The sequence below is a fragment of the Vigna umbellata genome, chromosome 1, assembly GCF_029865625.1.
Source record: "Vigna umbellata cultivar VRB3 chromosome 1, Vumbellata_1.0, whole genome shotgun sequence".
Lineage (NCBI taxonomy): Eukaryota > Viridiplantae > Streptophyta > Magnoliopsida > Fabales > Fabaceae > Vigna > Vigna umbellata.
This window is the reverse complement of record NC_142165.1, coordinates 75137214-75198161: the sequence shown is the minus strand read 5'-3', so window position 1 is coordinate 75198161 and position 60948 is coordinate 75137214. Positions and strand designations below refer to the sequence as shown.

The 60948-nt window shown below is 33.2% G+C and overlaps 2 protein-coding genes and 1 pseudogene across 3 annotated transcripts; 1 reads left to right on the top strand and 2 right to left on the bottom strand.

Moving 5' to 3' along the window:
* Positions 1 to 9045: 9045 nt before the first annotated feature.
* On the bottom strand, positions 9046 to 26211 carry LOC148206326 (DNA polymerase I B, chloroplastic/mitochondrial-like). 2 transcript variants are annotated; one of them, XM_088104224.1, is made up of 12 exons: positions 25837 to 26211; positions 18926 to 19712; positions 18489 to 18680; positions 17279 to 17958; positions 15639 to 16089; positions 15234 to 15329; positions 12678 to 12770; positions 12408 to 12602; positions 11806 to 11898; positions 11488 to 11700; positions 10414 to 10503; positions 9046 to 9692 (listed from the first exon to the last, which is right to left on the bottom strand). In XM_088104224.1, the coding sequence occupies exons 1-12, from the start codon at positions 25947 to 25949 to the stop codon at positions 9531 to 9533; spliced, it is 3165 nt and encodes a 1054-aa protein (XP_087960350.1). In that variant the 5' UTR covers positions 25950 to 26211; the 3' UTR covers positions 9046 to 9530. The 2 variants fall into 2 exon arrangements, with proteins under 2 accessions (XP_087960350.1, XP_087960351.1); XM_088104225.1 differs by having other exon boundaries at positions 15639 to 16077; positions 25837 to 26210.
* An 8230-nt stretch (positions 26212 to 34441) lies between these two features.
* LOC148206325 (putative serine/threonine-protein kinase PBL23) lies at positions 34442 to 36871 on the bottom strand. The gene is made up of 5 exons (XM_088107651.1): positions 36582 to 36871; positions 35977 to 36158; positions 35694 to 35883; positions 35225 to 35616; positions 34442 to 34780 (listed from the first exon to the last, which is right to left on the bottom strand). The coding sequence occupies exons 1-5, from the start codon at positions 36709 to 36711 to the stop codon at positions 34442 to 34444; spliced, it is 1233 nt and encodes a 410-aa protein (XP_087963777.1). The 5' UTR covers positions 36712 to 36871.
* Positions 36872 to 55609: 18738 nt separating this feature from the next.
* On the top strand, positions 55610 to 57492 carry LOC148206324 (uncharacterized; annotated as a pseudogene).
* The last annotated feature ends 3456 nt before the right edge of the window (positions 57493 to 60948 follow it).

Sequence of the window (60948 nt, the reverse complement as noted above, 5' to 3'; positions counted from 1 at the left end):
CCAAACCCTATGGTGACCACCAAGAATATGACTATCAACGTCGCGATAGAGGAGTCGAAGAACCAATCGAACCAGTTGGAGATGATCAGGAACATGGAGATGAAGAAGAGCTAATGACCGTCAAGGCTAGGAATGTAGCCATACACCAAGAACAAAGTGTTCAACAATCGGTGCCTCGTGCACCAACCCAACCCAAACACTAGCTTGCCCCGACAAGACTTCGAGAAGACCCATGCATGATCGTCCACAAGGGCAACACGAAGGCTACCAAGGAAAACCTATCAGTGTAGACAGTCAACACAACTAGGCTATTACCTTTCACACCAATCATCATGGAGACTCTTATGTCCTTGGTCCCTCCAACCTTCAAGAAGCCTGATGGATCAATTGATTCTAGCGAGCATCTCAGGATGTTCGTGAATCATATCACTTTCTACACCACAAGCGACCCGGTGTGGCGTATAGTTGTTTCCATCTCTCTTAAAAGATAAGCGTGGTTCAAATTTCTACCACCCAATTCTATAGATAACTTTGCGACCATCTGCTCTTTATTCGACACTCAGTTCGCCACAAGCTGGTCGCATCACCTAATGATTCTTGCCCTGGTGAATCTTAGGAGAGAGAAAGAAGAGTTCCTCCACGCCTTAGGAAAGAGAAAGAAGACAACATGACTAATTAGAACTCTCAACCATGGGATGGCCCTACACCACGTGATAACGACCTTAAGGTCAAGGTTGTTGGTTGACAGCCTGTGTGTGAGGCCAACAAATATCGTGGATGAGTTCAGAGAAAGGGCCACACAGTACATGCAGGTGGAGGACATGCGAGACTTTCGCAAGTAGATGCATTATAAGGTTGTTAAGATGTTGGCAAGTGTACCGAATCGTATCAAGTAATAATAAGTGGTAAGACCAAGTATCGTTTCCAAAGAGACTCACGACACTAGACAATTATGTAATTACTTAACTAATTAAGACTTTTGAAGAACAATTTGGAATTTTGTATGCAAAACAAGAAAGTAAATATGAATGCACTTTTGACCAATTGAAAGAAAACACAAAGGTGAATGGATGATTTTGAATATGGGATGAATATGTTGTTGGGGTTTAGATTTCACCTAGTTTACTCTCATGCATATATGAATTCGTCTTCTTCATTCAATTGTTAACATCACTCTCTAAATTACTTAAAACCCGATCTCTCGGCGAAGAAAGCCTATCCTTAATTACTAGACCACAATCCCTTGCATCCCTAATAATTAATTCTGCATTATGATTAGGAGCTTAAGATGACCAAAACTCATATCCCCATCCTTGAGTAATACTGCTTTTGGGAGCAATTCCCCAGAACATGAATTGTAAGATACCTCCCAGTACTCATGAAAATCATACATCATGCCATGAATGAGTTAAACATAACAAGCATTGAGCAAAGAAGAATTACCCTAACAATTAATGAAATAAGCATATATAATTAAGATCAATTCAAATACATGAGAGTTAACAAGGTTACATCATCCCCCAACAACAAATAATGTTTAGTTCCCCATCGTCATGGAGAAACTAGATGAATAATGGAATGAAAAAGATAGAAAAACCCTAAAAACTGAAGAGGAGAGCTTCCGCATCCACTTCTGCCACTAGAGAATTGAAGAAAATCTGAATTTGTGTTAATTCTGTCAAGAGATACCCTCTCTAGGTCGAGCTAATCCTTAAATAGAGCTGAATTGGGCCATAGGCCAACATTGCCACCGCTCAATGCCCCTACTTAGGGTGCTCAGACGTGCTTGCGAGAGGATTGGCGCTCAACGTCCAATGGAGGGCGCTTAGGCGTGAAACGTTACCGGAAAGATGGCGCTTAGCGCCCCAAAAAGGGCGCTCAGGCGTGACTGCGAGGTTCTAGCGCTGAGGGTCATGAAAAGGGCACCTAAGCGTAAGTGCGACCTTCTGTAGCCTTCTCTTCTGGTGCTCTTTATGTCCTTTATGAGTTCCAACTTTTTGACAACTTAACTCCTCTTCCAGTTCATCCCAATTTACTACAAAACCAAGGGGATTCAGTGATAAAATCTTCAAGTGTAACCTCAACTCTCTTATTTCCCAAAATAAACCAAAATCAACAGAACAAACAAGTTTCTAAGTCAAAAAGGGTTCATTTGATATCAAAATTTACTCTCAAATAACGGTGAAATCAACCGTTATCAAAGGCTTCAACTAGCGAGAAGAAGGAGGGGGAAAAATCGAACAATGGAAAATGGAGTGAGTCTCAGTCCAAGGAGTTGCCTAGAGTACCACGTTTCGACAAGTATATCTTCTTCAACGCGACTAGAGCCAAGATACTCGAAGAGTCTCTAAGCGCTGATCTAATTCCTCCTCAAAGGAGAAGGGCTACAACCCCAAATACCGACAATAATAAACATTGTTTCTACAATAAGAATATGAGGTATACCAAGGAGGACTGTGCCAACCTTCGTGATATGATTGAGGAGCTGATCCGAGCGGGTCACCTAAAACAATGCATCAAGATTGAGCAAGAGGGCAGGAGCTATCCTCACAAGAGTAAAAGTTGTAGAAGGAGCATAGACTGCCTGCTGGATGGCCACATCAATAGAATCTAGGAAGGGTTCGCAGGAGACAAATCCTCATTGTCAACATGCAAACACCATATCCCAATGTTGAAGGTTGTCCACCTTGTGGACAGGAATCCAAAGTCCATGCCTCCCATCACCTTCACTAACAAAGACTTCAATGCTCCTGATATCGATCTGGATGACCCTATGGTTATAATAGTTGAGATAACTCGTTATAGGGTGAGTAAGGTGTTGATCGACTAAGGAGCTCAGCCAATATCCTTTACTAGAAAACCTTCCTCAAGATAGACCTCTTGAAAGACCTCCTTGTTACACACAATGACCAAATAATTAGGTTTGCAGGAGAAAGAGTGGATAACTACGACTATGTGGACTTTAGGACAAGGTTGGGGACCGACTGAGACAACAAGGTGATGCAAATGAGGTATCTCTTGGTTGAGGCTAACACATTCTACAATGTACTGATCAGGCGGTCATGCCTGAATTTGTTTGGTGAAATAGTTTACACGTCTCACCTGGCTTTGAAGCTCTCATCCAATAGGGGAACAATTTGCACGGTACACATAGATCAGGAAACCATGTGGTAATGTTATGCGGTAGGACTTAAGGTGACGCCATACGTGCCCCCACATAAGGTCAAAAGATCAGAAGTGGCCATGATTGAGTTAGACCCCAGCACCAATACAAAGGATTTAATGAAGCCGTAAGGAAAAATCAAACAATTGGATTTGGGAAAACAAGAAGGAAAATCAACAAACATAGGCAGTGGCCTAAAACCAGATCATGAACAAACTATGGTGCTAGTGGACGAAGACAAATGGATGATCGATATTATTACCTGAATATGAAGAATAATCAGTCTGAAAAATATAATACTAGTGGAAATGTGAAAATGATAGAGGAGGGTCACCCCTATTTATAGTCTCGAAGGCCTCACCTACTAATCATTCTTAGTCGTTAGATTAAGCCAAATCCAGCGGCTCGAAGCGTCTGATTTTAATTCCGATAGGCACAAGATTTGGAATGTCATTTATTTCCTTTGAAAGATCATTATTTCAAATGCTTCGAAAAAAATTCAAGCAATATTAAAATGCTCGTTAAACGGGCGATTAAAGGATCCTAACCGTGCGACCCTCTCGGAGGTAGTTATCTTTTCAATGAATAAAACAACACCTACTATGCACGAATATTGAGTGCTATTTGTTGGGACAAGACAAGCTTGTCTATAGGAACCTTGGACGATAAGACAAGCTCGTCTATAAGAGTCATGGTTTTGAAGTTTAACTAAACAATATGCTAAAGTTTATCTAAACGAAGAAGTTCCGTGGAAGAATAGGAAAACTCATAGGATAGAAAATCTTAAGTTGGAAAAAACATTAAAGCTAGATAGAAACCCTTAAGTTAGAAAGAACCGTAAGTTAGAAAGAACATTAAAAGCCAGACATAAAACCTTAAGTTAGAAAGAACAGGTAACCACACAATAAAAAATCTCATAGAATAAAAGAATAGGAAACAAACTCTAAATGACAAAATAGAAAACCCTAAAATTGGAAAGAACAGGCATCCACATGACATACCTTAAAACACTAAGAAGAAAAGAAATAAACGATCCTCTAAAAGAAATCTAGCACACCAAAAATCAGAAGAAAAGTCAAACTAGACCATCAAAAATCTTTTACCAATAATAAAACCTTTTGAGAACACCAAAATAAACATTAAATAGGACATACTTGTTGTACAAACTTCTGTTTTATCTTGTGCAGGACATTTGCTACAAATAGGGATAGCAAAAAAATTCGCACCCGCGGATACCCGTGGGTAAAATCCGTTACGGATATTTAGTATCCATGGGTAAAAGGTACCCGTGCATAGGGGTAATTTAATACCCACTTGTTAACGACTTGGGTTCGGGTTTCACTTGTTAGCGAGTGAGTCCCCCAGGGAAGTGAAGACAAGGACAAAGAAAAGGAAGACGAGGCCGAAGAACGATGCAGTGACGACATCCAACACTAACGAGGGCCACCCACGCGTTTTGAGGCAAGGAGGTTCACATGACTCATCATAAACCGTATTGGATGGGATCAAAATGGCTTTGGGGTCTGGCATTTTGGAGCTGGGCGCGTTGATGAATGCAAGTGGAAATGAATGAACGTTTGTTAGATGAGAGTGAAGAAGGCTTTACTGGAAGGAGGACGCGACAGAGGGCAGCTACTAATGGAGGAGGTGAAGTTAAGACCCTAGGGTTTGTGAGTTTTAATTTTGAATAAGAAAGCAGAATAAAGTATTGGGCCAGAATTTAGGCTAAAGTAAGTTGGAAAATAGGTATCCAACGGGTATCCACGGGTTAGAAAAAATCCACAGATTTTTTTTATGCGAGTATCTGACGGGTAAAGGGACGAGTACGGGTACGATTTTTTACTTATGGGTCGGGTTGCAGGTAGCCACTATATGTGCCCGACCCGACCCTTTGCCATCCCTAGCTACAAATGATCAATTACCTCTTCTTGTAAGTATCAAAATGAACATTGAAGATAAAAGAAGAACTTATCAACTTATCAAAAGTCGTGCCAAATGAGAAGTCAAATATGCTTTTGATAAAAGCTCTGAAAAGCACGTCTGCTCTAACCAAAGACTCCATCCTATTACAGAAAGCACACTAATAGCCAAAAAAGAACAAATCTCAAAGACAAGCTTCGTCAAACGATCATATTGTCAAATCTCAAGAAAAGCTTCGTCATAACGGTTATATCATCAAGGTGTATAAATAGAAGATAAGAAGAAGAAGAAAGTGATGATGAGGGAAATGAGATGAGTACAAAGATATATCATCATCATTTGAGCAAGGAAGACTCTTGGAGCTACTAAAAACAAAATTCCTCTAACCAAGAAAATCATAGAAAAGAAGAGCTCAAGAAAAGAAAGATACTCTTAAGCTTCATCATAATATCCACTTGAAGGAAGAAGTAATTGAGTGAAACACCTAGAAATTCTCTCAAGCCTCATTGTTATATATACTTACCTTGTGAGCGAAGAAAAGAGAGAAAAAGAAAAGAGAAAAAGAAAAGTCAAGCAGTATTCTTGAGTATTATAGTATTATTTGCTTACTTTTGTAAGATGAGAGAAATTTAGGTGGTTACTATGGTTGTTATGGAGGAGACACCAGGTTCGTTGATGGTGGTGCGTTGGTTGCACTGTTGGTGGTTCGCGTTTTGTGTCGGCATTTGGGTTTGTGCAATTTGGGTTTGTGCGATTTGGCTGAAGTTGAAGGTAATTTGGCTTCTTCTTATGGTGGCACAAGGGCTTTTATGGTGGTCTGAAGGTTTTCACAGTGTTGGTTCGCAAAGGGAGGTTTATCATGGCTGGTGATGGCTGATGAGGTTAATGGAGGATGAGATGCTCTATGGGTGATGAGGAATGAATTTTCTATGGTTTTTTGGAAACATTTTCAAAATAGGATTCTGCTTCCATATCTTTCTATTTTTTTTTCTTTTACTTTACTAAATTCCTTGTCATAATTTAATTATTTTCATGTAATAAAATGATCCACCTCAGCATATTTACTATGCACCACGTCATCACATTTTAACGCTGTTTTTTACCACTTAACGGAAAAGGCTTAATTGTTACGATTTTACAAAATTTAAGACTTAATTGAGACTATTTTCAACAAAAGGACCCACTTGAGATTTCTCAATAAATACGAGGACCATCCGAGGGTTTAAACCTAAGAAAAAATGTGAATTTGGAAGGAGACAGTTTCAATATCGAGGACATGTTATATATAGCCAAGGAGTGGAAATGGACCAGGAGAAGGTTACTATTGTGCAAGAGTGGCCTATACCAAGGACAATTAAAGCTCTAAGGGGATTTCTAGGCCTTATAGCGTATTATAGACGGTTCATAACGGATTATAGCCAAATAGCAAGGCCATTAAGAAACCTAGTGAAAAAGGGTCAGTTTGAATGGAATCAACAAAGCACAAAAGTGATGCAAGCTCTTAAGAAGGCTATTACCACTGCACTAGTGGTGACCCTGCCATATTTCTCCTAAACGTTCCATGTGTATTGTGATGTGTCAAGGAAGGGGATTAGGGCTCTACTGTCACAAAACAATAGGCCTATTCCTATTTCAACAAAACCTTATTTGATTGCTCTCTTTCGAAGTCTATTTTGAGAGGAGTTGATGGCTTTAGTTCTAGCCATTCTACACTAGAGGCTCTATCTACTTAGGTAGAAATTTATGGTTCACACAGTCCCAAGGAGTTTGAAGTACTTCTTGGAACAAAGGATCACCACCCAAAACCAGCAAAATTGGTTGGCTAAATTGTTGGGGTGTGAATTTGAGATAGTATACAAAAATGAGGATTCTAATAAGGTGGCAGATGCACTGTCATAAAAATTTAAAGACAAGGTTGAAGGGGAGATGGAAATGAGGGTGATTGCAAGGTCCTTCTGGCAGGATTTTCAGACATTCTTGGGGAAAGTGGAAGGGATCCAACCTCACAAAAGATCAATGAGGATTTGGAAGAATATGCAGACTCACACCCTTTGTTTACCCTGGAACATGATCGCCTCCACTACAAAGGGCGATTAATCCTATATGCCAATTCATCCTAAATCCCGAAGTTGATAGCTAAATACCATATAACTCCAACAGGGAGACATTCCTGGGTGTTTTGCACGTATAGAAAAGTTGTCCAATCCTTGTATTGGATAAAGATGAAGAAAACCGTGATGGGTTTTGTGGCAACATATATGGTGTGTCAGCAACATAAATATCTAGCCTCCTTCCTTACAACCCTTATCTATTTCGCAGGTATGGGATGAGATTAGCCTAGAATCTATTGTAAGCCTACCTAAATCTAATGGATATGATGCAATTTTGGTAGTGGTGGATAGGATCAGCAAGTATGGCACTTTATCCCCATTAAACACCCTTACTCAACTAAGGCCATTGTTGATATTTTTGTAAAGGAAGTAGTAAAGCTCCCTAAAATTCCCTCATCTATAGTAAGTGATAGGGATCCTACTTTCCTAATCTTGTTTTGGAAGGAGTTATTCAGACTACAAGGCACACAATTGCATATGAGCACAACTTATCACCCCGAATCAAATGGACAAACATAGCTGTTGAATAGAACCGTGGAAACTTACTTGAGATGTTTAAGTTCTGAGCAACCTAAGAACTGGAATAATTTTATACCCTGAGCAGAATACTGGTACAACACCAGTTTCCAAGGTTAAACTAAATGTACTCCTTTAAGATAGTGTATGGAAGACCCCCTCCATCCCTAGCCCGTTTTTGTACCAAGGGAGACAGTCGTAGAGATAGTGGCAGAAGAGTTTATGAGTAGGGATCAGGCTCTCAAAAAACTACATTATCACCTATTAAGAGCTCAGGAACAAATGATAAAATTTGCCAACAAAAGACGCAAACTTCTAAGATAAAGGTGGGGGAATTAGGTGTATTTAAAGATTTGGCCTCATAGACAAGTATACATGCCAACCATATTACACCTAAAGTTGTAAGCTAGATATTATGGTCCCTTCAAGGTGTTTCGACGAGAGGGACATGTTGCTTTCAGATTACAGCTGCTCGACACAACACACATCTATCCAATCTTTCATGTGTCTCAATTAAAGATGGTTATGGGAACTCAACAAGTGGAGAAAGAGTTGCTAGAGGAATTGGAGGGGAGAACAACATTTGGTTTCCCTCACAAGGTGCTACAAAGGAGGAAAAATCAACAATAAGGAGAACTAGTACAGTAAGTTCTCACTGAGTGGCAAGAAGGGGGATCAGAGACAACTACTTGGAAGGATAAGGCCACCATACAGGATCAATTCTTAGATTTTAACCTTGAGGACAAGGTTATTCAAACTGTGGTGTGTAATGATAAGACTATGAAGGTCTATGTTAGAAAAAAGGGAGTTAAAACCAGGACATAAGTTGTAGGGGTTTAGGGTTGTTACCTAAGGGGAAAACTATACCGGAGGGTGTCTTTTAGAGGGAATGATTATTTTTGTAATTGAGAGAGCTAGACAGGAACTATGACATCATGTGTGAAGGGAAGCATTATCCCTTGATTATATTCAAACACCGCAATTGTTAGTAATAAAGTTGTTTTTCCTGTGCTGAGTCTGAGTCACTGGAGTTCTTTGGATCAAATGAGAACTTTAAGAACCTTCTTAGCTTCTTGTTGTCACCGAGAAACCTATCATAATCTTTTCAACTTCATTATATCTTCATAAAAATTTGGGTGAAAAGAATTAAATTTCTTTAAAACCCTTGGGTGATCGAAACATTACGAACAAATTCTATATGACTTTTATTATTAAGCAAGATTTTCGTAAACAAAAACAAAATTAAGTTAGAGTTAAACTAAGGATTTAGGAACAAAAATAAAACCACCCTAAAAATCCTATATCAAAATTTTTACCTGAACACTTGTTTCTGCATGATGTAAATGAAATAGAAATTTCGCAAAAATTTTGTTTTTTTATATACAATATACAAATGATACAGTTGCACAAAGCCATTATGCCATAATGTTACATGATGTATACAAATGATACACCAATTACTCTTTAACAGATAGCATAAGCAGACAAATTGCTAACACCATGGTTTTTCCACCTAGTTTCTTCCTTCAAAGACACAATTGCTATGCACAGCAAAACATCAGTATGGAATTAGTCTTTCCAGAACATCAAGAACCTCGATAGAAATGAAGGAGGATAAACTCAAGGGCAATTCCTTTGCCATGGAAAAAGAAGCACAAAAGTAGCAGCCTCTTCTGTTTTACAGTTACCAAAGGAAGAATCATGTTGCCAATAAAACAACTCTTCCTGATCCAACCATGTATGGCCTTTGTATGAAATCAAGGGTGCAAAATTACCCCACCACACCAGGTCATCACCGTTCATGTTGTATGACCAGCCATCTATTTTGCAGCGTACCAGTTTTGAGCACACTTGGCATCGACGGAGAGGCCAACCTTGAGAAAATTCTTGCCATTAAAGGGTTTTTCCATGCACTCGACAACTATGGCCTTAGCAACCTCGGCTGACTCTGTTGGTCCTTCCAATATGACTTCATCATGAACCTGATTTTCCGTAGCCAAAACTCTTAGCTAACATTAAGAGTTGAAACATCATAAAGGAATGGAGTGATAAAGGGCAACACAGATATGAAAGTAATACAAAGATGATGTCATGAGAAGTTAAAGGAGAAAATGGAGCATTAAGAGATGTATTAGTTAAGCAATCTGAAGCATCCATGGTTAGGAAGTTCAATGCTCATGACATTCAAATATTAAAGATCAGAAAATGAGGAATTGAAGAGAGTGCCAAAATGGAAAAATGTCAAAGCAACCAATGTATAAACTGGAATATTATGAAAAGTGGAAAATAGTAGAAGGCAAGGAAAATACATCAATCAAGATGCCACGATTATGCTTATTTGAAAAGAATAATTTGTATAGCTTTTCTATCAACAGCCAGTTGCTTAAGCAGACTACTTGGAGCATTTTGCTTCACCATTCAAAGATTGGAATAATGAATTTTAATGAAATTGAATAGGTAAAGTATCAAAGAGTTTGGTTCGGTAATACATCCAACAGTAACACAAAAGACACTATTTCATTGATCAATAGAAATTATGTTTCAGAGTTAATGTACTCTTTCACTGATACTTGTCTGTGCCCTATTCTCTCAAAAGTGAATAAATATATTATTGAAAGCAAACCTGTGTGAACATACTTAAATGAAACTTGACAAAAAGTGAGCACAAATAAAAAGCAGAAAATTCTTGACAAAAATATTAACCTGTAGAAGTAACTTCCATCCAAGCTCCTTCAACTTCTTATTTTTGGATATTTGTAACATGGCACACATAGCAACATCAGCTGCACTACCCTGTAATATTTGACAAATCAGAAGAGCCAAAAAAAGAAAGGCATGAAGGTGGAGATGGATCAAAACTCATGGATTAAAAATAATATACATCTATTTGCAATAGAAAAACACCATCAATACTCTCCTATGCTGTTTAGAAACATGGAGGCTTACTTTTAAAGAAGCCACTCAGTGAAACTCTACACACACACTGATAGGATATAATATGATAGGTTATAATGGATAATAGGTGCAGGACAGAGGAAACAGTTAAGAATTAATTGTTAGTTGGTTAGTTGGTTGGGAGGAGCCTTTGTAAGAAGGCAGGAAGGTCTTGTGTGAGGGTAGCTTTGGATATTCAGTGTATTTGACAGGAGGTTGTTCCTGTGGAGGGAGAGTGCTCTCTTGGGGAAAGATTGTAAACACTTCATCCTTTGATTACAGAAGCAATATACATACATATTCTTTCTTTTGTGTGTGAGTGGGTACTGTGAGGAGTGAAAGATTGATTTTTGACTAAAGAAACCTATCACACACACACACCGATGACATGTCTGGTGAGAATATTGTTTATTACATTTACTTTATACATGGAAACCTTTTCTTTAATATAATAGACAAATAGCTGACAAGAATAATGAAATCTGATAAGAAATTAAGAACAATGCAGTTAGCCTTTCATATGATTTTATTCACAGATTTATATAAATTATCATTTTAATATAAACTTTGACTTGTGATGTTTTCACAAGCCTAATGTAACGCACCATTCACTGTGGTTCTTAGAGGGAAAAAAGGTTAAAGGTTCCAAGAGATATGAATGTAACTGATTATATAGTAAACCCCTCCAGTAAGAACAAGTCACCTTTTTTATATGGTAGGACTGCTATCAACTAATTGGTACAGTCTACATTTACTATATGTAACCATCAAAGTTGAGAATAGTGACATACAGAAAGGGAGTGTTGCAGACTATTGTATAAAAGTATATGAAAGATCAAGGACCTGGACTGGTGTATTGATAGCAGCTCGCTCAATATGACCTCTATGGTAGCTATGATCTGGGTCTATCTTTGGAAACCTCCGGGCTCGCCCTAGCAATGTGTGCACCCGTTGAAATTTACAGGCTTCTTTTTTACGTTCTTCTTGCCATTTCAACACTTCTTTTCTGTCATTGTACCAAAGGTCAACTGTTCTCCTAGCCTCTTTCACAGAAACCTGAGAGAAAAATATATGTAACTTTGTTTGGACAACCAAATCAATAATGAAGGGGACTTGTAAACTATTTAAGCCCTTCACAATAAATTACAGAATGGAAGGTACCTTCCAATCCCTTGATAGCCCGATTGCAGTCTTTCCATACGCAATTGAGAAGTTAAGCATTTTGGCTTTTCTTCTTTCTGAAGCAAAGGCATCCTGAAATGAAAAAGAAACGTAATAGATAAATGCTTTTTAAATCATCACGCTGGCAGACCTAAACACTATTAAAGTGAAAGAAACTAACACCCATGAGTACAAAATGCTTTTTATTTATGAGATACAGTTCCGATATATTTCCGACAGGTACCTAATCCAAATGTTTTCTGATAAAGAACTTAAATTTATCTATTTAAGTACATACTCCTATATGTTATCCTGTATTTCTTTAAAGGTTTATTTTTCAAGTTACTTGAGGGTCACTCTTAATTGGTTCCATTCCCTAAAGATAAATTACTTAGAACATAAATGAAGACAGAAAATAGCCTTTAAATTTAGCACGTCTTAATTGTATCATGTGTTCAATGCAAACAAAGAATACTCATAACTGAAATACAATGAGCTACAATATAATGAGACATACCAAACTAACAAAATACTTTTGGGTATCTAACATCAAGGCTACTACTGGTTATGGTCTACATTAAATAGATCAGAAGACAATATACCTTCAGGAGAGGAACTGGGGGTTTGTCTTCACCAGGCTGAGGATTCCACTCAAGAAGCACTTCCTTTCTCTCAACTGCTTCACGAATATATGGGTACATATTCATTGCAGTTCTTGAATGAAAATCTCCACCAGCTTCAAAGGCTTCCAACATGCTCTTACAACCAGCAAGATGTGCAAGAATCCTAAGTTCCAACTGCAACAGTACGCAACGCAATCAACAGAATGAAATTTCTAGTAACTAGTTCAATTAGATAAGTAAATTGCGAACCTGTCCATAATCAGCAACTATAAGAGAATTCCCTGGAGCAGCTACGAATGCTTGACGGATTTTGTACCGGTCCTTTTCCAAAGCAGGTTGGTTCTAGTTTATGAAATATATATGTTAGATTAAATTGAAAGATTTAAAATCCAATGATTTATCTACAGTATACAATACCCATGCTTGAATTTCAAAGTTCAACTTAAAAAATCAATTAGATTCACAATTATTGTAAGTTGTTAATGTACATGAAAACTCAATTTACTTAGTTTGATTCTTCTTTTTCAAAAATATTTTCAGTGTATAAAACCATTTATATATCTCCACCTGACAGTTTAAACTTTTAAGATGAATCATGACATGGTATTACCTCATACTTATCCATAACACTTATAACTCTGATACCACTCTTTAAACATAAACAAAATGATTTTATTCACCAAATAAAGAGAAATACACATCTTACTGTTCTCAAAAGGTAAAACTGTCATCTGAACAAAATCTTTACAACCAAAAAGATTTACTTTGTGAAAATATTAAAACTAACTAATGAAATTGCTCCCAAAACTATCCCCATAACTCTCATCTTTACATCGCATCTTCCTTAGCACTCCGTACTATCATATGCTCTCATAATAAATCACAATCATCGCAGATAGAAACCACGACCACATAACATAAGGATGAGCTAACACATAATCCACTATCACAAATTATCCATATAACAACCACAACTTCACACACAATGTCAATCGTTGTCTCGCCTCAAGATCTCTAACTCGCAAAGTCACTAGTTCCCATAGTACACCCACTACCTAACACAAAGCTGCTAGCTCACACAGAGCTATTGGATATCCTGCTTATGTGAAACTACAAACCCTTACTCTCTTAGAGTTTCAATTAATTGCTCACATAGAACTATCTACTATTTGCTCAAGCATAGCTCCCAACCACTTGCTTCGTAGAGCGAGCCAGATATCTCAACCCACACAGGATTACCAGTTGTACCACTCATAGAGATTATTAGCCATTTGCTCACACAAAGCTAAACTCCTCACTGCTTACACAGAGACTTACAGAGAGAGTCCACTCCCCACTACTCACTAAGAGACTTACGGGCAGAGTCCTCGATGCCCATTTCCTACTGCTCATACAGATTATCAGTCATTCGCTCACAAAGAGCTAAACTCCTTATGAACATTCCCCACTGCTCACATATAAACTTACAAGCGAACTCCTTGAAGTCCATTCCCCACTGCTCAACGAGACCTCCTCCTCGCCCAACAAAAATGTCCCATGTGAGCTCTCTAGATTTTTCAGAAACCCTTTTCTCTCTACAAGAGTTTCACTTGTGCAATGAATAAGTCACAAATTTGCTCAGCAAGAATTACCTCTACCCAGCAAAACAAAATTTCCTACTGCTAAGATTCAAACTCAAGGCCTTTCGCTTACCAAACGAGCACTCTAATCAATTGAGCTACCACTCCATTTGTTTATTTTCCTAATTATAATATTTTTCTAGGGTCTTAGTTTAAACTTTTAAGATGAATCATGACATGGTATTAGGGCCTCATGACCAAGTGGTCTAGAATTGGAAGCCTGCCACTCCCATGCTTCTAACAAAATGTTGAGTTTCAGCATATTTAGGCTTGTGCATTTTTCATACTTCAAGCCCAAATGGGACTTGTGTGAGAGATAACGTTTACAAGACCATTTATGTGTTTTCACTCAATGGGTTTGTTAGATATATTATCTTTATTTTATATTTATCTTTTATCTTTAATTAGTTTGTTATTATTTCTTATTTGTATTTTAAGCTTAGTCCATATTTCTTCTATTATAAATAAAGGACTCTATGTATATTGAACGCAAGGGAGATTAATCTCATATATAGTTTTTAGTATATTCAACTGGGTTAAAGCTTTGGAATAATTTATTCATAACAAAATACAGAAAAAACAAATTAATGTACAGTCCACAGGAAGTATAAAAGAATTTTTACTAAAATAAGAGAGGTCATGAACTAAACTTACAGCAAACAGGAAAACATTGGCATATGTTTTTATTACTAGGCTTAAAGTAACAGTTTTTGCATATCACTAGTAATAGATAGCCGTTATTGTCAATAATGAGTTGTTCTATTACTACAGTAAGAATTTAACATTGTCAAGAACCAACTGTTCTAAAAGCTTAAACTATTAGGTGAGGATTTATATTTAACTTGGCTTATCATATTACGTTCTTTGAGCTTGAAGCATGGAATATGTACAGGTGTACCATGTACCTGGTGCTTAAAAATAAAAATTGTTTGAAGAAGAATGGAAGCAACAATAATCAAACTAACTACTTCGTCATAAAGGCTTTTATATCATATCAAGGACCAACTCTCCTAAATGCACAAGTTATTAAGTGAAGCCACATAAATGGCTTCATATCTTATAAACATAAAAGGATAGAATTATACCATCGTCAATAAATAAATATATACATATATGAAGGATTGAAAACAATAGCACTTTAAAAATTAAAGTAAACCAAGAGCGAAGTCTTGAAAATTATAAAAACCTGCAGATTTGGCCTTCTTGCTGATAAGCGTCCAGTCTCTGTGTTGATATTTATGGAACAATGAATACGATCATCTTTTCCTGATATATTATGACCCTGCCAATGAGAACAGATTAAACTAACATATACACACATAACCTACAAACTTGAATGTATACACAACCTTTAATATACCAACAACACCCTCTTAGGTTAATGCAAGCATTGGATTAATCAAGTGATCTCAAATTCCATCCTCTCCTTCCTCCAGCACACAAACAAAAACTAGCTTACTACTTATATTGCACTATCAACCCTATTGATGCCAATCCCGCTGGGTAAGCTGAGTTTATAGGGTAACATGAAAATCAATAAACAAACCAGACAAGGGATATTCAAAATAAAAAATTTAAAAAGGAATATCACCTGCAGGGGAAGGATGAAGTTAGATATCAAAGAATCGATTGAACAGACTTCACATAAAGCAGCAATGGCATGACAAGCCTCTTTCCCTTCTTCCTCTGTTGGAAAACAAGAAAGAGCTGTTCCGTAGACCGATTTGTCTATTTCTTCAGGTAAATCTTCACTTTGAGAGGGATTTCCATCTTCAACATCAAGATCCACATCACAAGCCTCATTGAAGTCATATTCAGCAGAAACTTTGCCAGCCAGGACTTTTAAAGCATCACCACTAACTGAGGGCCGACCACTTGGTGTGTATATCTCAACATTCAGGTTGTATCCAATGCTAGTCAACTTAATATCACGAAATTTTGTAGGAGCTTTCTTGCCTTCTGCAATCACTTTATTAACATTGGGAATTTTGAAAATCTGCTCAGTTGGAATTACATCATTATGGTTTTTCCTGTAATGAATACTGTAGCAAGTGAAAATGAAAGCTTTACTTTATCTATATACTTCAACAACTTCATCAAAACCAGTGGAGAAAAATGTTTGTATATTGAATCATAACTTTATCCCCCTTAATGAGCTCAGCTAGAGAAAAAGAAATATCAAAGAATGTGGTAACAATCATGGATACATTGTGTTAGAAGTGGACTTTAAGCCTAACTCAATCACCGAGGTATATATATCTCGAGTGTGGGATTAGACATTTTTAATGGGTGATCCGATAGCAGCCCGATAGCGGGTGGAACAATATGCCCAGCAAACAACAAATTATCGCTAGGATAGGCTCTAACCATGACTCTGATATCATGTTAGAAGTGGACTTTAAGCCTAACTCAACCCCACAAAACCGGCTTGTAGGGTGAGGTTTGCACCCACTTATAAACTATGAATTGGTTTTATCTCTAGTCGATGTGGGACTTTCAACACATTGTACTAAGGACCTTCATATATACAAAGAAAATAGATCTATAACTCTAGTGTACAGATCAAGGTCAGCCACTTTATGATTGACACTGAATAAAATATCATATTCTTCAAAAATGAAAAACCTGAAAAATTCTAAGTGCTGACATTATACAGAGCAAGATGGTATTGATAAAAATATCTTGAAACAGTAAAACTCAAACTTCAAAACTTTTTTTCCCTCTGGAATAGAGAATACAACAAAATGATAAGACAAGCACATATCCAGAACATTGACAAGTATATAGTTAAATTAGACTTTACAGTGTATATTGTTTCAAGAGAAAAAGAAATATCATACAGCCATTTATTGCCCTAACTAGAAATAAAGAAGCTAGTTAACATAATTCATAAAATATGATCAAGTTATTAAAACAAAACAAACAAGAGTCTCAGTATAATACCAAACAGCTCTTTCCCCAAAAATCAACTACCACATATATGCAGTTAGTATTAACAGGAGCCTTCATGTAGCAACCAATTTGTTTAAGAGAAAAAGCATGCTTGATAAACTATAATGATATCAACATAATGAATATCTCTAGTATTTTTACAAAGCATATTTCAGTATAGTTCAGATTGCATGATATCTATCATTCACCAAAGAAAATATTGTATATCAATTTCTACTTCAAAACCATCAATTTTTTAAGATAGAAACATGCTCCGCGCAAGATTTAAATGATGAGCACCTGTTAATGGTGCCACCAAAGAGAAGTACTCGCAACTGTGCATCACTTCCAACATTCATATACTTGGCATCAGGACAATATCTAGATGCCCATTTTCGGAATCTATTAACAGCTGCCTCTTGCTCTGCTTTGGCCACGTCTTCTATGCCTTTAAGATATAACCGATCAACTAACATTCCCTCTGATTCCATTTTGACTAGAAGCTCACCAAATGGCTGCCAATATTCCTGATAGAAATCATACATGTTTTTGTGTAAAACAGGTAGACTATCAAGATTCCAAGGCATGTCTGAAAGATGACCTTTTAGGCTCTCATAAAGCTTTAGAGTGCTTCTAGCATCTAAGACAGAGTAACATATCCAAGGTATTCGCTCATCTCTCTGCAGCACATCAACAGGAACAATGGTAGTCATTTTACCCTCAGATCCATCTATCTTCACCTTTTTCTGGCCAAATATAGTTGTCATGGACACCTTACCAATCAAATCCTTTTCATGGTCCAGCTTAGCCCTAGCCATTACCTCTCTGTCACCTGTAAGTCCTTCAAGAGAATAACCACCAACCCAGCGCCTGGATGAATCCCACAGCCGTGCCATGTGCATTGTATCAGCATGAAATCCAGAAACCTTAAATCCATAGTTTTGTATAACATGACAGTCAAAGCTATAGTTATGCCAGACCTACAGAATGCACCAATGACTTCGTTACTTCAAAATTTATTTTGAATCCCATATCACTAACCCAGAAGTAATATGGAGCCATTTTGAATTTATGAAGCTTAAATGCACCTGTATAACCTTTTAAAAACTAATTTATACGAAATAGTCTTTTAAAGCTTTTTCTGGAAGCTACTGTTTTGAATTTCAGAAAAAAGCATTTCAGCTGCATTTTTTAATACTGTAAGAATAAATGATTTTGAAAGTGAAATGCTTTCACTTTTTCTTTAAATAGAATTAATTTTGGTGTTTCACCTATCAAACTGTTCAAAAAATTCCTGCATTTACACTTCAAAAGAGATTCTCTTCTACCATTCAAACAAAATCAATTATTCTAAACTTTTATAATATTATTCCCAAACACAAATCAATTTTTTAATATCAATTCTTCAAAAATTAATTTTTATAAAATATAGGCTAAGCAGGCCTTGAAAGGTGCAATGTCAATGATAGGATTTAAAACATAAAAAGGGTCCGCAATAAGAGAAGGTTACCTTTTTGATGGATGAATCTTGAAAAAACTCAGCAAACTTATTAAAGATCTCTTTACCTCCACCGTCAAGTACATCTACCCAAATACATGACTTTCCACCTCCAAAATCAGCTTCTGGACCCGAATAAATACTGAAGCATATTATCTCCCCATGATCTACAGGTGTTTCTTGTTTGACATCTATCTTGGCCACCTTTGACGACATTAAAAGTTGGTATATTACATTTCAACATTTATGAAATATCCATGATGAGATTCATACTAATACATTAGCTAATATGCACTCAATTGAAGAAATGGCTTAAGAATACAATATATCACTTCAATGAGTATGATTTATAAAGGACAAATTCACTGAACTTGACAAGAATCCAGATATGAACACTGCTGCAATCAAGGAAAAACCATAATATACGCTAAAAAAGACAAGAGCTGTACCTCAGTATCACATGCATGAATAAGATGCCTGTAATTTACTGTAAGCATCTTAGCAACTTCCTCAGCAAGAGAAATATTATTAACAACCAATATGTCTTCATAGATACTACAAAGTCTGCCTCGAAGTTTTAATTGTTCAGAACTACGTGCCTTTTTAACAGATGTTGCATTGGCTTCATACTTTGCAATTGTCTCCAAATTGCATTTGTCTTCAACTTTATCAACCTTCTCCTTAAGGATCTTTGATGGAGGTACCTTTAACAGAGTGTCCACCCTTTTGGTGTCAAGCAACTCTTTTGAGTTCTTTAATTTAGAATGTTTAACAGAAGGCAAGGCAGGTTCATCAAGATCCTGCTGCACATGAGTGTGCTTCACATTACTAGAAACAGCCTGTTCCTGACCAGTGGAAGTAACTGCATTCGGCGCAACCCTGTTATTCTGCAAGTGCATTTCGTTTTTACTTATAGATAATTTATAACATTCCTCAACCCAGATTTGGGTACCAAGGTTCGTGGGAAATCCAGTTAATCCCATAATCTTAACCTGACTATTAGAGGGATGTAAAGGAACCAACTCTTCTTCACATCTCCTTTCCTCCAACATGCCATATGACATGTCAGAAAATTTCTTAACTGAAATATGTACAGGAGATTTATGGCTATACTCCACGTCCTTAAATTTATTCAACCCAAAAGGTGTTCTCTTTAGGCAGGAATAACCTTTTCTGAAAGACAATGCACTATGTCGAATGATATTGTTGGCAATCAGAATTGATTGGATTTTTCTTCTGCAAGTCATATCATGCACAGAAAATTAAAAGAAAAAATAAAAGGAACCAATCAAAGGAATATAAAGGCATATTTAGATTTTCAGTTTAATATGAAGAAGAAACAGCATGAGAACATTCAAGAAAAAGACCCCACAGGTGTGAGCTAAAACAATGCATATTTTGACTTCTGAAATGTCACAATTAATATTAGAAAATTTCCATTTTCCTGTATATCATATGTGGCAACGTACTCCACATTTGCATATAGTTAATCCCAGGATCATATGCAGTTGCCAGCTTTTATGTGAGATTGTAACAAACCAGGAAGGTTCAAAAACCTTTCCATTATGGAAGTCAACAACTAACACAAACAATATCATATGCAGTTGCCAGCTTTTATGTGAGATTGTGTATCAAACAAGGAAGGTACAAGAATCTTTCCACTATAGAAGTCAACAACTAACACGAACAATTTTAGCTTAGTCTTTGTTTGATCCGTAATGCAAGACATATTATTCCAAATAAAAAAGTGTAGAGAAGAGAAAACAATTTGAAGTCCATAGAACCTTGATATCAGTTACCCTTTACGATTTAGACCTTACCATTCACTTTTTAGTAACTTGCCGTTCAAGGATGGATTCTTCATTTTAATTTTAACTTTTTAGTCACTGGTTGAAAGCTTAGCAACTAAAACATTTGAAAACTGTGAACAGAAGATCGATAATAATAATTTTGTAAGTCTGTACTCTCTGTTATTTAATTAATGAATGATAATACAAACTTATAGCATGAAAAAAAAACCGAAATAAAACCAACCCACTAATTTCACACAGGAAACGTGGGTTGAAAATAACTACTGAGCTAAAAAATAGCTATATCCCTAAAAATTAGCTCTATCCCTAAATGCTTGGGTCAGTAACTGACCTTTTATTTAAAAACTAGAAACTGCAATTTAAAACACAATAAATATTTACCAACATTCCCTCCCTTAAACTAAATATTGAAGAACAATTTAGTTTACTTCAGATGCTTCAATCACACCTAACATGCTCCTGAGTTTTAAGAATTGCTCTAGCTTTAAAGGCTTAGTCATTATATCCGCTATCTGATTCTGTGTGCTGCAATGACTTAGTTCAACGCTTCCATCTTTAACAAGATTTCTTAGGAAGTGAAACCTTATATCTATATGTTTATTTCTACCATGGAGGACTGGATTTTTGGACAATTGGATAGCTGAATTATTATCACATAAAACCAGAACTTTATTCTGATTTTTTAAACCGAGAGTCTCCATAATTCTCTTAATCCAAATACTTTGACAAGCACAGGAAGCAGCTGCTATGTACTCAGCTTCAGTTGTAGATAATGTTACCACTGGTTGTTTTTTTGATGACCAAGAAACAACTCCAGACCCTAGAAAAAATACAAATCCAGATGTACTCTTCCTATCATCAACATCTCCTGCAAAGTCACTGTCTGTATAGCCTATTATGTTAGTACTCTCCCCTTTCTTGTAGTAAATTCCAAATTCTGTAGTGCCTTTTAAATATCTCAGTATTCTTTTAGCAGCTAGCCAATGATTCTCTGTAGGATTAGTCATAAATCTGCTAATTAGACTTACTCCATACATTAGATCTGGTCTTGTAGCAGTCAAGTACATGAGACTTCCAACCACTTGTTTGAATAGAGTAGCATCCACTTTGGTTCCTGCTTGATTTCTTAACAGTTTTGTTCCTGGTACAATAGGATTCTTCACTGCATTGCACTCCTTCATACCAAACCTTGATAATACATCTTGAACATATTTCCTTTGACACATAAAAATTCCATGTGTATGCTGCAGAATTTCTATTCCAAGGAAATATCTCATTCTTCCTAAATTTAACATAACAAATTCTGACATCATTGAATTTCTAAAATCATCACACATGCTCTCATTATTTCCAGTGTATATTAAATCATCTACATATAAGCTCACAATTAAAATGTTACCTCCCTTTGATTTTGTAAACAATGTGTGTTCACAAAAACACCTTTCAAAACCATTACTCATGAAGTATGTCTCTATCTTGTTGTACCATGCTCTTGGTGCTTGTTTGAGTCCATAAAGAGCCTTTCGTAACTTGTATACCTTGCCTTCTTCACCTTTTTTCACAAAACCAGCGGGTTGCTGCACAAATATTTCCTCCTTGAGATCCCCATGCAAAAATGCACTCTTCACATCTAACTGAAAAATAGTCCAACCATATTGAGCTGCTGTTGAAAGAATGATGCGTATGGTATCCATCTTGGCCACTGGTGCAAATACTTCTGTGTAGTCTACTCCATATTGTTGTGCATACCCCTTAGCCACCAACCTAGCTTTGAATTTGTCAATTTCTCCATTTTCTTTGAGTTTGGTTTTAAATATCCATTTGACTCCAATTGGCTTGACTCCTGTTGGCAGATCTATTAAATCCCATGTTTTGTTCTTTTCTATGGCCTCCATCTCTCTCTCCATTGCATTTCTCCAAGTTTTGCTTTTGACAGCTTCTTCAAATGTCACTGGATCATCTGCTATCACCACCATTGCTTCTTCACTATCTTCATCTGAGAGGCCTTCTCCCTTTTCATAATCAATCATCCAAACTGGTTCTCTTCTACATCTTCTAACCCTCTCTTCAACTGAAGTATCAATCTGTGGAAGATGAGACTCATTTTGATCAATGTTAATTTCAATAGTACCTTCATTTAAATTTTGTACTGCCTGCTGCCTTGAAGAATTTGCTCCATTCTGTTCAGTTTGCTCCTCGGTGTCACTATCCTGTGTTGTATTTTCACCCAAATCCAAAACAGTTTGTTGACTGTTTTTATCATGTTGCTTCCAATCCCAACCTTTTTCTTCTTCAAATATAACATCTCTACTGATAATGATCTTTTGACTGACTGGGTCAAACAATCTATAAGCCTTGGACTCATCACTCACTCCAAGAAGAACACATCTTTTACTCTTTTCATCCAACTTAACTCGCTGCTGATCTGGTGTATGTACATGAGCTATACACCCAAATACTCGAAAATAAGCAACAGAAGGCTTTATTCCACTCCAAGCCTCCTCAGGAGTTTTATCTTGTACTGCAATTGTGGGGCTTCTATTAAGAATATGAATACACCATCTTGTTGCCTCTGGCCAGAATATTTTAGGAACACGTCTTCCTATAAGCATTGACCGAACCATATTCATGATAGTTCTGTTTTTTCTTTCAGCAACTCCATTTTGCTGAGGAGTATAAGCTGCTGTCAACTGCCATTGTATGCCTCGATTCTTGCAAAAATCATCAAAAATCTTAGAATTGAATTCACCTCCTCTATATGTCCGTAAGCAAAGAATGTTTTCTCCAGCTTCCTTTTCCACCATTGATTTGAAACTTTTAAACAAAGAAAAAGTTTATGCCTTCTCACTTAAAAAATACACCCAAGTCTTACAGGACATATCATCAATAAAACTTAGGAAGTATTTTTTATTGCTGCTAGATGAAGGTTGAATAGGACCGCATAGATCTGCATGAACTAGCTGCAATTTTTCTGATGCTCTCCATAAGCTCCTCTTTGACATAGCATTTCGATGTTGTTTTCCAGCAAGGCAGTGTGTACACAAATCTTGAGGTGTAGTGATAGATGGCAGCCCATTCACCATTTGTTTTGAAACAAGAAATTTTAAGCCATCATAGCTTAAATGTCCCATTCGGTTGTGCCACAGTTGAGAATTATGTTCTACAGTGGCCTGAAAACATGTAGTATTTGTTGAAGTCACAGTAGCTGTAAGCACAAACATTCTGTTACTGCTCATGTTAACCTCCATAATTTGCCCTCTTTCAGGATGTACAATAGTGCACTTGTTGTATTGGATATTTATAGACAATCCCTTCTCTTGAAGTTGTCCTAAACTCAATAAATTATTTTTGAGTTCAGGAACATAATAGACATTTGATATCATGTATGGGACATTACTCACCACCAACCGTACACTTCCTTTCCCCATCATAGCAATGCGTGTATCATTGCCTAGCTTTACTTTGTGTCGGAAGTCTTCATCTAATTGTGTGAACCAATTTTTGTTACCACTCATGTGGTTACTGCATCCAGAGTCAAAAAACCACTCATTGTTCTTCCCCTCCTTAAACTCTACGGATGCCATTAACAAGAGCTCATCCTCTTGTTCCATCTTGTCGTCAACTTCAGCATAATTTGCCTTCTTCTCCCACTGAGGACATTCATACTGAAAGTGTCCTAGTTTATGACATTTGAAGCATTCAACTTCTGCTTTGTTGAATGATTGTCTTCCTCTACCTCTTCCTCGGAAGAAACCTCTTCCTCTTCCTCTTCCTCTGCCTCTCTCACTTTTCTCATATGTTACTGCCTGCATAACCTACTCTTCATCTATAGTCAACATCATTCGTTGTTCATGAACGAGGAGACTACTTTGAAGTTCATCAATTGTCATGGCTTCCATGTTGTTGGATTCTTCAATAGAACATACTACATAATTAAATTTCATAGTCATTGACCGCAAAATTTTTTCAGTAATAACATTTTCTTGCATATTTTCACCGCATGCTTTCATGCTCTTAGCAATCTTCAAAGTTCGGGCAAAGTATGAATTCACAGATTCTCCATCCTTCATTTGTAGGAGCTCAAAATCTTTACGTAGAGCTTGCAGTTGTGCACGTTTTACCCGGGTTGATCCTTGAAATTTCTGCTTCATTGAATCCCATATATCTTTGGATGTTTCATCATTGAGAATAGTGTCCAGAATTTCTCTATCAATTGCTTGATATAGATAATTCTTTATCTGCATGTCCTTCAACTTTTGCTCCTCCATTAGTTTAGTTTCAGCTTCTGTTACATTGGTAGAAACATCCGTAACACCATGTTCCACCAAATACCAAAACTCCTTAGACCTAAGAAAATTTTCCATCAATTTTGCCCAATGATCGTAGTGGCCATCAAATTTGGGAATTGATGGCTGCACATACTTGCTTAAATCTGCCATGCTTCAACTTTTCTAATGACTTTCTCTTAGTGTTTGCACTCTGTTAGTGTTTACTCTCACTCTAGGTTTACTCACACCCAATATGCAGTCAGACTTTTCTGGTTCAGGCCCCTGTGAAGGAGCTCTGATACCAAATGTGAACAGAAGATCGATAATAATAATTTTGTAAGTCTGTACTCTCTGTTATTTAATTAATGAATGATAATACAAACTTATAGCATGAAAAAAAAACTGAAATAAAACCAACCCACTGATTTCACGCAGGAAATGTGGGTTGAAAATGACTACTGAGCTAAAAAATAGCTATATCCCTAAAAATTAACTCTATCCCTAAATGCTTGGGTCAGTAACTGACCTTTTATTTAAAAACTAGAAACTGCAATTTAAAACACAATAAATATTTACCAACAAAAACTAATATCAAGACACAAGCAACCGTGAGTGAAATTTATATGGTGACCCCCCCTTTTTCTGGTGTGCAGTGCAAAATCTGCATAACCCTGACGAGTTGCCAATTTTACGTTTAATTTTGTTCAAATCTGTATACCATTTAAAGTGGAAACCATGTTCAAGCACTGGCAATACCAGAACTATCCATAAACTGAACATTCACCTTAATAGAAAACCTCCTAACAGATCATGACCAAAATGCTTCAGAGGCCATCTTCTGAACACACACAGACACTCAAATAAACTCCACAAAACCCTTTCTCAATCAAATCAAACTTCTCCTACACCTTTAATCAATACCTCCCCCACCCCGCTTATCACTTCAGAAACACCCGTAGAAACTAGAGACTCCACAAAACGCCATAAACAATGAACAAAACCATACTAAACAATTCAAACTTAATCCCCTGAAATGCAATATTCCCTATATCAAATGTTCAAACACAAAGAAAAACAAACCATGAAAACACAATAGAGTTCAGCTGAACAGTACTCCAGTACTCCATAATAGAAAGGCAAATTCTCCGAAACAATCTAACAAAGCAACCAAAAAAAGAAAAAACACTGCTCACATACCAACAACAAACAACATAACACCACCACAAAGACAAAAGTGACACCCAATGGAGAAAAAGTTAAAAACTTTGAAGGAAAAGCAACCTGGGGTGTGGTGATTGAGAGGGAGCCAAGAGGGACAGTGAAGAGAGAGCAGCACGGAAGTGGCGGGAACAAGAGGGGCAATATAAAGGGGTGGTCTGAGAAGAGAACCCCATGGTGGCAATCACACCCACAAGCCTCCCCAGCTTTGAGCCTTTTTGTTGGGGCAGTGGCAAAATGGTAAATAAGAGTCTCAGGGCCTTATTTGAGTTGGAAGAACACAAGTGAGTCTGTGAATGAACAAGAGTTTATATGGGAAAAGAGGGCGAAAAGGGTGCAAGTGAGTGAGAAAGAGAAAGAGAGAGCCCATAAACCCTGAAGCTTTGAAAATTCATGCAAGTGCAGAACAGAGAATGATGGAAAAAAAAATAAGGGAAATATCGTTGGAAAGGGGTCTTTTATGTTGTTTTTTTTATTGGGGAATTATGCAGAAACTACGTTCGGTTCGGGTTAGGTTACTAAAGTGCCTGCTGCTGACTACTAAATATTTTGTCTCGTTCCTAAGATTTATTTATTTGATAGGAATCAACAATATCTCATAATGAAAAATTAGGAACTAAAAATCATTTAAGGAATTAATTTTAAACTTATTTCGTAGGTATATATATATATATATATATATATATATATATATATATATATATATATATATATATATATATATATATATATATATATATATATATATATATATAATCTAAAGTAATATACTTCCTTTTTATTAAATATACATATAGTTTATTGTTATAAAATTTAAAATATTTAATTAATAATTTGATCTCTACTTATATTTATATTTTTTTGTTTCTATTTATATTTTTTTTTTATTTTTTTACTCAATTAAATTCCTATATTTTTAATAAAGTTAATTTGGTCTTATTTGTTATTAAAGTTAGATAATTAGATTAGTGAAAAACATAACATGAAACAAAGTTACGTTTTTTTTCTTCTTCTTTTTCTATGACTCTCCTCTTATTTGTTTTAGAAAATGAATTTGTGACAATGAATTTGAAGACAAATAAAAGTAAAAATGAAATTATTTGGATTAAGAGAAATATAGTGATAAATGAATAAATTTGAGATAAAAGTTTATAAAAATTATTGAGTTATATGATGAGTTTGATAAATTAAAAAATTTATTTAATTGATAAAAATGGTAGACTACTTTTTATCTTGATCATAAAAATAATTTAAAATAAATTATAATTAATATAAATTATGTTAGAATGAAATGTGAGTTATTATTTTGAAAAGAACTATATTAAATTAAAATAACATTAGTAGAAAACAAATTGAAACAAAATATTTGTGATTAATTTAAATAAGATTAACTAATATACTTACTCTTCAAATATATATATATATATATATATATATATATATATATATATATATATATATATATGGGGTTTGCTAACTCGCGTAGGCCTGTTTTTCAGTTGGTACATTTTAGCAATGTGTACCGGGTTTTAGTAGACAAAAATATCCTTATATACCATGGATTCTAAGTTTTAAGGTTAAGGGTATTTTAATAATTTTCATTCTCAAAACTTAAAAAAAAAAAAAGAAACCCCCCAAACCCTTACTCACCTCTCTCATTCCTCTCAATCCTTTCTCTTTCATCTCTCTCACTCCAACATTTTCTCTGTCATCCCTAGTGTAGCCCCAATTGAAGGCGAAGGTTCATTCAAGATCTCTTCAATTTCACCATCTTCACTAATTTCTCTAATTTCATTATCTGCATATGTTGAATCATCATCTCTAAAAAAACTCTCCAGGCCAATTACCAATTCTTTCGGATGTTATTATGCTTATGAAAATTAGATAAAATTATATACGACAAAAAATTATAAAATGAAAACTCATTATAAAGTCATTTTTTGTAAGAAATTGTTTAACAACGAGTCTTTTTTATTTTTTCCAAGCCAATTACCAATTCCTTTGATGTCATTATGCTTGTGAAAATTAGATAAAATTACATAAGACAAAAATTATAAAATAAAAACTCATTATAAAATCATTTTTTGTAAAAAAATTGTTTAACAACAAGTATTTCTGATTTTTTCCAGGCCAATTACCAATTCCTTTGATGTCATTATGCTTGTGAAAATTAGATAAAATTAGATAAGACAAAAATTATAAAATAAAAACTCATTATAAAATCATTTTTTGTAAAAAATTGTTTAACAACAAGTATTTCTGATTTTTTCCAGGTCAATTACCAATTCATTTATGCTTGTGAAAATTGGATGATAAGACAAAAATTATAAGATCAAAACTCATTATAAAATCATTTGTAAGATTGTTTAATTGTTGCTACAGTAGGGATGACAAAGAAAAGATTGGAGTGAGAAAGATGAAAGAGAAAGGGTTGATAGGAATGAGAGGGGTGAGTAAAGGTTTGGGGTTTTTTTTTTTTTTCTAGTTTTGAGAATGAAAATTATTAAAATACCCTTAACCTTAAAACTTAGAATCCATGGTATATAAGGATATTTTTGTCTACTAAAACCCGGTACACATTGCTAAAATGTACCAACTGAAAAACAGGCGTACGCGCGTTAGCAAACCCCTATATATATATATATATATATAACTCAATAGAACAAATTTAACTCAATATATTTTAGTCATTTAATTATTCACACAACATAAATCCTTTAAATCAAATATTTCACTCAAATGCTCAAAATCAACTTGTTCCGATCCTAAGTTTGTTGAGTGATGATGTTAAGGTCAATCACCCCTTATTTGAGGTATTGTCTGTTTTGGAGTGTGAAGCTCCGTTACAGTTTTATTCTTAAAAAGTGTCTCAAATGGTGGAAGGAAGAATAAGTATTTAAATTGTTTTTGGTCTCGACTTCTAAGCGATGTGAGACTAATGGATATGATAGAAACAAAAGCCCCCTTAGTCGAGGTATAAGGGGAAGGAGGGTTCATCCCTAATGGAGGGCTTAAGGACTGATGATTCATCTTAGAACCTTGTTATCAGCCTCACTGTGTGCGCCAATGTTATGATCCCAAGTCTGTTGAGTTACATCATTAGGGTTAACCACCCCTTATCCGAAGAATTTTCTACTTTGGAGTTTGTGCTCTTTCACGGTTTGGTCCTTAAAAGGCACCAGTGGAAGGAGAAATGAGTATTTAATTTGTCTAAGGTCTCAACTTGTAAGTAATGTGGAACTATTGGGTGTGATAGGAAGAAATCAAGCCCACAAATGCAACACACCAGCCTACTTAATAAACCCACACAAGTGGCACTTTTCCCTACCTAGACGATAACATTAAGTTAGCCCGCACAAGCGGCACCAAGCCTACCTAATTTGATAAGTAAAACTTGCTTAGATAAGCAACATTAGATCCTTCCTAAGTTAATAATTCAAAGTGCCCAAGACAACATCCCTAGTTAAAGACTGTTAAAGAAAAAATCGTCTATATGTTCAAAAGCTCTCATGTTTTGAAGTTTAATCAAATAACATTGAAACGGGATAATTATCAGAAAATAACCTAGGGTGAAAACACAAGACAAGAGCTTGAACCCCAAACATAGAAAACTTAGAAAAACACTTAGGTCGTAGGAAATAAAAAAACATCTAGGCTAAAATACCCAGACTCATGGCTAAACAATGTTATGCCTAAAAGCATCCAAGAGAGATTGAGTTAAACGTTCAATGCTTATAGTACCTTGAATAGGTATTCAGCCTCTCTCGAAAACAAAATGGGTCTGACAAAACCTATTAAAAGACTTAATGATTAAAATGTGTAAGAAAGCTTAAGCAAATTAAACGCTATATGTCTAAAAAGAGACAAAAGCCAAAGAAAAGTTTACTTGACTAAATGATGTCATGAGCTTAACGAGCACCTCATCTTATGATCAAGTATATATCCATGCTTGGTATCTTTAGAGAAAAGCTTAATTTAAAAATGCTACCCAGGGTAGAAAATAAAAAACACTTTATTGTTTTGAGCAAGCATTAAATGACATTAAATATTCAATGTTCAAAAACAACAAAAGTTATAAGAGAAGACATATCTGTTGCATGCACAATTTACTCTAGTTTTGCAGATAAACTATACTACACACATCCACGGTGCTACAAATCAAATATAAAAAAGGGGATGTTAGAGACAAAGAAAATATTCACAGAATGTTTCTCATTGGAAGCAAAGTCTAAAAAGATCGTACAACCTACTCCAAACAAAGGACTGAAAAAGCATGTCTACTCTCATAAAGTTAACTTACGCAATAGTTGTTGTGAAAAGAAGAAAGACAAAGCACAAGTATCAAGACTAAAAACTACAAACTCAGTCTAACGGACATATATACATGAAGCCATAAATATAATATCTCTCAAGAAGAAAATCAAGAGGATAACTTAAGAGCATAAGAAAAGAAAATCTTACAACGATATATTCATCCTGAAAAGAAGAAGAGAAAGAGCTCAAGAAAAAGAATACATTTGAGTTGAAGAAAAAAAAAGAAGAGAAGAGAAAAAGAGAAAGAGATACTTTCAAGCTTCATTGTTATATTGCTTACGATTGTAAGAGAGAAGAGAGAAACACTTGCGAGTGTTTAGACTGTTTTGTATTATAATCAAATCCTCTATGTGAGAGATATAGTTTGAACTACTTGTAAACAATCGTTGATTACAATTCTGAAAAGAATGAAAATACTGACAACTGAACTCTATTTGAGTTGAGGAATCTTAGCAAGGTTGCTAAGTACTAGGAGTGGTGCGAATACTCAAAGAAATCTCGGCTAAGGTTACTGAGTAGTAAGAGTGGTGTTAATACTCAAAGAAAATCTCAGGGGGGTTACTAAGTACCAGGAGTGGTGCAAATACTCAAAGGAAATCTCGGTGAGGTTGCTGAGTACCAGGAGTGGTGCTAATACTCATTTGTAATCGGGTGAAGATTATAGTGGAACCCTAAGTTGTCCCCAGGTTGGGTTTTAGCAGGAAAGGTTTTAACGAGGCACAAAGTTACTTAGACAGTAACATATGTAAAGTTGTCAAATAAGGCACCAACTTACCTAAACAATAATAGAAGAAAAGCCTTCCAACCAGGCACCGAGTTATCTAAATGATAACATAAACAAAAGCCTTCAAACAAGGAACAAAGTTACTTAGTTAGTAACATAAGCAAAGTCCTCAAACGAGGCACTCGAGTTAATTAGATAGTAACATAAGCAAAGCCCTCAAGCAAGGCACAAAGTTACTTAGACAATAACATAAGAAAATCTCTCAAATGAGGAACTCGAGTTACTTAAATAGTAACATAAGAAAATCCTTCAAATGAGGCACCAATTTATATAGAAGGTAACATAAACGAGAGCCCTCAAACGAGGCACCCGAGTGACTTAAACAGTAACATAAGTAAAGTCGTCAAATGACACATTCAAGTTACTTAAACAGTCCTCAAACGAGGCACTCGAGTGGCTTAAACAGTAACATAAGTAAAGCCGTCAAATGACACATTTAAGTTACTTAAACAATAACATAAGCAAAGCCATCAAACGAGATATTGAGTTACTTAGACAATAACATAAGCAAAGCCCTCATACGAGGAATCCAAGTTACTTAGACAGTAACATAAGTAAAGCCCTCAAACGAGATACTCGAGTTACTTTGATAATAACATAGGTGAAGCCCTAAAACGAGACACCACGTTACTTAGACAATATATACCCTTGAATGAGGTAGCAAGTTACTTAGATAGTAACATAAGAAAAATCCTCAAATGAGACACCAAGTTATCTAGATGGTAACATAAGCAAAGCCCTTAAACGAGACACTCGAGTTACTTAGACAATAACACAAGTAAAACCATCAAATGAGGCACCCAATTTACTTAGACAGTAACATAAAGAAAGCCTGCAAACGAGGCAACTGAGTTACTTACACAATATCACAAGCAAAACCTTCAAACAAGGCACCCGAGTTACTTAAACAATAACATAAGTAAAGCTCTCAAATGAGGCACCCGAGTTATTAGACAATAACACAAATAAAAGTACATAAATGTGGCACTCGCGTTACATAGACATTAGCATAAACAAATGACCACATAGGCGACACCTCAGCCTACATACCTAGATGGTAGCATCAAGTTAAGCTCGCTCACGCGACACCCGAGCCTACCTAAGGCTCTAGCACAAATCATGCTCGCAAGTGTAGCACCCAAGCCTACCTAAGATGGTAACATAAGTTAAGCCCACACAGATGAAACCATAGCCTACCTATAACACCACATTAAGCCCGTTTAGGCGGCACCCGAGCCTGCCTAAGTCGGCAAGCAAAACTTGCTTAGATAAGCGACATTAAATCCTATCTAAGTTAATAATTCAAAGCTCTCAAGACAACATCCATGGTCAAAGATGACTATCCATAACTTTGTAAAACGGTCAATCCACTTATGAAGTCAAAGATGGCCACAACCAAATGACTCATCAAGTTGCAAACATAAAGTCAGCTACAACTTGACCAAATGGCCAGTTGCAATCATAACAATCACTCCTTTTACACTAATCAAACTTCCAAGCTTGGAGGGGCTTATGTATGTACCCCACCCAACAAATATACTAAGTAACATGGTCCAACAAGGCTAATTAAGTATTATTAACTTAAAGTGGGTAAATAATATTCTAAGAGGTATTTGTTGGTGCAATTATCATATATTAACAAAATATGTGATTAAATCTCGGTGGTTTGATTATATTATAATATCTTTTAATACCAGATATCAATATAATATGTGGTTAATCACGTAAAATATTGCATTAATTTTATTATTATGCTAATTTAACATATAAATGATAAGTTGTTATATTTGTTTATATTATCTTGATATTATTAGTTTTTATAACAAATCTCACAAGGTCTATCAACCTTGTAAATACAAATAATATTTTACTAGAAAATGCACACATTCTCATATTCATTACTTTATTCTCATAGATTTTAAAAATCTCTTACTAAATTGAACGTCGAAAAGTCTTTTGCAGGTAAACCTTCTCCCTCTACACAATAAGGGTTTTGGTTCCAATTGTCATAAGGAGCATTCAAACCACCATTTTTTTGGATCTTGTCACCTATTCAAAAATATACACGAAATATCTCCATCAAAATAAATGTAATGGCGATTACTTTACTCGTACATCCAAATCAGATAACTTATAAAGATAACTTATAATGATACTTTAAAAAGAACTAGTTTTCCTTACATGTCTTTGTTCAAATTAAATTTTTGGCTAAAACATAAACTTATTCAACATTAAGGACATGGAAAAAGTATCAAACATGACAAAATTTTAGTATATGATAAAATAAGTTGGATAATTATTTTTCGACCCTATCACTTAAGAGAATAAAAAAATTATAGAGTAAATAGAAAAAATGTTTAAAAATTTGGTCAATTCCTTGACTTTTCATTTGTTGTGAGGTGCGTGATCTAAAATACAAAATATTGAAGATAAAATTTCATAAGGAGTAAGAGAAGAAAATAAACAACGATAAAAAAAGAGATAGCTTATATATAATCATTATATAAAGAAAATTATAAACATAACCCTTTCAATCTTTTTACACCTAAAAAAAACTATAGTATTTTTATTTTTCTACTTCATTTATTTAATCTTAAAATATAATACCTTTTTTTTTTGTTAGTAAGTAGAAAACTTAAATAATACAGTTTATAAAAGTACATAATTTTAAAAGAATGATTGAAATTAAAAAAATGTGTTATATTCGAAAACACGCAAAGAGAAATTGAACGTATTTTATTAAATAAAAAAACATTTTTATATATTAATAGATAAAATTGTATAATTAAAAAATAGAATAATGATAATTAAAAAAACATATCCTTTTGAAAAGATAAAATTGTTTAAGAAAAAGAGGATACTAAGAGTGATTAAAAAAATGTATCCCTTTATATACGTTGGTATAACTTTTAAAGTATGAATAAATTAAAAACCATATTGTAAATTAATTTTAAAATAATTATTTCAAAAATTAAAACCTACTATATTACAACAATTGTTTTAGAATATAAGCACACTGTAGTGAAATTTATTTAACTTATATAAAAAATAAATAAAAAATTAAAAAGAAAATTAAGTGAAAGAAGGAGAATTTTAAAGAGAGAAAGCTTATTTTTCTTTTTCATCTCATCTACTTATTCATATTCCTTCTTCGTAACTATCTATAAAAGATCATTCGCTTTCTTTTATCTCTCCTCTTCCATTATTTTATTTTTTTTACATATTTTAAGCTATATTTCTTTTAAATATAAATCTTAAAACAACAACTTTTAGGTTTAATTTTAAAGAATGTTTTAAACAAATGGTTGAATAATCCATTATTTGTATCAAGTATGACAACGATACTAAACTAAAGTTTCGTGTGACATTACAAAATCAATCAATTCTTTTAACAATTAAAACAAAATGATAGAATATTAGCAAGTGTAAGGTGTTGAAATTTCATTAGGGCATGCATGTTTTTTGTCTTGATTACATGAAGAGAAGTTGTTATATCTTCCAACATAAGAAAATGAAGGTTATGATTTGAAAATGAATGGATATTCAGAATTTTGTTGATACTACTTTTGATCAATTCTTCTTTTCTTCATCTTGGTTCTGATCATTGTGGTTGTCGTCTCGATCTTTGTGAGATTGCTTGTCTTCATTACTATCTTCTTCTTCTTCTTCTTCTTCAGTAGAAGTAATTTTTTTGGTGGGTTGTGGTTCATCCTCTTCTACTCTCTTCCTTCCCAAAAATTCAACTGCTGTAACTACATCACTGATTAAAGGTCGAGTTTCATCTTCTTCTTGGAGACACATTGCTGCCACTGCTAAAGCTTGGTATAAACTTTTTACAGGATACTCGCATTTTAACAATGGATCTGCCATTTGTGTAAACTTCTTCCTATCTTTTAAGAGTGGTTGTGCCTGAAGAGAAGCATATATCCTAATTAGTTCATGTTTTTTTCTTTTTCAAATGATATTTTTCACACTTTCATATAGCTAGTCAATCAAAATTGTTGAATAAAGAATTTTTTTATATGTTAAATTATTCTATTATAATATTAAATTAGTTTATTATAATTAATAATTAAAATTTAATTTATAAATATTAATGATTTAAATTATAATAGTAATAATATTTTTAAAGTAATAAAATATGAAAGAATTAATTTATTAAAGTATTTATATTTTAATTTTTAATTTAAAAAATGTGGTCTTTCTATCTTATTTTCAACTGATTAATTTGATGGGCTAGTCAGAAACTGATTTTGAAGTTGAAAACTTCAATTCGACCAATGAAATTTTGGTAGGAGGATATTTTGCTAAGGAAATAGTATGAAGTCACATAAGAAAGTTCTGAAAACATACCCAAAGAACTAAATTTTGCTCTTCTTCTGGTCTTGAATATTCAATGACTCTTCTTCCCGTGATCATCTCCAAAAGCACCACTCCATAGCTATAGACATCTGATTTTGTAGTCAATTGCCCTGTTGATGCATACTCAGGAGCACAATATCCATATGTTCCCATCACTCTGGTAGACACATGTTTTTTGTCTCCTGTTGGACCAAGCTTTGCAAGTCCAAAATCAGAGAGTTTTGGATTGAAGTTTTCATCTAACAATATGTTTGATGCTTTGAAATCACGATATATCACTGGAGGATTTGCTTGGTCATGCAGATATTCAAGTCCTTTTGCTGCACCTTCTGCAATTTTCATTCTGGTATGCCAATCCAAAGCCTTTGCTCCTTCAGGTAAGTCTGAAAATTCATTAATAACATTATATTCTTGTTAAATCATACAGTGAAAACTTACTTTATTTATTTCATTTACTCACCAAGTAAGTGATCTTCTAGAGAACCATTGACCATGTATTCATACACCAAAATTCTATGTTCTCCTTCAGCACAATACCCTATCAAGTTGACAAGATTAGGATGGTGCAAAAGGCTCAAAATTAAAACCTCTACAAGAAATTCTCTGGTTCCTTGAAATCCATTTCTGTCAAGTTGCTTCACAGCAACATTCTGCATGTGACAAAACTTTGAAGGTTAGTCAAAACTTGGATATAATTTCTTCCTTTTAACACTATTTCAAAGAGAAGTTAAAGTAATTAATACTTGATTAGTGGTTTTAAGGTGTCCTTTGTATACCCTCCCAAACCCTCCTTCACCAATCATGTTGTCAGGGTGAAAGTTCTGAGTTGCAGCACATATCTCACGATAAGAAATTATCTTAGAGCTAATGTTTCCTTTCCCAAGCCTTGCTATCTCATCTGTTATGAACTTTCTCTTGCCACTATCTACAACACAAAAATTCTTCAAGTTTTCAGCATTCATATTTTTCTTTCACAAATGATAAACTTGCAAAGAAATGAGACAAACTCTTTCCTTTCAAATCTTTTTTATTTTACACTTGTTGTAAGATTTGATGAGGTTTACATAACCTGTGCACCACAATTTTAATTGTTCTAACATCACATTTTGTTTTTCATTTTAGACCAAAATTTAAGAGATTTTGAATAGTTTTAGCAAATTATCATAAAAAAACACTATTTTTGCAACATTTTAGCCTCTAAATCATACAATTCGATCTATATGAATAGAAAATGCAATTAAAAAACCCTAATGCAAAGTAAGAATAAGAAACATAATTATGAAAAAAATGTAATTCAAAACCTGTACATACAACAAAAATAAGAGCAATAATTATGACAACTCATCACCTGATTTAAAAGAGATGTTAGAAAATGAGGTGACACTTCTATCTTCGTATTCTCTTTCTTTCTTAATGCTCTTCTTCAATGTCTTCTTGTTGAGCCTCTTTTGCGAAGCACAACAAGGAAATAAACTCATTTTCTTTTTTCAAAATTTGATTTGATCAAAGCTCCATTTTCAAAGTTTTAGAAACTTATTGCATTGGCTTTCGAAACCCTTCTCTTATGCAAATGTTACGTACCCAGCAATATCCAACACCCCAAAAGTGCCTTAAAATCTTTGTTTGATTGTTATTGATTCAAACCTTGTTCTGCAAAATACCATGCAAATATTCTAGATTCTGAGAATCTGTCATCTCACATGGTTTCTTTTGCTTCTTCAAGGCATATGAGCATGGAATAGATATTAAGACATAGTCAAATTTGCCAATAACAAAAATAGACAAAGTGAGTTATCATGCTATGGCTCTTGTTCGGTAACATCTATCTGTTACAACAATTTTAATTTAAATGATTTGTTGCATGTCTTCTCACTTGTGATTCCAACTAACTCCTTTAAATATATAATATTGTTCTATTATCTTTCAGGCCAAGAGCTTATTTAAGGTAAAATAAAAATGATTTTATTATAGAACAACTTAGTGGTTATTTTGAGTTAAAAAAAAGAAATTTTAACTCACGTCTGTTTACAATAAATTTTTTTTAAAAACAAATTGATTTAATGAGTATTTTTCAGCTTTTGATTACTTTTTAAAAGTTGTTAAAATTGACTATTTTTTGTAAACAGGTACTTTTTTCCGTGACACGAATAAAATAAAGTCAAACAAATAAATTTTTAATAGAAAGAAAAAATGCCATTTTTAATAATGAAAATTTACTGAGAATACAAAATTTCCAATATGCTTTTCAATAGGGCAATAAATTTCTAAATGATAAAACGCAGTGTCAATAAGATGTGTCATTTCAATATTGAACAAACTTCATTGTTAAGTAGAATTTGCTCCGTAGACCCGTCAATTTGGCTTAATTTTGAATCACGTGGGGTCAAAAAAATCTACACAATAAAAAAGTCCTATAGGACCGATCCATGAATTTCTTTTAGAAAAATTATTAATACAAGAAAAATATAATTAATTTCTAATTATTTGTAAATATAAATATTTTTAATTTGTCAAATACTTATATACAAACATTTTAATAAATATAGATTTTAATAAACTAAATTGTTTTTATATATAAGAAAATTATACAGCCACATAAAAGGTGATCATATGAAGAAGAATGTGAGAATTTGTAGGAAAAAAGAGGATAATTTTAGAGAGAAGCTAGAGAGAAGAGGAGAAAAGAAGGTTTCAGAATTTTAGAAAGATAGTGGCACTAAATTTTAAAATTTTACTTTATATACTACTCTAAAAAATCATTCGGTCAACTCTGTTGCTCACACCTATCTTCCAAATCTCTTACACATACACCTGGCTTCCACTCTCTACTGAAATTAAGAGTTGTGACAAGAATCCTTAAATTATATATGTATGATTAAAAAAATTACAAGAATAGAAAAATGAGAAACTAATAAATTACATGCATGTTATACAATTGAATTAATAACCACTAGCGTAGAAAATGCATATAATCTCTAAGTATTCTAATAGTAATAAATTAGTGAATATAAAGAAATGATACATAATAAACCATTTAATATTATAAATAATTTATTGCTAATTTTGATAAAAAAATCATTTAAAAAGTAAGAAATTACTTACTTAAATATAAACGAAATATTATATATATATATATAATATTTGTAGAAACTGTATGTATGTATAGTAAATTAAATTATATTAGCTTATCCTTATTTTTTGTTTGTCCATGTTTCCGTTCGATTTTTCTCTTACGATGATCACCTTTTGGATGTGAGTAGAAGGGGAGGAGTGTTTGTTGGAGCAGGAGTTGAACAGCAAGAATCCTGCTATTTAGTTTATGATCGTTTGGTCATATTAATGTTTATAGTTTTGGGTGAACCATTCGGTCACCACTCTTGAATTAACTGATCAGTTATGGGTATAATTTTGCAGTAGTATAGGAAGTTTCTGTAAAAGTTTAAAATTTATTGTTATTTTGTAATAACTGTAAGGTTAACTTTATGGCCTATAATTGTTCTATCATATTATTAAATTATGACACATATATATAGTTTTATGCTATATTTTTGGGATGTTACTAGATGTTGATTATTTCACTTTCAAAGTATATGTTTTTCCATCATGTATACAAAAAATGTGAATAAAAAATAATATAAAATTCTATTTTCTATTCAAAATTTTAAAATATAATTTTATTAATTTAACGTGAAACTTCTATCTTTATGCTTAAATTTTTAATCATGTTGATTTTCTTCTTTATAGAATGAAAAGAAATTAAAAAACTATTAAAATGTTATAAAAAGTAAATAATATATAAAAAATCAGTTATTATCATAATATAAAAAAATTCACTTCTTATTAATTTAGTAATTCATTTATATCTTTTAAAATGTTTATTTGATTTTAAAGAAATTCAAAACAAATTAAGACAAAGAAATCATTTTATTTATTTAGCATAAATTTTTTTTTATAAAATGTACATTTAGTTAGAAAATATGTTAGAAGAAAGAACTCGAGTTTTTTTTTCTTTTTTTACAAAGTTAACAATTAATAAAATCATTAAATATTTGACATGGTGGTATAGTAATATATGAGAAATAATATAAAGTGTTATTTCATACATGAAGATTGTCATATATATGAGTATGATATAAAATATAAAAAAATATATTTTATTTAATATATGAAAACTCAAAACGTATGAAATGTTATTATATATTTTTTTTAATAACATAATAATAAGTATGATATAAGAATATTGATTTAAATATAATAAAATTACAATATATTAAACTATCTAATAAAATATATAATTTTATATGTGTAAAGAAATAATATTGTTTCTAAAAATTAATTAAAGTTTTGTAATTGGGCTAAATCCACCTTAATCCTAACCCTAACCTACTTGAGAGGGGACTATGGAGATTGGAGACTATTTTTGGCCACCACTTAAAGGATTTTTTAAATTGAAACTTTTTCAAAAATAGGTTAGGATTGAGCCATTGATCAAATTGACAACTAACAACGTACTCATCATAGTACTAAAATGTGAAGAGAAATGTTAGAATTGTCACACGAACTTTAGCCGCAAGAACCGGGTCTCCTTTAAATATTGCAAAAACTTAAAAGGGAGAGGAGAAAGAGCTCCCAAGGCATTGAAAACCATTACACGGAAAACATTAATTGCTTTAAAAAAATGTCCTTGTAACGTGGTTTTTTTTTTCAATTTGTTAATGTTTTTGAAAAAGAAAAAAAATAGCTTATTTTGAATGTCATCTTAGGATATTAGTGCAACATTAATTATTATTTCTATTATATATTTTATTTCGGTAGCATATTTCTATTAATTGGTAACTAAATGAAAATGAGAAATTAAAATGAACATTTTAAAATATGAATGGATATTATTAGAGTTGTCTAAAGGGGCCACCTGGTCCGTCCCACCACGGGTTGGTCACTTAGTGAATCAATCCAAGCTGACTCATTTATTAGCGAGCCAGTAAAATTCGAACCTGGCACGTGTTGTCTCAATTACAAATTTTTTTTAAATAAAAAAAATTACAAACTTTTTATAATTTAAATCTAAAGAAATTTCACTCCCAAAACATGAGTGTTTAATTAATTTTGAAAACAAGGAACTTAAATAATTTTTTCAAGCAAAATCAAAATAATAAATATTTTTTTATAAAATTAAAATTAAAATTAAATTTTAATAAAATAAAATTAGGTAGGTGGGTTGGTGGACCAACCTGGCTCACCACCGGTTCAACCTGGATGAGCCGAATTTAAATGAATCGGATTAAAATCTGACCTGCATAAAAAAAAATACAATTTTTTCAAACCCAATCCAGCTCAAACCTGTGGTAGACCGGATTAGTCCGCGGATTGTGACCATTTTGACAGCTCTAGATATTATTTTTCTCTAAAGCATCTAAACCTGAAATTTGGTCATTGTACAGAATTATAAAAATAAACGATTTGAAGATGCAAGAAAATGGATAAAAGAAATATAAAGAAAAAATAAAGTGATAAATTAAAGTGGAATTGTTATATTTTATTATGACTTAACTAAATGTTAGTTACAAGGATATAATATATATCAGGAACCATATACACATAATTGCATTCTAAAGTTTAATGTGACATACATCAAGAAGGCTTACAAGTTTACCTTGAAGAAAGTTTAGGCCTGGTCCTTCAAACCTAAGACATCTACAAATATCTCTTATACCTTGACCATGGGGAACAATCATGGCTCTTTTGAATGCATCTGATGCTGAATTACAGCAATCTGGATTATGTTTGTTATTAACCAAATACTCTTCACAAAAGCTCAGTAATTTTTCATCCCATTGCATGTTGCTGGAATTTGAGAATAAGCCATTACAAACATCATTACTGCCAATACTTTCTTCTCTCCCATCTTCTCTTCACTATCTATGCCAATCCCAACTTTCTTTTCAATTTTATTCTCATTTCTACCGTACCATTGCTTATATATATACACTTTTACTATTTATTTCTATAATCCTCATGTGCAATCGTTTCTATAAAAACTATTAAATAACATTATTACAAAATAACAAGTTATTATTATATATTTAATTCCTAAGGATGCACAAACGCTTACGTTAAATGGAATTTTCAAAATAATGTCATGTTATTGTGATTTGATTAACCATTTGTAGTATAGCATTGCTTATATATACACTTATAGTATTTATTTCTAGAATAACTTGGAATCCTCTTGTGCAATCTTTTCTATTAAAACTATTAAATAAGATTATTGCAAAATATAATATTAAATGAAAGTTATTATTATATATTTAATTCATAAGGATACACAAACGTTTACATTAATGTTAAATGAAAATTTCGAAATAAAGTAATGTGATTATGAACTTTGACAATAGTGTCAATTAGGTTAACATTAAATTTCATAATCATTTCCCTTGCGTGTTTTTATTAAACAATAATTAGTATCACCACATTCATGAATATATTCCTTCTATACGTTACTGTTTCCCTCCCTCAAGTTGTGGATTAGAATTGTATTCTGACAACAATTCTTACAATAGTGCAGTTTTCAGTTAACTAAACTGAAAGTATTATAAGTTTAGGTTTATTAAACTGAACTAAATAATAGAATAATTAGTTTTTAAATAAAATATATTAGGTTTTTTAGTATTAAATAGTGTAATTAACTATAATTTAGTATAGTTAAGTAATTTTTGTAGTAGTTAATAGAGTTAAGAGAGTACTTGTGTGGCTATGTAATAAAACTAATATTTTTTGCAAAAGACCACAATAAAAGAACTAATAAATATTTATTTTAATGACTCAATGAAACTTTTTTTTAGGATAATGATACTTTAACAATATTTTTTTTCATAACATTTTAACATCATCTACGTGTCATTGTGTGATTGGTTCAAAATTACTCCACAATCAATAATAATAATCATAAACACCAACATGGACCAATCACAGAATGACACGTAGATAATGTTAAAATGTTATAAAAAATTGTTGTCAAAGTATCATTATCCTATCTGGTACCATGCTTTTGGCCATGTGTATACTACTTCGTTCATAAAATAAAATAAGATGGTCCTCTAATTATGTTGAAGATCCAAATTGTTAACTTTATTTTTTCTTACCATCGATCTAATAGTATTTCTATTATGAGAAAATAGAAGATAATAGAAAATAGAACTAGATGTTTACATTTATCAAGAAGGATCACTGCATTATTCCCAAATTAATTACTTCATTATCTCTCATATACACCTTTTATGTGTGCATACTTCTTTAGAAAATTTAGCACACTTTGGAATATACTTTATAGAGTCTTACATAGGGTTATTGTAAAAGAAAATAGGTTGATTTCAATGTTTTTTTAAAATATAATTAATTAGTGTTATCTAAAGGTTATTGTTTAATTAATTATTATCTTGGATTTTCAAATTAATCAATATAAATCCTCAATTAATTTATTGGCGTTCTCACTCTTAAACAAAATACATTTTCAATTAAAAACAAGAAATTTGTAATTAACCAAAATAAATCCTTGATTAATACCACTAATCAAAGCATATTCTTAGTTATTGACAAAAACTCATTCAATTACATAAAAATTTCTAACTTTAATTAAAGTAAATTCTCAATAAAAAATAAAAACCTATAGACTTATATAATTGATTTTAACACCATGCTAACTTGTTATAATGTAAAAATTATTATTTTTACTTGATTAAGAAACAAAAGACATAAATAAAAATAAATTTCAACAAAAATAAAAAAAACAAACAAATTTATTCATCTAACTTCAAAATTCAAATGATATATCAATTCCAAAATCGTACATGTAACATTATAGAACAAAAGTTTCTTTAACAAAGGGTATAAGTAACTGAATGATAAAGTATCACGGCGAGGACGAATATTACCCATATAAAAAGATTAGTCTAAAGATTTTTTTTAAATAAAATTATTTTAAAATAATTCTTTCAAATATATTTAACTAAAAAATTATCTTTAAAGTATAATCCAAATAAAATGACACAATATAATAGCGTAAAGTAATTTGATTTTTTTAAAAACCAATTTAATAAGCTCTACCACAAGTTTAAAAACTAATTTTAATTTCATAAATAAATGAAAATTTCCACACATGTCTTTTGATATAATTAAGTAAGTGTATCACCAAATGAATACGGTAAAAATCTTGGTGTAAGAAATTTTTCATTTTGGTTAGTTTTCAAGCTAGTCAAGTTTGGTGGTGAAAGTTGGCTAAATTAGTGCATGGTGCAAAGATTTGGAAAATTTTCAAAATCTTGAGATTTAGTGGTTAGAATGCACTCTTTATATCACCAAATGAGTACTGTAGAAATCTTGGTGCAATAAATTTTTCATTTTGGTTAGTTTTCAAGCTAGCCAAGTTTTGGTGCTGAAAGTTGGTTAAGTTGGTGTTTGGTGCTAAGATTTGAGAAATTTTCAAAGTCTTGGTTTTTGAGATTTAATGGTTGGAATGCAATCTTTATATCACTAAATGACTAGTATAAAAATCTTGGTATAAGAATTTTTTTATTTTAGTTATTTTTAAAGCTAGCGAAATTTGATAGTTAAACTTGGTTTATTCGGTGTTTGGTGCTAAGATTTAGAAAATTTTAGTTAAAATATATTCACGAACGTGGTGAGTGTGAAATAGTGACACATGAATAAAACTTTGAAAATATACTTTAAATGTAGATTCTTTTGATCCACAGGCAAGAATTTATTACTATTAGAATGAATATTTAGAAACTATATGCATTTTATATGTTAGTTGTTATTAATTCAATTGTTTAACATTAATGTAATTTATTAATTTCTAATTTTTTATTGTAATTTTTTAATTTTATATATATATATATATATATATATATATATATTAATTATTTTTTATGTTGACTGATTCACGTTCTACCATCATGAAAAAAACTGTGAATAAACAAATAATATAAAATGTTATTTTTAACTCAAAATTTTAAAATATAATTTTATTGATTTTTTATATATTATGTTTTAACATGAAACTTTTTAAATTTTTAATAATGTTTATTTTCTTCTTTATAGAATTAAAAGATTATAAAAAACTATTAAAATGTTATAAAATATTATATATATATATATATATATATATATATATATATATATATATATATATATATATATATATATATAATCAATGATTTATTACCATATAAAAAATTCACTTGTTATTAATTAAATAATTCATTTATATCTTTTAAAATATTTATTTGATTTTAACGAAATTAAAAGCTAATTAAGACCAAAGAAAATTATTTTATTTATATAAAGTGTTATTTTATACATAAAGATAGTTATATTTGAGTATGTTATAAAAAATATATTTTATTTAATATATGAAAATAAAAAAAGTGAAATGTTATTATATATTTTATTTAATAATATAATAATAAGTATAATATAAAAATATTGATTTAAATATAATAAAATTACAATATATTAAATTATCTAATAAAATATATAATTTTACATGTACATATTATTTTTAAACATTAACTAAAGTTATCTGGTGAGTTAATGTCAAAACCATTAAAATGCACTCAAAAACCTCTTTGAACGGACGCCAAGTGTTAAGCAACGAGGATTAGAAATCAGATAGTGGGATGCAGGTGTCAGCAGAAGAACGGACGCTCGTTTGACGTGGGAAGAAAAATGATTTTCTGAATCTTCCTTCCCACTCTCTTCTGCATATGCAACCTTTTTCCCAAAACTCTGAACTTCTCATTTCTCCTCCTTCTCAATAGAAACTCTTTCTTCTCTCTAAAAAATCTCACCCTTTCTCTACTCCGATCTACGTTCAGGCACCGTAGAAACGTTCCCGACGTCCTAAGCTTCATTCTGAACCAAACAGTTTCGGTTTCTGATCTGATAAGTTTTTCTCCTTTAGTCGTTCGTTTCCTAGCACATGCAAACCAACTCCTAGTTACATGAGTTAATAGTATTCTTTTGAAACAGTTTGTCTGTTGTTTGTTTTGCTTTGAAGAGTTGATTGAACGTTGAGGGTAGGAGAATCTTAGTCAGACAAACTGCAATTTTATATCTTGAAGGATCGTTCACGCTAGAGGTAAGGGAAGCTTATTAATTAAATTTATATGATTATGTGTTGCATGAACGTTCGTTGACTTGATTGGATATGAAAAATGATTGAGTTATGATGTATGAAATGTATGAAATCTCTATGTTTGGATGTTATGAAATCTGAAAATGATTATGATATGAATGTGAAAGATTATGAAGTTTGTTGTATAAGCTGACAAAAGTAGAATAAAGATCACAAACAAAATACTTCCTGAGGCGTGTAGGTCACTGCCCTTAAGGACTTATCCGCGGTGTATTGCGCAAGCCCCCCAGGATACAACAGGAACTTCTCAAAATTTCTGAGGATCTCAGAACTAGCAAGGAACTCTAAATAGAGTATAAGAATAACCCAGAATAATTTTAGAAGAGAAAAATAGCTAGAGAATGAAACTCAGAAAAGAGGAGAATAAGAAAGAATGAAATTTTTGTGTGTTTGGAATGGAGGAGGAGCTCCCTATTTATAGAGTTCATGGATCAAGCCCATGATCCCAAAAGTCCAAAATATCTTTTAGAAAAATAATATTTTAATTAATTTAAACGTTGCAAAACGTTGGAGCCCTTTGCTTGCGGAAAACGTTGGCAGCACGTTGCATAACAAAAATAAATTAACGTTGGCAACTGCACGAAACTTGCGCAACGTTATATCTATCTTTTGCAATAAATAATAACAATCCCCCACATATTGCGAAAGATAAGAAACAATGATTGAAAGAAAGAAGGAAAAAATATCCTGGGTTTTATAAGATGTAATGCATCAGAGCTGGTATAGCAAGCTATATGAACCAGTCCTAGAACGATAAACTTAACACACAGTATAGTTGGTATAGCAAGCTATATGAACCAAAGATACTTGAGTGTGTTAGAGGTTTATCAATCACATTACACCCCCACAATCCTTGCTGTTATCGCTGTGATGCGCTTAATAGGCCATGCGCGTGCCCGGTATTCATGAGTGCTCTAGAGATCATGCCAATATCTCATGCAAGCGGCCCCACTTGACACTCATATAGGTGATTTCATCAAGTGTATGCTGCAATTCATACACCACCCGTAAGGGATATGAAGATCATTAAAAACTTTGTTTAATTACAAAGTTTAACCTCTCAATTATGCAGTCTCTAGCACTTTCACACACACCATAGGAATGGACATATTTGATTTAAAATCAAATTAGTGCTATCAGAACTAACAAATGACTTGTTTTTACCCATATGAACCTTATTCATGGGATCTCCAATCACAAAGGTTGGGTTACCATCACTTGTTTGTTTGCTAGTGGCTTAAGTCCCATTCCCCTCGATGTTTCTAAGATCATATTTCTTCCCAAGGGTTTTGTCAGAGGATCTGCTAGATTCCGTTCTGACTTCACATAGTCAATGGAAATAGTTCCACTCTTTAGCAGCTGCTTCACCAAATTGTGTCTCAATTGGATATGTCTATTCTTTCCATTGTAATTCTTGTTTTTAGCTATAGCTATTGCCGATTGGCAATCACAATGTATTGACACCGATGGGGTTGGTTTCATTCCTAGTGGAATGTTTGCTAAGAAGTTTTTCAACCACTCAGCCTCACTTCCAGTCATCTCAAGAGCGACAAACTCAGATTCCATTGTTGATCTTGCAATAATAGTTTGTCTGGAAGATCTCCATGTAATCGCACCACCCCCAAGTGTGAATACATAACCACTAGTGGATTTTGTCTCATCTGAATTAGAGATCTAGTTAGCATCACTATACCCTTCTAGTACAGCGGGAAATCCACTATATTCAATGGCATAATCCATTGAACCTCTTAAGTATCTCATAAGCCTGGAAAGTGCATCCCAATGTTCTTGATTTGGACATTGAGTGTACCTACTTAGTCTACCTACTGCATAAGCAATATCGGGTCAAGAAAAGCTCATCAAGTGCAGTAAGCTCCCAATTATCTGGGCATACTGAGGTTGAGATAATGATTCTCCTCTATTTTTCATTAATTTAGAGTTAGCATCATAAGGGGTACTCACGGGTTTGAAATCATAATACCCAAACTTCTTAAGAAGTTTCTCAATGTATTGTTCTTGGGATAGTAATATACTATCTCTCTTCCTTATGATTCTAACACCTAAAATTACGTTGGCTTCACCCATGTCTTTCATTTCAAAGTTCGATCCTAGAAATAATTTAGTTCTAGTAACAATCTCATTGCATGTACCAAAAATTAACATGTCATCCACATACAAACATATAATGACACAATCACCATTTTCAAATTTAGAGTACACACATTTATCAGCATCATTAGGTGAAAAACCATCACATAACAATACATTATCTAGTTTTTCATGCCACTGTTTTGGTGCTTGTTTCAATCCATACAAAGATTTTAAAAGTTTACATACCTTATTCTCTTGACCAGGTACAACACACCCTTCAGGTTGAGTCATATAAATTTCCTCTTCTAAATCACCATTTAGAAAGGCAGTTTTAACATCCATCTGGTGTATCACCAGCTTATGGATTGCTGCTAAGGCTAACAGAACTCGAATAGAGGAAATCCTAGTCACAGGGGCAAAAGTATCAAAGTAATCTATGTTGGGTTTTTGAGTAAAACCTTTTGCTACTAATCTTGCCTTATACTTCTCTATAGATCCATCAGGATGATACTTTTTCTTAAAGATCCACTTACAACCAATGGGTTTTGCTCCTTTAGGCAAATCTACTAAGGTCCAAGTATTATTTTTCTGAATTGATTCAATTTCAGTCTTAATGACTTTATCCCACTGTTTTGCATCAGGAGCACTAATGGCTTCTACAAAGTTACTTGGATCATTATCAACTAGATATGTATAGAAATCATTACCAAACGAAGTTTCCTTCCTCTGTCTTTTACTTCTTCTTAATTCCTCACATGGCTTCACTATTATTATTATCTTCTATAGGTTGAGACGTCTCACTAACCTTTAAAGGAAAAACATGTTCAAAAAACTCAGCATTTTTTGTTTCCATTATAGAATTTCTTTCAAGTGTATCACTTTTAAGAACTAGAAACCTATAGGCAGCACTATGTTCAGCATATCCTAAGAACATACAATCAGAGGTTTTAGAGCCTATTTTCCTTTTCTTAGGATCGGGTAACATCACCTTAGCTAGGCACCCCCACACTCTTAAATATTTAAGGTTAGGTTGATAACCTCTCCACATCTCATACGGAGTTTTACCAGTTTTCTTATGAGGTATTCTATTTTGTAAAAAACACGCAGTAAGCAAGGCTTCTCCCCAAAAAAAGGTTATCAGGTGCACTAGAACTAATAAGCATAGCATTCATCATCTCCTTAAGAGTTCTATTCTTTCTCTCAGCTACTCCATTAGACTCAGGTGAATACGGTGGGGTTACTTCATGGATGATACCTTCTTTAACACAATAGTCATTAAATAACACATACTCACCACCTCTATCTGATCTAATCCTCTTGATTTTCTTATTTAATTGATTTTCTACTTCTGCTTTATAGGTAAGAAACACATCAAAGGCTTCATCTTTATGTTTGATTAAGTATACTTTGGTGTATCTAGAATAATCATCTATAAAGGTCACAAAATAATTTTTACCTCCTCTAGACATTGTTTGTTTCAAATCAGCTAAATCAGTATGAATTAACCCTAACAATTCAGTTTGGCGTTCTACAGAGAAACATGCTTTCTTTGTTATTTTAGATTCTACACATATATCACACTTACTACTCTGTTTATCATGCATATTAATTAATCCTAGTTGTTTTAATTTCATAACATAGGAAGAATTTAGATGTCCTAATCTAGCATGCCATATATCATATGAATCAATAATATAAGCAGAAGAAGATGATTCATTAATATTTTCGGAAATGTTAAGTACAAAGAGACCCTGATCACAATATCCCTTCCCCACAAAAACATTATTTTTTGTCATTACAATCTTGTCAGACTCGAATGACACTTTAACCCCCACTTTTCCCAGTAGTGCTACAAAGATTAAATTAACTCTGATTGATGGCACATGTAGCACATCACTCAAGGCCAGAGTCTTTCCAGATGTGAGTTTGAGAAGAACTTTCCCTTTTCCCAGAACAGGAGTGGTCCTGGAATCACCGAGGTAAACGTGTTCTTCTCCATCCCCTACACTAGTGTAAGAGGTAAAAGCACTTCTGTTTGCACAGATATGCCTAGTAGCACCAGAGTCTACCACCCATTTGCTCACATTGGTCATCAGATTTACTTGAGAAACGACCGCAGCAATAATGTCATCTCCTTCGACTATATTAGCCTTAGGAGGATTGTCGTTTCTTACTCTGCGTCTGCACTGCGGTGCATGATGGCCCGGCTTCCCACATACGAAGCAATTTCCTTTCTTCTTAAAGGTGGGGTTAGATGTGTTGGGGCGAAATTTTCGAAAATTATTTTTCTTATTGTGATCAGGTTTGTGTTCGTACCTTTTTGGAGCAGGTTTGTCTTCTACCATGTTTGCTTTTGCAGACAATGCTTTGGCCCTCACAGCAGCAGATTCTTTCCTGTTGGTATCTTCAATAATTATGTGAGTGATCAGCTCTGAAAGTAACATTTGCTTGTGTCTGTGTTTTAGTTGTTGCTTGTAATCAATCCAGGAAGGCGGCAATTTCTCGATCAGAAGCTCTGAAACAAACTCATCTGGAAGAAGAACGTTCTCTCCTTTGATATCTTCGAGTAGCTTGTGGTACTCATTAATTTGCGACTTTATGTCCTTATGTTCAACCATTTCCCAGCGATAGTAATTCCCAATGATGAATCTTTGTCTGACTATATCTTCAGCAGTGTATTTGAGAATCAACGAATCCCAAATTTCTTTCGCTTCCTTATAGGAACAGTATACATCGAACAAATCGTTAGAGAGTGCACTAAGTAAAGTATGACGGCATACCTTGTTTGCATGAACCCAATCTTCAACTTGTTTTGAATTTGGAGGGAGACTGGAGTCGGGTTTTGAAGATGAAAGAGCAAAAGCGACTCCGTACATGTCTAAGAGGGTTGACACGCGTTCTTGCCAGCGCCGGAAATTCTGACCAGAGAAGACTTCAATTTTTGATACATCCGGGAAAGGTTTCGCGAAGACCGTCTGAGTTCCGGAAACATTATTCTGATTCTCCGGGATTGAGTTGTTGTTGTTGTCAGCCATAAGTCCTTAAGATTGTTGTATAAGCTGACAAAAGTAGAATAAAGATCACAAACAAAATACTTCCTGAGGCGTGTAGGTCACTCCCTTAAGGACTTATCCGCGGTGTATTGCGCAAGCCCCCCAAGATACAACAGGAACTTCTCAGAATTTCTGAGGATCTCAGAACTAGCAAGGAACTCTAAATAGAGTATAAGAATAACCCAGAATAATTTTAGAAGAGAAAAATAGCTAGAGAATGAAACTCAAAAAAGAGGAGAATAAGAAAGAATGAAATTTTTGTGTGTATTGGAATGGAGGAGGAGCTCCCTATTTATAGAGTTCATGGATCAAGCCCATGATCCCAAAAGTCCAAAATATCTTTTAGAAAAATAATATTTTAATTAATTTAAACGTTGCAAAACGTTGGAGCCCTTTGCTTGCGGAAAACGTTGGCAGCACGTTGCATAACAAAAATAAATTAACGTTGGCAACTGCACGAAACTTGCGCAACGTTATATCTATCTTTTGCAATAAATAATAACAGTTATATGTTAAGAAATGAGTTAGAATATAAATAATTTTGGTATGAAATTTCCACTATGAAATTGTACGTTCGGTACTGAACGGTCCTCGACCGTTTGGTATTTCTAGTAAGCTCGGTTGAAATTGGATTCATTCATTTGGAAAGAATCCTAGTTGAGGACGAGCGTATTCGTGCGGTAATACTATGCTTGAGCGTTCGGCCAAGCGTAGTTGTATCTGAGTAGTCTGTGGTAAACTTAAAATTTGGTAAATATATGTATTCATATATTTAGTCATTTTAAATGCGACTCCAATAGTATCTAAGTATAATTATCAATCCTCTTTTCTTTAAGTTTAGTAGCACCTGGTCTTATACCAAGTGTTCGTCTTAAGCAAGTGTTTGGTCTTACACTAGACCCTCGTTCTATCTCCTTAAATTAAACTTCATAATAAGAGCGTTCGCTTAAGCTCTCTAGGGTTAGCTCAACGTAGTGTTCAGTCTTTGACTGGCATTTTGGATTCTTCGATACTAAACTCAGTTAAACTAAGTTTCCATAATCGTTCGGTTTCTTCATGGGAATTATCCTAAGTCTTCTTCTTGGAAAGTCTCGAAGTATCTGTATTCATTGGTTATCGCATAGAGCCATAGTACTGGGCAGGGTCATTTCGAGGTTCGGTTGAAGTCCTCAAAAGTCAGTTCATCTAATTGACTCACTTTTAAATAATGCTCGTTCCATTCGTTTATTGTGATAATTGATTTTACTCGGTTTCTTTCTCAACCCAATAATACCCTTTAGTCTAAATCCCTTATGGAACTGAAGAGTCTTGAGTCTCACTTCAAGTGTTCGCTCTTGCCCTATGTGTTCGACCCGGTTTCAAGTTCGGGTTGAACGTTCGTTATTTGTAATCCTCATGAATCGTTGTACGAGGTGATTAAATGAATATTTATTAATGAAAGATGAAGAAAATGTGATTTGGAAATGTTGTGGATTATGGACGAGCGTTCCAGGGAGGAACGACTCATGTATGAATGTTGGAAATTGTAAAGTATGACTGTGGGTATCCTAAGCTGGCTGTTCATCCTGATGTTCCGTGAGTACTCGTCTTCATGTAGAGGAGGGTAGGTCATGTGTGGGAACGACAGGAGGTCCTAGTCCTTAGGGGTACTTTGGACAGATAGGGCTAACCTCGGGTGGCAGCTGTTGAGTGCATCCCAATTACTACATCACCCGGGTGCACGAACGCCTGTAGCTACACAGATTTCATACAGTCCGGACAATCAGTCTAGTAATAGGCTTTGTACGATATGCATGATTGAAATGTATCTTGTGTGTTGGATTTATTTGAAATGTATGTTTTTGAACGAATTAAATTACATAAGCTTACCCTGTGTTTCCTGTGTTGTCTCGTTTTGTACGTTCGTCTTGTCGTTGGAATGATCATCCGTGTGGATGTGAGCAGAAGGGGGCGAGCTGTTGGAGGAAGCGCTGGAAGAAGAAAATTTGGTAGAAGTAGAAGTAAAGACCGAACAGTAGGACGTTCGGTCAATAGTGTAGCGTAGCAAGGTGGTCGTTCGACCACCTCCTCTTTTGATTTTTATTTGACCGTTCGGTAGCTTCTTTTGTAAACTGTTTAGATTAGTTTCGTACCGTTATACATTTTAAATGTGTAAATCTGTCTGTAAGGTCGTTCGACCGTAATTGTACGCTCTTTAAATTTAAGACTAATCTAATTTATTATTAAATGTAATTATTCTATGCTATAATTGATGGTGTATTTATGAAATGTTACAGTTAACTTCGACTCTAACTCCCTTGAAAGTGACTTTGGAGATTAGGACTAGTTTTTTTAACCCATTTGATAATGATATAAAATAGAACTTTTTCAAAAATAAATTAAAACTAGCCATAGACTATGATTGAAAGTGACAACTCACTGTCACAAGTTTTGGTTCTGATTAATCTCATCATAAACTTCATATATATGAAATCTAGAACAATATGTTAACAATCCAATATTTAAAAAAATACTATAATTATGTAACATAAATTCCTATTAATATATAATTTATTTAATATCAAATTTATTATTATAACTTAAACTTTACATATTACTAAAATTGATTATAACCTTAAATGTAATTTATAAATATTATTCTGTTAAAATAATGTATTTCATAATGATATTATTCGAATTTAATCTCTACATCTATTGATTAAGAAACATAAACCTATGTAACAACCTAAATAAATGGTTTTCTTTGAAATTTTATAAGCCACTTAATAAGATAAAATCAAATTATTTATTTTACTTTTATAATGGAGCAGCTTTTACTTTTTGGTTTATATCAATAAATTTAAACAATAAAAACTAAAGAAATTACAAATAATATATATATATATATATATATATATATATATATATATATATATATATATATATATATATATATATATATATATATATATATATATATATAATGGTTACCTAAAAACATAGCATAAAAAACTAATATGTGTAAAGATTAAAACATAATAATTTTTAAATATAATTTTTTTAAGATAAGATATTATACTCAAATAAATTAAAGGAGTTATAATAGAAAAATAAAATCTCCTTGATCCAAGTGGAGTGCTTCTCCTTATACCTCACCCATTTCATCATGTACTTCTCATTAGACTTATTTACCCTTCATCTTTAAACTCTGTATATAAACCTTGTATGTGTCTCCTTCGCTAATCATTTCTTCATTGTTAAGTTGTTCTTTGTAAAAGCTTGTCTTTTGAAGTGCCATAATAATACATTAGTGGTTATTGTGATCTGACATTAGTGGTGGCTGTGTAGTGTGTAGTGTGATTCGTGGATGAGAAAAGTGGAAAAAGATGGTGAAAGACATTCAACATTCGAAGTTAATAGTTATAATCGTAAGTATCTTAACTAACCTTGGAACTGCGATTAAGAAAGCACCAGTGTCCGAACACCGGTCACATCTTGCCGTACTTCAAAGTTTGGCAGACTTCAACCAAACTTTGAAATTTGATAAACCTCCACCGAAATTTGAAATTCGGTTTGACGCACTTCAAATTGCATTATTATTTTTAGCGCATTTCAAATTTCACTGGTATATGTTTTTGTGTTAAATTAATTTTTAATTTTTTTATTTAGTTTTAGTAAAAAAAAATTTATATATACTGTGTTGTTTTTTTAAATAGTTTTATGCTTTTTTATTTGTTTAATACTTTTATGTTTTTTATTTGTTTATTTAAATTGTAATATTTATTTGTTAATCAACATGTTTTTCTTTTTTATTTCATTATTTCGTTTTTGAAAATTTAACAATGAAATATAAATTTTAAAATAAACAAAAAATATTTAAAATAATTTCAAAATACGAAACAAATTAAAAAATATCAAATATTAATAAAATTACTAATTAAAAAAAATTAAGAAACAAAATAAAAAGTATAAAAAGTCATAAATAAATACATAATAAATAATATTTAAAGAGTTTTAAATTATAAAAAAAACACAAAAAATTAAAAATAAATTAACAAACAAATCAAAAAAGTCAAAAAATACAACAAATAATGAAATAATAATTCATATTAAAATAAATAAAATATATCAATAAATAATTAGAGATTAAAAAAAACAAACAAATGTAAATTTTGAAATAAACAAAAACTATTTAAAAAAATTACAAAATACGAAAAAAATAAATAAAATTTCAAATTGAAAAATATCAAATATTAAAAAAATTAAAAATTAATAAAATATTAAGAAATAAATTCAAAAATATAAAAAAACCATAAATAAATACTTAATAAATAATATTTAACCGTAAAACATAACATACAAATAATAAATACAAATATCATAAAATATATACAAAAATAAATATAAAATGTTATAAAAATATTTCGAACATATATTTTTTAAAAAATTTAATAGTATAAATAAATATCAAATAATATAAAAAATATTAAAAATATAAATAAAAATTAAAAATGTAAAAGAAATCAAATTAAAATATAATTAAACATAGCATAAGAAATAAAAAAATGAAAAAAAAATAACCATTCGAAATGCGACGACACTAAGGGGCAATGGAAATTAAATAAAATTGGAGGTGCAGATGATATTCGAGAGGTGCAGGAAGAATCTCTTGTCCAAGTGTTGTCTTCAACTAAAAGTACGTGTGGAATATTTGATAACTACTGTTCTGAGCAAGAACTCAAACGCTTACACATGATGTCACATTACTCAAAAACTTTTCAAATTCTCTGTTCTCTGTTATCACACTCTTCTTTTGGTTCAAAGAATTTAACACAAACAAAGTGAAGGTTGCGTTGTTTTGTGAGCCACGAAATCTTATTCAAATTCAATAGTAGAAGCTTTCCTCTGATCAAGTGCAATCCATGTTCTAAAGAAAAGAAAGAAGCACAAAATTTGTAAGTTCAAAGGTCATTTTCCGTAGGGTTGTTTCTTATCCATTGAGATTGATGTAACTCTTCTTTCTGTGTTTTCAGGTACTTGCAGATTTTCATCTATAGTATGGAGTCATCACATGACACTGTTATCGAAGCAAAAGAAGAACTCATGGTTTCACCATTATCTGGTGAAAACCCAATTCGCAGAACTGCTTACTTTATCAAACCCTGCATGGAAGGCTCAGCAAATCTTCCTCGTTACATGTTCTCATCTGGGAAAACAGCCACTGTTGCTTCCAACCACGCAAAACTGCCACTTGAAGTGATATACAGCGGATGGCATCGTCCAAATCGAGAATGGAATACATGGGTTCAACAGATGCAACAAAAGTATGAATATATGTGGATAAAGGCTGGGATAGACCAAGCTATCAAAGCTTCTACTTTTCTTATCCATAGAAATGATGAGTTGATTCTTGAGCTTGCACAAAGGTGGTGTTCAAAGACTAACACGTTTGTGTTTTCATGGGGAGAAGCAACTATTACCCTGGAGGACCTGAATGTTTGTTGGGGTTACTCTGTCATGGGAGTGCCTTTCTCTACACCTCTTGTGAGTGATGAGGAAATGGAAGTAGAACAAGAGTTGATTACTGTGTTTAGGATGTTTTTCAAATCGAATGCCAAAAGGGCAGATCATAATCCATGGATGGAGTATTTCATGAGTAATGAAAGCCATGTGAAACATGAAGCATTCTTGTCTTTGTGGTTGTCGAGGTTTGTTTTCCCTGGTAGATCATATAAATCCATTCTGAAAAGTGTTTTTCCTATTGCCATACAGTTAGCAAGAGGGACTAAACTAGCTCTTGCACCTGCTGTCTTAGCCAACATTTACAGGGATTTGAGTTTGCTGAATAACAAAATCAGAATTGTCACAGCAGTGAAGTTAAAAGTTACATTGTGGGCTCCTATTCAGTTGGTCCAAGTTTGGGCATTGGAGAGATTTCCCTCGTTGCAGCCGTGTCCTCGAGTAGTTGAGCAAGGCCAACTCTTGATGGCTAAATGGAACACAGTGAAAATGGTTAAAAATGACAACTTGAAATTGATTTTGGACTCTTCAAGAGCTGGAAATGACTTTATCTGGCGTCCCTTCGTGAATTCTCCTTCTCTTCAGCTTTACAATGAAAATGACAAGTGGGTATGCGAAAATCCCAATCTTGATGGTGAATTAGAATCCTTTGCTCGCTGCATGAGAGTCTCAGAGTTGGTGGGTATGGAGTGTGTAGAACATTACTGCCCAAATCGTGTTGCTATGCAGTTTGGGATGGATCAAGACATTCCTGGTATGCTAGTACCTTACAAAGAGAATCCTTGGATAAGTTATAGTGAGCCAGTAACAGATACAAATTTGTACACTGCGTTATGTGCCAGCCAAAAGCCAAATGTTACTTTTAGGTACTATCATTGGTGGAAGCAATCAAATCAAAGTAAGGAAGAAAGCAAACATTATGATTGTGTTGGAAGTAGCCCAAAATATGCGTTACCAATATCATTATCTGTGATGAAAGAGAGCAGCCTATCCTGTGGCCCACCACCTGGTTTTACTTGTAAGATTAAGAGAAAACAAGAACGTGATTTTGATGAAATGGAAAAGCGTCCAATCATTGAGTTGTCCAGTTCTTCAAGTGAAGATACATGTGTCGGTGATGAAGAAGTTGAAAATGTTTCCAGTCCTGTATCTATTGTTTTTCCATCAATAAGTGTTGAAGAAGCAAGAAGTGTCAAATACGACAGAAATGGAGTCAAAATCAAGAATTTGTTTTGTGATAGAGATGGTGTCTTTAATGTGGATAGGAAATATGCAAGCTCTTGCATAGAAAAAATAGCTTCTGATCTTGAAAGCCGGATTGGAAGGCTTGAAAGAGTGGTCGCCAAGCTTAAAGGAGAAAATTAGGTCATAAAGTTTAAAATATTGGAGTCAAAGCTGAACCAAAGTGTCCTTTTTTATAAATGAAGACCAAGAATCCTCTTATGCCATTATAGAACAAAGTTCCTAAATCTAGCTAGTAGAACAGAATGTGAAGATTGCTAACTTGTATTGCTGCTTACTTTGATGTGATGTGTAGTTGCCTTTACTTGTTTTTTAGCAATGGTTATGTTAAAATGAGATATTTGAATTTTGTTTAATTCATTGATATGTGATGTGTGCATAGATTGTGATGTGTGCATTTCTGTTATAAACAATGTAGTGATGAAGAGGTATACTTTTGGAGGATCATAATTAGAAATTGGATCACAGAATTTATCATGCTTGTGGGATCTTTGACTCTCGTCCACTCCCATCCTTTCTTTTCTCTTAACTGCTGCTGTTTGTCACAATTATTATTTTTTATGTAACTTTGATATATCAAAAAGTTCATTTAAATTTTTTTTCTTCTTATTTTCTCTCCTAACTAAGATTGTTAAACTCGAGAGTTTACATAAACTCGTGAAAGCCAATTAAACTCGACTCCTAACCCGTTGCATGAAAAAAATATATAAATAACATCCTAATTCAAATAAGTTAACAAAATTATATAAATTCAAATATATAAGTTCATAGAAATATTGTAAAACATAAATTGAAATGTCAAAGTCTCTATGTCTAATCCTCTAATAATGTCATCATCATTTTCGTCATCATCTTCATCCAACTCTTTCTCTGATGAATGTTGTGCATCCTCATTGTCCCCAAATGTTATGTTATCAAGATCAAGAGTATCTAAAGTAGGATCTCTTGTTGCTCCATCTAAGTGAACATTTTCACCTTCAACTAGCTCAATCTCCATAACATCATCTGCCTCTTCAGTTATCCATTCATTATCTGATTCAATGTCATCCATTCATTATCTGATTCAATGTCATCCATTCATTATCTGATTCAATGTCATCAAATGAAAGAGCAATAGTTTTTCGAATTTGTCTACTTTTCAACTTGGAGTGATTTATCACAAACTAAATCATTCATCTTTTTTTGATGCAAACGATTCCTTCTTTTTATATGAACCTAAAATGAAATATAATATTTTTATTGAAGATATAAACATAATAAAGAAAATTATAAATTAAAATAATTTAAATTACCATTTCAAATAAGCCCCAATTACACTCACATTCAGAAGAACTACAAGTCAAACTTAGAATTCGAATAGCAAATCTCTTCAACTCTAGAGTCCCATCATTCCCTAGGATTTAACTCTTTCCCGCACTCCTTTGCATCTTCCATTCCAAAAAGTCCTCTACCATAATGAAATTTAACAATTTGTAAATTAATTTTTCTTCTTTCTACCATATCTGGTACCAATCTTCTCATGCACATATACAATCCTTCTTTCACCTCTCTACCATTATCACATCTAAAGTTAGGTTCATAGTGGAAATGGGGGTTCAAAAAATAGGCAGCTGCATGCAAAGGTCTAGGAAGTTGATTAGCCTATCAAGCATCAATTGTTCTCCAAACCTCTTCATAACTACATCAATTCTGCTATATTAGAGACAATTTCACACATAATTTACCTCTTTTTGATATTGTTAAAGTTCAACCTAATCTTTTCTTTTGCACAATCCATCTCTTCATAAATGAAACCCATTGCAAGTGTTACATATGAGTCCACTAATCTTAAGACCACCATAAGAGGTGCAACAAATTTTAGGCATGTGGAGATATTCTTCCAAAACCAACTATCTAATACCACATGTTCTACTTTTCTCCCCTCTTGTGAAGTTCCAAACTTTTTTGTCTTCCACTCCTCAAAGCTGAACATGGTCAACAATGATGCCATCAATTCATGAAAACAAGAAAGAGTTAAATAAACCATGACAAATCTAGTCACTCCCGATCTTATCACGTCTCTACCTTTAGTGAACTTTTTTAACAAGGAAATCAACATTGATCTTCTAAATGTAAGTGGTAATCTTTCTTCATTTCTTAATTGTCAATTGATTGACCTTTAAATTTTTTTCTTCAAAATCTTCAAAATCTTCAAAATCTTCAAATATCAAATCAATGCAATGTGCCGTGCATGGAGTCCAATACAATTTTCCCTCTTTTGCATCAACAACTCTCGAGCTGCTTGAAATTTGCATCATTATCAGCGACAACTTGAACAACATTTTCTTCTCCAACAAACTTGACAAGATCATCTAACATTTTGAAAACTTTATTAGTTATTTTTGGGTTTTTTTGGAATTTGATTCTTGCGTTTTGGGGCTAGGGTTCTGGGTTGTGATTTGGGAATTTGGGGTTTTTGTGCTTGCAAATTGTTCTTGCAGTTTGGGGAATTAGGGTTTCCTGAAATTGGGAAATTAGGGATTTTCTGGTGTATTTGGAATGGAAATGAATGAAATTGGGTTTATGATCTTGTTATGTTTTTGCGATTAACGATTGTGGGGTTTTTGTGTTCAAATTGGGGGGTGGTTCTAGTTTGGCGTTTTGGGTTTTTCGTTGATTTACGTTGGAAGGTTCTTTCTCACGGTGGTGGTTGCGCGATAGGTGCGGCCATGGGTGTTATGGTGGTTGGCCCTTGGAGTCCTTTGTTGGTTTGACTTCGCATGAGGTGTGTTTTGAATTGGGCTGGAGTAAATGGGGTTGAACTAATTGGGCCATAAGACTCATCAGACATATTTGAAATTGCAATTGCAGGAACCCAAATAATAAGAATAAGACAAAGGGAATTCAAAATAAAAACTTATGTCTTTAAAATTAAAATAATGGGAAATAAAATTAATTAAAAATGAAATTAGAGTTAATTGGATTTAAAGAGGAAATTAATGATGTTATAATGACAATTATATTAATATATGATTTTTTTTGCTTGATATGAATGACATTTATTCATTCTGTAACCTATTGTTTGAGTGGACTCATGAGAGGTCCATATTGTACACACTGAATATTTTAAAGACACTTTAGATAATAACGAATGTATAATGTTAAGTAGAGAATAAGAATGTCGGAACAATCGGTACCGTTATAGAGTCGCGCAGCAGAATAAAATACTCGGAAAGCGTGTTACGGTCACAAATCAAGTTATGATGGTCCGTTTTAGAAAATCAATTTTCTTAGAGAAAATTTAACAAACACTTGATGTGCATAAAACAGTAACGAGTGTAAGGAATAGAAAAGTCGACACAATGGATTTTTATCCTAGTTCGATTCAAAAGAATCTACGTCCAGTTGTTAATCACTATAAAAACTGATTAACGATTTCACTAAAATCAGTTTCAACAAAATATAATTAAGAGTGAATAAAAACAGAAATATAAAACCTTCCTTCGACCAACGAAATGGAAGCAAGCAATCTACATTTTCCTTCGACTCTAGAACAGTGCAGAACAGTTCTTCCTTCGACCAACGAACCAGAAGAACAGTAGTGTTGCCAACTCGAAGAGAATCGCTCCGACCTTTGACCCACAAAGCGAGAGCTT

What these genes read in the sequence shown, in the direction of transcription:
- LOC148206326 (XM_088104224.1), bottom strand. Translation starts at nt 25,949, where the DNA reads ATGGGGTTCTCTTCTCAGACCACCCCTTTATATTGCCCCTCTTGTTCC. An exon ending in ACTTCATCCTTCCCCTGCAG is followed by an intron (nt 15,330 to 15,638) that starts GTGATATTCCTT and finishes TCTCATTGGCAG; the next exon opens with GGTCATAATATATCAGGAAA. An exon ending in CAAGAAGGCCAAATCTGCAG is followed by an intron (nt 12,771 to 15,233) that starts GTTTTTATAATT and finishes TTCATAAACTAG; the next exon opens with AACCAACCTGCTTTGGAAAA.
- LOC148206325 (XM_088107651.1), bottom strand. Translation starts at nt 36,711, where the DNA reads ATGAGTTTATTTCCTTGTTGTGCTTCGCAAAAGAGGCTCAACAAGAAG. An exon ending in TAACATCTCTTTTAAATCAG is followed by an intron (nt 36,159 to 36,581) that starts GTGATGAGTTGT and finishes TTTGTGTTGTAG; the next exon opens with ATAGTGGCAAGAGAAAGTTC. An exon ending in AGCAAAATTTAGTTCTTTGG is followed by an intron (nt 34,781 to 35,224) that starts GTATGTTTTCAG and finishes GCTTCTCTTCAG; the next exon opens with GCACAACCACTCTTAAAAGA.